General features: G+C 40.1%; 1 protein-coding gene and 2 pseudogenes across 1 annotated transcript; 2 read left to right on the top strand and 1 right to left on the bottom strand.

Annotated features, from left to right (window-relative positions):
* Positions 1–349: 349 nt before the first annotated feature.
* On the bottom strand, positions 350–1,002 carry LOC110542454 (calcineurin subunit B type 1-like; annotated as a pseudogene).
* A 17,484-nt stretch (positions 1,003–18,486) lies between these two features.
* LOC132649946 (cancer/testis antigen 55-like) lies at positions 18,487–27,045 on the top strand. The gene is made up of 5 exons (XM_060374716.1): positions 18,487–18,568; positions 19,358–19,542; positions 25,088–25,232; positions 26,129–26,241; positions 26,854–27,045. The coding sequence occupies exons 1-5, from the start codon at positions 18,487–18,489 to the stop codon at positions 27,043–27,045; spliced, it is 717 nt and encodes a 238-aa protein (XP_060230699.1).
* A 38,137-nt stretch (positions 27,046–65,182) lies between these two features.
* On the top strand, positions 65,183–65,727 carry LOC110543190 (calcineurin subunit B type 1-like; annotated as a pseudogene).
* Positions 65,728–72,089: the final 6,362 nt, after the last annotated feature.

A 72,089-nucleotide genomic window follows, 5' to 3' on the forward strand; every position in this document is an offset into this window, starting at 1 on the left:
TGGCTGGGATTGAAAGCCACTTGCTGATCTAGAGAGAGAAAGAACTTACAGGCAGTGGAGATTTTCATTTTGGGTATTAACATTTCCAAAGTTTGGCAACATTATCTTTTAAATTTATGCAAACTATGTAAACAAGAGGTACATTTAAAATTGATCTACATGCAAAACGCCATGACATGCAAAGACAGTAAACACTTAAATGTTTCTTTCACAGACAAAGCCCATGATATGCAGCACTCAGCTGAAGGAACAACTAAGGAAGAGCAACTGTAGGCAGTTGTGCTAAACTTAATATACTTTTACCTTGATTCAACCTGCCATTTACCATTCACGATTATAAAACCAATTTTTATCGAAAAACTCTAAAGAGAAGACTGTTACATAAACGTAACCAGAATTTTTTACTTCTGGCCAATAGTACTATTGCAGAAAAGAGAAGGAATAATGTTAAGTTGTAGAACACATCTACCACCATCTTTTTGTGGATATCCAAACCACCTACAACAGCACAGCCTTTGTCAAAGTATGTTCTTCCATCTCCGTCCTTATTTGGATTTATAATTTTTTTGTCTACAATATGCTGTAACTGTGTATCTTTCAGATTGTTCCCCACCATCATCTTCAACACCTGGAAGAGTTTCCCATTGGAAATATAGCCATAGCCATCTTTATCCATGTCATAGATAACAGAGAGCATCCCTCAACTTTGGTTCCTTATCGCCTTTGAAACAGAACTGAGAAACTCCTTAAATGAATTTTCTGAAGTCTACTCCTCCATCTGCATACTTCTCTGTCTGTGTCAAATATGTTTATTACCCTCTGTACTAAAGGATTCTAATGTACCTCAAGCAGAGACATGAACTCTTCCAATTTCAAAGAACCAGAACTGTCCAAATTCAGTTTCTTGGATCTCTTTTATAGCCTTTCAATTTCATCAGCATCAAAGTGTGAGCATATTTTCAAAGGGCAACTTGCCTCATTTCCCATCTTGTTCGGCAAGCAGTTCTGGTGTAGCCACAGCATCTTGCTGTCCTGAGCAAGGAGGGCAGGGTCCCTGTGGGAGATGCTACAGCTGGAGGGAGGTTTGCAACCTCCCACTCATGGGCAGCCCTGACTTGCTACAGTGGCTTGTGCTGACTGCAACCTCAAAGGCACCTTGATTTATTTATTTATTTTTTCTTATTGTTGTTTTATTTTTTATTTTTATTTTTTATTATTAGTTACATTTTATTAACTCTGTATCCCAGCTGTATCCTGCTCCCTTATTCCCTCCCAAACCCTCCCTCCCTCCCTCATCTCCTCTCTGCCCCTTTCCAAGTCCACTGATTGAGGAGGACCTCCTCCCCTTTCCTCTGATCCTGTTTTATCAGGTTTCCTCAGGACTGGCTGTAAGTCCTCCTCTGTGGCCTAGTAGGACTGCTCCTCCCTTGGAGGCTGGAGAGGTCAAAGAGCCTGCTATTGAGTTCCTCTCAGAAATAGTCCCTGTTCCCCTTACTATGGGAAACCAATTGGTTACTGAGCTACCATGGGCTTCATCCGAGCAGAAGTTCTAGGTTACATCCATACATGGTCCTTTGTGGATTGTCAGTCTCAGAAAAAAATCCTGTGTCCAGATATACTTGGTCCTTGTGGAGCTCCTAACCTTTCCATGTCATACTAACTCCCCCGTCTTTCATATAATTCCGTGCACTCTGCAGAAGGTTTGGTTATGAATATTAGTATCTGCGTTGATACACTACTAGGTAGAGTCTTTCAGGGGCCCTCTGCAGTAGGCTCCTGTCCTGTTAGTTGTTTTCTTCTACATCCAATGCACCTCCCATTTATTTTTTGGCACAGGAGACAACTTCCTGAACAGAACACCAACAGCACAGGCAACAAACAATAAATGGGACCTTTTGAAACTGAAAAGCTTCTGTAAAACAAAAGACACTGTTGTCAGAACAAAACGACAGCCTACAGACTGGAAAAGGATCTTCACCAACCCTATATCTGACAGAGTGCTGATATCTAGCATATATAAAGAACTAAAGAAGTTAAAAAAAAATAAATCAAGTAATCCAATTAAAAAATGGGGTATGGAGATAAACAGAGAATTCTCTGTAGTAGAATATATAATGGCAGAGAAACACTTAAAGAACTGCTCAACATCCTTAGTCATCAGGGAAATGCAAATCAAAACGACCTTACACCCATCAGAATGGCTAAGATGAATAACTCAAGTGACAACACATGCTGGAGAGGTTGTGGGGAAAGGGGAACCCTCCTCCATTGCTGGTACAACCACTTTGGAAGTCAATCTGATGCTTTCTCAGACAATTAGGAATAGTGTTTCAAGATCCAGCTATACCACTCCTTGGCATATACCCAAAATTTGCTCAAGTACACAATAAGGACATTTGTTCAACCATGTTTGTAGCAGCTTTATTTGTAATAGCCAGAACCTGGAAACAACCCAGATGTCCCTAACAGAGGAATGGATACAGAAATTGTGGTATTTTTACACAATGGAATACTACTCAGCAATCAAAAACGAGGAAATCATGAAATTTGCAGGTAAATGGTGGGATCTAGAAAAGATCATTCTGAGTGAGGTATCCCAGAAGGAGAGAGACACACATGGTATATACTCACTCATATGGTCCTATAAGATATGATAAACATAATGAAATATGTACACCTAAAGAAGATAAACAAGAAAGAGGACCTGGGGTAAGATGATCAATCCTTACTTGTTTTTTTTTTTTTTTTAATTTGTAGTTACTTTCTATTCTGATCTTTGTTATGTCATCTTTCTGTGTTGCATACTAACTTTTAATTTTGCACTGCTGTCTTGTACACTTTTTTCGTATTTTTCCTTTTAGAATGATAAGAGTTTCTCCCTGTGTACCGCTGAGCCAAATCCCTAGGGTTTTAATAGGCAGTGTTTTCACTACCAAATTTTCTTTGGTGAGTTCTGTGATTCATGAGTTCTCTAATGGGCTAACAGCAATTCAAATAAACATTATTTCTAAAAATAAACCAGTTTTTTAATCTTTTCTAACAGTATCTGTCCTCTGATTAAACCTCTGAATTGAAGTGTATCATTTACACAAATCTATGTTCATTTTTTTCAAAAATCCATTCATGCTTGGTTAAAAAATGGCATATTCTAATTTAACACAGAAGAATTCTAGATATGTGCATTAAATTGAACTTATTGATTAGCATTCAGTCTTTTGCTTATTTTGCTGATACATGGCTCTTTGGCTGCAAAGTAATTCAAGAGCGGCCGGATATATGTAAAAAGTCTTATATCCTAATAGTGTATTAAGAAATTCTTCCTTTTTTAACTATCAAATTTACACCCACAAATAGACAATCCTACCCACACACAAGACACAGTCTCACTATGCAGTCTTGACTGTCCTGGAACTCTCTCTGTAGACCAGGCTGGCTTCAAACTCACAGACATCTGCATGCCTCTGCCTGCTGAGTGCTGGGATTAAAGTTGTGCACCATTACCCCTAGCAATGTTTTGAAAGTATAAATTTCAGCATGTATTGTCACTTGAGTTTTTTATCTTAGCCATTCTGATGGGGGTAAGGTGAAATCTTAGGGTCGTTTTGATTTGCATTTCCCTTATGACTAAGGACGTTGAACATTTCTTTAAGTGTTTCTCTGCCATTCAATATTCCTCTATTGAGAATTCTCTGTTTAGCTCTGTACTCCATTTTTTAATTGGGTTACTTGATTTGTTGCTGTTTAACTTCTTGAGTTCTTTATATATACTGGATATTAGTCCTCTGTAAGATATAGGTTTGGTGGTGAAGATCCTTTCCCAATCTGTAGGCTGGTGGGAATGTAAACTTGTACAACAACGCTGGAAAGCAATCTGGCGCTTCCTCAGACAACTAGGAATAGCGCTTCCTCAAGATCCAGCTATACCACTCGTAGGCATATACCCAAAAGAGGCTCAAGTACACAATAAGGACATTTGCTCAATCATGTTAGTAGCAGCCTTATTTGTAAAAGCCAGATGTTGGAAACAGCCCAGATGCCTCTCAGTGGAGGAATGGGTACAGAAATTGTGGTACATCTACACAATTGAATATTAATTAGCAATAAAAAACAAGAAAAACATGAAATTTACAAATAAATGGTGTGATCTGGGAAAGATCATCCTGAGTGAGCTATCTCAGAAGCAGAAAGACGCACATGGTATATACTCACTCATATAGACATATAATACAGGATAAACCTACTAAAATCTATATACCTAAAGAAACTAATCAAGAGGGAGGACTCTTGCTAAAATGTTCAATCCCTATCCAGAAAGGCAAAGACACTGGACATCAGAAGAAGGAGAAAAGAGGGAAAAAGTCAGGAGCCTGACACAGGGGACCTCTGAAAGGCTCTGCCCTGCAGACTATCAATGCAGATGCTGAGATTTATGGGCAACCTTAGGGCAGAATTAAGGAAATCTTACGAAAGAAGTGAGAAACAGTAAGATCTGGAGAGGACAGGAACACCACAAGGAGAGCAACAGAACCAAAATATCTGAGCAGAGGGGTCTTTCCTGAGGCTGATACTCCAACCAAGGACTATGCATAGGGATAATCTAAGATGCCTGCAAAGATTTAGCCCATGGCAGTTCAGTATCCAAGTGGGTTCCATTGTAATAAGAGCAGGGACTGTCTCTGACATGAACTGATTGGCTTGCTCTTTCATTACCTTCCCCTGAGGGGGAAGCAGCATTACCAGGCCACAGAAGACACTGCAGCCACTCCTGATGAGACCTAATTGACTAGGATCAGTAGGAAGGAAAAGAAGACCTCCCCTATCAGTGGACTTGGGGAGGGTCATGCATGAAGAGGGTGGAGGAAGGGAGTGATTGGGACAGAAAGAGGGAGGGAACCACAGGGGGGATAAAAAGTGAATAAAATGTAATTAATAAAGAATTAAAAAAAGAATTTATGAGATAAAAATAAACAATATCTATAACAGATATTTTGCACTTTAAATACATACTGAATATTTTATAATACAGTATAAAGTACATGATGTTTATCATACTAACTCTAATTGTTTGAATTCATAGAGGAGAAAATAGCTTATTACTATACATAATGTCTTTCTGTAATTGGAAGTTGAAGATTATATGAGGTCACATAGTTGTCATCATTCATCATGTTTAAATACTAAAGACAACTGAAACAAATCTTTAGGAACAGAATATAATGTTATTGCAACCACATATCAGAACAAGTCCATTAAACTCACCCTATATTAGTGTTTGTCTTTATCCAGGAGAGAAATCAAAATCCGACTAGGTTAAGAGACTCTAGGTAAACTCATGTTACCTTGATGGTTCTCAGTACATGAGTTGTTTCATCTTTTTCCACAGGAGCGATGGCATTCATTCCTACATTCAATGGAATATTGCAGCATACCACATCAACAATGAAGAGGATGGTTTCTTTAATCCAGCCATAATTGGTGTATAAATGTCTCACAATTTTTTGAATAGACTTATACATTGATTTATCTAGGAAACAGGTAAACAAAGGTCACACTGGTTCATGTAAAATGCAGGCACCCACTACACAGAAGCTCTACTTGGACCATCTATGTATATATGAGCACATGTTATCGCTACTCTGACAATAATTCTTTCTGTACCCTAAGCTTGTCTCTACTGCATGGCACATCCATGGCATCTGTTTCTGATGTAGGTGACCTGTCCTATTCAGAATGAAAGTGCTGTGTTCATCATACCTGTTCAGGAAGCCTCTTTAAACTCCCACTATTGCTAGTATATGCCAGTGTCATCACCATCAGCAACAGCAAATGCATAGCCATAGATCTAGATTCTTCAATAAACCTTGAATATAACATTAGAAGATATTTTGCACATGTAAGCATATACATTCAAATTTCCTTCTATTCTTCACAGAGATGCCAGTTCTTCCAGGCACTTGGTCGCCAGCCCAGAGCCACACACCAGCTTGCTCTGATCACTGTTCCAGACTGAACTGTGGGCACCACAACCTCAGAGACTGGAATTTCCAGTCAAGAGATAACCCCACGGTGCAGGAAACGATTGGGACCAACCTTAGATCACCCAGACATCTCTTGAAAAAGACAAGGGGTACCGTGGTTGCCCAGGAGCCCCCCAGAGCCAGAGCCTGAGACCCAGGCACCTGCACTGAGTCCTGCCTGCACCCGACTCACTGCCCAATAGAACTGTGGGCCCCAGGGCACCAGAACAAAGAAAAAATACTAAAAGCCACAAGGGAAAAAGATCAAGTAACATATAATGGCAAACCCATCAGAATCACACCTGACTTCTCAACAGAAACTATGAAAGCCAGAAGGGCCTGGATGGATATCATGCAGACCCTAAGAGAACACAGATGTCAGCCGAGGCTACTATAACCTGCAAAACTCTCAGTCCTCATAGACGGAGAAAACAAGATATTCAATGACAGGCTCTTCTGGCTTTTGTAGTTTCTGTTGAGAAGTCAGGTGTGATTCTGATGGGTTTGCCATTATATGTTACTTGATCTTTTTCCCTTGTGGCTTTTAGTATTTTTTCTTTGTTCTGGTGCCCTGGGGCCCACAGTTCTATTGGGCAGTGAGTCGGGTGCAGGCAGGACTCAGTGCAGGTGCCTGGGTCTCAGGCTCTGGCTCTGGGGGGCTCCTGGGCAACCACGGTACCCCTTGTCTTTTTCAAGAGATGTCTGGGTGATCTAAGGTTGGTCCCAATCGTTTCCTGCACCGTGGGGTTATCTCTTGACTGGAAATTCCAGTCTCTGAGGTTGTGGTGCCCACAGTTCAGTCTGGAACAGTGATCAGAGCAAGCTGGTGTGTGGCTCTGGGCTGGCGACCAAGTGCCTGGAAGAACTGGCATCTCTGTGAAGAATAGAAGGAAATTTGAATGTATATGCTTACATGTGCAAAATATCTTCTAATGTTATATTCAAGGTTTATTGAAGAATCTAGATCTATGGCTATGCATTTGCTGTTGCTGATGGTGATGACACTGGCATATACTAGTAATAGTGGGAGTTTAAAGAGGCTTCCTGAACAGGTATGATGAACACAGCACTTCATTCTGAATAGGACAGGTCACCTACATCAGAAACAGATGCCATGGATGTGCCATGCAGTAGAGACAAGCTTAGGGTACAGAAAGAATTATTGTCAGAGTAGCGATAACATGTGCTCATATATACATAGATGGTCCAAGTAGAGCTTCTGTGTAGTGGGTGCCTGCATTTTACATGAACCAGTGTGACCTTTGTTTACCTGTTTCCTAGATAAATCAATGTATAAGTCTATTCAAAAAATTGTGAGACATTTATACACCAATTATGGCTGGATTAAAGAAACCATCCTCTTCATTGTTGATGTGGTATGCTGCAATATTCCATTGAATGTAGGAATGAATGCCATCGCTCCTGTGGAAAAAGATGAAACAACTCATGTACTGAGAACCATCAAAAGACATAGAGAAGAACACTTCATAATCATCAAGGGAAAAATACGCCAGGATGGGGATTGAACATTTTTGTTAGGGTCCTCTCTCTTGCTTAGTTTCTTTAGATGCACAGGTTTTAGTGGGTTTGTCCTATGTTGTATGTCTATATGAGTGAGTATATACCATGTGTGTCTTTTTGCTTCTGGGACAACTCACTCAGGATGATCCTTTTCGAGATCCCCCCATTTACCTGCAAATTTCATGATTTCCTTATTTTTCATTGCTGAGTAGTATTCCATTGTGTAGATGTACCACAATTTCTGCATCCATTCTTCAGTTGAGGGGCATCTGGGTTGTTTCCAGCTTCTGGCTATTACAAATAAAGCTGCTACAAACATGGTTGAGCAAATGTCCTTTTTTGTGTATTTGAGCCTCTTTTGGATATATGCCCAGTAGTGGTATCTTGAGGAAAGTTACGAGCCATCTTATGGGTGCTTCCTCTACAAGAACAACAAGTGCACTTAACAGCTTGAGTCAACTTTTCACACGAGATTAGTATGTGCACTAGGGAATTTCTCCCACAGCAGCTGTTTGCTTTCAGTGTTTTCCTACTTGTACATTATTTAAAACAAAAAAACTAAAAGCTACACCTTTGAAAAACAGCAAAGTAGGATCTATGGTACATGTTGGTGGGAGAAAAAGGAAGGGGGAAGTTATGTATTTATAATTGCAATAAACAAAAGAAATAATTTTTTAATTTATGTATTTATGTACATGCATATTTTAATGTTTGAGTGTTCTGTCTGCATGTAGAGCTGCATGCCAGCAGAGGGCATTAGATTCCTTTGTAAATGGTCATAACCCATATGTGGTTGCTGGAAATTGAGCTCAAGACCTCTAGAAGAACATTGCTCTTAACTGCTGATCCAAACTACCAACCCCAGAAATAATTTTTAAATGACCCTTTTTATAATATTATCTTTCTCCAGAAAATAACTGACATTTTTATAGGGATTGTTTCAGTCTTATAAACTGATTAAGGAAAAAGACATCCTGATGATTTTGAAATAGCCTTACAAGGAACAAGGAATGCATTTTCCAACTATTTAAAAAGCAAATAGGAATCCGGGTGGTGGTGGGACATGCTTTATATCCCAGCACTTGGGAGGCAGAGGCAAGCAGATCTCTCTTTGTTTGAGGCCAGCCTGATTTAAAAGTGAGTCCAGGACAAGTAGTGATACACAGGGAAACCCTATCTTAATAAAACCCAAAATAATAATAATAATAATAATAATAATAATTTTGAATGATGTGTATGCATGCCCACATGTTCCTGTGTGTATGTGTGAGTACATACATGTGTATGTGTGCGTGTATATGGTGTGTGTGTGTGTGTGTGTGTGTGTGTGTGTAGGTAGATTTCAGGTATAGCCTCATCACGTCTCACTTAAGTAGTAAGACAGGGTCTCATTGAATCTGAGGGTCACAAATTCCAGTAGCCTGGCTCCAAGGATCTACCTGTCTCCACCTACCAAGCCTGGATTTTTTCCCATCAATTAATTAATTCATTTAACATCTCAATTGCAGGTTTCCCTCTCCTTCCAGGCCACCATCCTTCCCCCAACATTCTCTGCTTTCCTTGTCCTCAGAGAAGGGGGAGATTTGCCCCATGGGTAAAAACCTGCCCTGGCACATCAAGGCAGAGCAGGACTAAGCACATCCTCCCCCAATGAGATCAGAAAGGGCATCCCAGCTCAGGAAAGGGATCTAAAAGTAGCCCTCAGAGTAAGAGAGGGTCCCTGCTCCAGTTGTTGGAGGACCAACATGAAAAACTGCACATCTGCTACACATATGTGCAGGGGTCGGAGGACCCAGCCTGAATTTGTAACTTGAAGTCTTGGTGTTAAGGTCGGGAGACACTGAAGGAATACTCTGAACTTGAGTAGTATGCAAACAACAAAATGCAATTAATCTGCAGAGATCCAGTATGCAGGGATCATCATCCAGGCAGAATGTTGACCCCCAGATGAGAACACAAGCTCTACTTAAGGTTAACTGGGGGAATGTCAGGGACAGTTAGGTCATCTTTACTGTGATTGGTACAGGTCAAAAGCAAGCATCCAAGTGTCAATAGTGATGATTGGCTAGGGATAGCTAGGGCTTGATTACTGACTGGGGGCTCTCTAAACTGGATGAAATTTGTCCAAAGGGATGGGTACCCACAGAGGCTACATGACTTCAATCAGGCCATGGCCCATGGCCATGAAGGTTACTTGACTCTGATCAGGGCTTAGGGGCTTCTCAGACCAGTAGCTAAATAACCTTATCTCACTGGGTCAATTGTCTGGAGCAAGCCAGTTTTAGTGTTTTGTTTTGTTTTTGTTTGTTTGTTTTTTGTTTTGTTTTTTTTTTTCCCCCTGCAACTGAAGTTTCTTTTTCTGAGGAACAGAAAACTCAGGCCTGTTCTATCCCAGCAAAAAAAACATAAAGGCTGTCACAAAGTTGGTTTAGTCAGGTTCATTTACCCAGGTCCTCTCATTGTGCTCCTTCCTTAAGTCCATATGCTTGCAAGAAAATTACTTAACCGAAGGGGTCATCTCTCTAGCTGCACTCTGAGGTGTTTTTTTCTCTCTATATTTAATTTTTTTATTTATTACAATTTTTTTATTCCCTTACCTCATGCCCTCCAACCATACCTTCCTTCTGCTCCTCCCAAGCCCTCTCCAAATCCACTGATGGGAAGGTCCTCTTCCCCTTCCTTATGACACAGCCTATCCAGTATCATCAGGACTAGCTGCATTGTCTTCATCTATGGCCTGGTGAGGCTGCCACCTTCCCCTCAGATAGAGGTGATCACAGAGCCAGCCACTGAGTTCATGGCAGAGACAGTCTCTTTTCCCCTTACTAAGGAACCTACTCGGACACTGAGCTGTCATGTGCTACATCTGTGCAGGGGTTCTAGATTATCTCCATGACTGGTCCTTGGTTGGAATATCAGTCTGAGAAAGAACCCTGGGACCAGATTTTTTTGGTTCCATTGCTTTCCTTGTGGAGCTCCTGTCTCCTCAGGGTCTTTCTGTCTTCCCCTTCTTTCATAAGATTCTCTGCACTCTGCCCAAAGTTTGGCTATGAGTCTCAGCATCTGCTTTGTTACCCTGCTGGATAGAGTCTTTGAGAGGCCCTCTGTGGTAGGCTCCTGTTTTATTCCCTGTTTTCTTCCACTTTGGATGTCCATCCTGTTTGCCTTTCTGAATTAAGATTGAGCATCTTACCCAGGGTCTTCCTTCTTGCTTAGCTTCATTTGGTGTATAGATTTTAGTGTTTCTCCTGTATTATAATATCCACTTACAAGTGAGTATTTACCATGTGTGTCTTTCTGCTTCTGGGATACCTCACTCAGGATGATCTTTTGTAGTTCCCACCATTTTCCTGCAAATTTCATGATTTCCTTGTTGTTAATTGCTGAGTAGAATTATATTGTGCAAATGTACTACAATCTCTGTGTCTATCCCTCAACTAAGGGGCATCTATATTGTTTCCAGATTCTGGCTATTACAAAGGAAGGTGCTACAAAAATGGGTGAACAAATATCCTTGTTGTATTCTTGAGCATTTTTTTTTTTTTGATATATGCCTAGGAGTAGTATAGCTGGATCTTGAGGAAGCAATATTCCTAATTGTCTGAGAAAATGCCAGATTAATTTCCATAGTGGTCGTACAAGTTTACATTCCCATCAGCAATGGAGGAGGGTTTCTCTTTCTCCACATCCTCTCCAGCATGTGTTGTGACTTGAGTTTTTGATCTTAGCCATTCTGATGGGTGTAAGCGGAAATCTCAAGGTCATTTTAATTTGCATTCCCTAATGACTAAAGACTTATCACATTTCTTTAAGTGTTTCTCTGCCATTCAATATTCTTCTGTTGAGAATTCTCTGTTTAGCACTGTACTCCATTTTTTATTATTTATTAAATACACTTTATTCACTTTGTATCCTCCCTGTGGTTCCTTCCCTCCTCCCATCCCAATCTCTCTTCCTCCACCCTCTGTATGCATGCCCCTCCCCAAGTACACTGATAGGGGAGGTCTTCTTTTCCTTCCTCCTGAGCCTAGAGAATTAGGTCTCATCAGGAGTGGCTGCAGTGTCTTCTTCTGTGGCCTGGTAATGCTGCTTCCCCCTCAGGGGGAGGTAATTAAAGAGCAGGCCAATCAGTTCATGCCAGAGGCAGTACCTGTTCCTATTACAAAGGAACCCACTTGGGTACTGAACTGCCATGGGCTATATCTGTGCAGGGGTCTGTACTCCATTTTTTAATTTGATTACTCGATTTGTTGCTTGTTAACTTCTTTAGTTCTTTATATATTCTCGATATTAGCCCTTTGTCAGATGTAGGGTTGTTGAAGACCTTTTCCGAGTCTGTAGGTGGTTCTTTTTATTCCGATGACAGTGTCCTTTGCTTTATAGAAGAATTTCAGTTTCATGATGTCCTATTTATTTATTGTTGTTCTTAGAGCCTCTGCTGTTTGTGTTCTGTTCAGGCGGTTGTTTTGTGTGTCAATGAATTCAAGGCTCTTTCCCACTTTTTCTTCTAACATGTTTAGTGTGTCTGCTTTATGTTGATTTCTTTGGTCCACTTGGACATTAGTTTTGTGTACAGTGATAATTATGGATCTATTTGTATTTTTCTACATGTAGACATCCAGTTAGTCCAGCACCATTTGTTGAAGATGCTGTTATTTTATCCGTGTATGGTTTTGGCATCTTTGTCAAAAATCAGGATTACCTCCCCTTGAGAAGGGAGTAAACTTACCAGAAAACAGAGGAAGACAATGCAGCCAGTTCTCATGATAAGTGATAGTCTAGGATCAGCTGGAAGGGGAGGAGGACTTATCAGTGGACTTGGAGAGGGACATTGGAGGAGATAAAGAATGAAGGGGTGAGACTGGAAGGGAATGAGGAAGAGGTCCATAGATATGATAAAATGTTAATAAACTGTAATTAGTATAATAAAATTACAAAAATCATCCATACGTGTGTGGGTTTATTTCTGGGTCTTCTATTTGATTTCTTTGATTTACCAGTCTGTTTCTATGCTAGGACCATCCAGTTTTCATTACTGTTCCTCTATAGTACATCTTTAGATCAGGTATGGAGATACCACAGAATATCCTTTATTGTAGAGGATGCTTTTAACTATTCTGCATTTCTTGTTATTCTATGTGAAGTTGAGAATTTTCTCTCAATTACTGTAAAGAATTGGGTTGGTAATTTGATGGCAATTGCATTGAATATGTAGATTGCTTTTGGTAAGATGGATATTTTTACTGTTATTCCTCCTGAGCCATGAGCATGAGAGATCTTTCCATCTTCTGAAATCTTCTTTTACTTCTTTTTTCAGAGACTTGAATTGTTTTTTCATACAAGTCTTAGGCTTGTTTGGTTAGAGTTACACCAAGGTACTTTATGTATTTTGTGACAATTGTGAAAGCAGTTTCATTAATTTCTTTTTCAGCCAAATTGTCGTTTGTATACAGGAAGGCTACTTATTATTTAGAGTAACTTTTCTATCTAGCTACTTTGCTGAAGGTGTTTATCAGCTGTAAGAGTTTCTTGGTATAATTTTTGGGGTCACTTATGTATACCATCATATCATCTGTGAATAGTGATACTTTGACTTTTTCCTTTCTCCAATCTCCAGACTTGGAGATTAAACTTCTAACTTTCACACTGAACTCTACCACTGAGCTACATCATCAATCAATTTCTTGTTCTATGTGCTTGGGTGATTACTCCCCTCTTTGTGTTTTAGAAAAAACTACAATTACTGTGAATCAAAAAATTATTCCATTATACTAGAGGGCCCAAAGAGATCTGATGCCCTTTTCTGGCCTCTTCAGAAAAGAGTCACACATGTAGTAGAAATAAAAAAGGGACATGTAAAACATCCATACACATAGAATATAATTAAAACTATAAAGGTTTGCTTTATATCTGTCTTTATTCATCTTGACATAATTTTTGTGTCTTTGAACAGATAAAGATCCAACCATTTTAATCTTCATATAGAAACTTATATCCCAGCATTGTTGATCGAATACTTTATTTTCTCCTCATAACAGCTGTGATACATGCCAAAGCTCTATATGTTTAATTTTTGGTAAGGAATATTTGATACATAATCATTGTATATGCTTTTTATATACACTATAACAGTTAGACACAGGTGTGAAATACATAGGCATCTGTCAAGGTTATTTTCCTTATGTTCTTGAGCTTATGTCACATCCTCTGTTCCAGTGACTACTTTTCCTTTATTTCTATGCCAAATCTGTAACAGGGCTGACAGAATTGAAGATAGCATAAAGATATACTCATGTCTTTCAATCTGGGAATATTGAAATAATGGACCACACAAGAGTGGGAATTTCTCCCAGGTAATAGCATAAAGATATACTCATGTCTTTCAATCTGAGAATATTGAAATAATGGACCACACAAGAGTGGGAATTTCTCCCAGGTATATTATTCTGGGAGAAGGGAAAGGCCTCTGTCAGAAGGGGAATGTTCAGCTCTAACAACTTGTCTGACAGTTCTACATGATGAGACTGAAGCCCATGTCAATGATAGGTCAATGGTAGTAGATACACACTTTAGCTGAGACTGCTTAGATATACATAGCCTTAACACTTCTATTTAACTTTAATTTGACTTCAGAAGACTGACAGAATGAATTACTGTCACTCTCACTGTGAATAGAACTACCACACATCTCCAAGAAATGGAATTTCTGAGACCTGTCCTAATTACAAGGTCAAGGACGGAACACCACCACCACTTTGGCACAGAAGCCTGTTGGTAGAGTCTACTAGTGGCTCTGGAAGCTCTGGCAAAGAGCACCTGTCCAGTAGAACACAGATGTGGCATCTAGGTGGAAGTCCAGTTTTCATCTTCATACCATACTAGGCCAGTGGAGAGTGCTAGTCATTTTCATCACCCAAGGTCTCCACTTGGAGAACTGTTGCAAAGCAATAAAGGCTACTTTTTTATTTATATCTCATTCTTCATCCTTTGGCATTTCCAGTCCATGCATAACCTGTATATTTGAAGGAACTTTCAAATCCAGGCCACCAGAAACCTAGCATTCACAGATATCACTCTTAAGTCCTCTTCTTCAAATCTTCAAGCTTAGGAAAGGAATGGACACATGCCAGGGTGATGAATGAAACAAAGTGGACCCCATCAGAAATGGCACCCCATATTAGTTAAAAGAAAAATCTGTCAAAACAGCATGCAAAGCAGAAATATGAAAGATGAGAACAAAAATCCATATAAAATTTTTTTAAATTGTCCTTAAAAGATCTCATGGATGTGGATAGCCCTTATTGAAAAATAAGAAAAAAAATAAACCAACACAAATATAGATGCAAATCAGAAATCAAAAGGGGGACATAACAACAGACAATGAGTAATTCCAAACAATCATTAGGTCTTACTACAGAAGTCTATATGCCACAAAATTGAAAATCTAAATGAAATGGACAATTTTCTTGATAGATTCCACTTTTTAAAATTAAATCAAGATCAGGTAAAAAAGATTGAATAGTCCTATATCCCCAAAGGAAAGAGAAGCAAAGAAGCAACCCTCAAAAGTCTACCAGCTATACCTCTCCTAGGCATGTATCCAAAATATGTGCAAGTACACAACAAGGACATTTGTTCAATCATGTTCATTGCAGCTTTATTCATAATAGCCAGAACCTGGAAACAACCCAGATGTCCATCAAAAGAGGAATGGAAAAGAAACCACGGTACATTTACACAACTGAATACTACTTAGCAATCAACAACAAGGAAATAATGAAATTTGCAGGCAAATGGTGGGAACTGGAAAAGATCATCCTGAGTGAGGTATCCCAGAAGCAGAAAGACACACATGGTATATACTCACTTATAAGTGGATACTAGACCTATAATGTACGATAAACGTACTAAAATCTGTATACCTAAAGAAGCTAAACAAGGAGGGGAATCCTGGGAAAGATGACCAATCCTTACTTAAAAAGACAAATGGGGTGGACATTGGAAGAAGGAGAAAGCAGGAAACACACAGAGGGCCTCTGAAAGACTCTACTCGGCAGGATATCAAAGCCAATGCTGAGACTCTAAACCAAACTTTGGGCAGAGGACAGGGAATTATACAAAAGCAGGAGGAAGTTAGTAAGACCTGGAGAAGACAGGAGCTCCACAAGGAGTGCAACAGAACCAAAATATCTGGGCACAGGGGTCTTTTCTGAGACTGATACTCCAACCAATGTTCATTCCTGGATATAACGTAGAACTCCTGTTCAGATGTAGCCCATGGCAGCTCAGTCTCCAAGTTTCCCTAGTAAGGAGAACAGGGGCTGTTCCTGATATGAACTCAGTGGCTGGCTCTTTGACCACCACCCCACTTTGAGGGAGTAGCAACTTTGCCAGGCAACAGAGGAGTGCATTGAAGCCAGTCTTGATGAGACCTGATAAGCTAAGATCAGATAGAAGGTGAGGAGAACCACCCCTATCAGTGGACTTGGAGAGAGGCATAGAAGGGGATGAGGGAGGGAGAGTGGAATTGGGAGTGAGTAAGAGAGGTTACAGCTGGGAAACAATGTGAATAAAATGCAATTAATGTAAAAAATAGAAATTTAATTTAAAAAAATTTAAAAAGCAAAATAAAATAAAATAAGACAAAACAAATATGCACTGGAGAGTATACCAGTCTTATCTTTCAGTTAGCCCACGTTGCTAATTCAATATAGTGAATTATAATATTGATTAACTTGTCTGGTAAATAATTGAAGGAAAGTCTGTAGACCACATACCTTCCCTTGCACTTCCATTTGCTATTCCAGAGAACCTGGGTTCAAGATCAACAAGAATGTGGGTTTTGTACAAGCTTGTGGTGCTTATCCCCAGCAGGTGTGTGTGTGTGTGTGTGTGTGTGTTTTGAAGCCACTGTCCCACAGCAGTGCTCAGATACATCATCATGTGCATGTGTGGCCCTTGAACGTGCTGAGGCCATGGGGTGTGCCCGGCTACGTGGACATCTGTAGTCTTTTCATGTTGGCAGATGGCTACCATCTTAAACATGGTGCCTGCCTGGCACAGTGCCTGGCTTCATATCTTCCCATGCTTGGGGCCCAGGGAGGCTCCTGGGGCAGCAGAGGGAAGGCTCCAGACCCTGTTGAATCAACTCAGGATCCCGGGAGAGCTGTAAGAAGGAGCAGTTACTGGAGAACAAGAAGAGGAGGAAGGGGAATCTGTGAATGGTGGTCGAGGAGATGAAGAGTCTGAGGTGCAGTCAGTGCCAATGCCCTGGTCTGCACCCAGCAGAGGTGAGGCACAAACAGAGGCCCTGGGAGACCTGAACTGAGGGTTGGAGAGGAGGGATCCATCACAGCCCTTACCATCCTGTTCCCGTCTTTACCAACAGCCTGACAATCCTGCCTGCTACCCCAAATACCTAGCAACCTTGAGCTGTGATGTGAGTCCCACCTGTCTTGTTCATAGTGTCAATCCCTTAACCTTGACTGACCTTTGATGTCTGTTCATACAGGGTTGGAAAAGAGAGGGCCCAGGCTCATTCTGAGCAATGGAACACCCTATATACATGGGTTTTGCCATTTGGATGATAATTTAAGGAAATCAGGGTCTCCTCCAGGAGAGAGAATATGGTACATTAATTCAGGATGGCTGTCCCATTTGAAGGGGAGGACACTGCAACCCTGTCCCTGGTCTTCCTCTGCTTCCTTCACTGGTGCTTTGACCAGAGGGGCTGGTCTCTTCTGTTGTGACTCTAGGCTACTTCACTGTCCCCATCCTTGCCACAGAGGCACTACCTCCCTCTCTCTGACTTCCTTGCTTGGTGATCTTTGTGGTTTGTTTTAGTTTCCAAACAACAGACTTTGAATAAAAAAAGGAAAACATACATGCACACGCACACAAATACAAACACACACACACACACACACACACACACACACACACACACACAAAAAACCAAAGGAATTCTTCCCTCAAACTTTTATATTGCAAAAGACCAACACAAACATTTTGTTTGTTTGTTTGTTTTTCTACACAATGTTTTTCTTTGTTTCCTTATCTGTCCTGAACTCACTCTGTAGACCAGGCTGGCCTCAAATTCACAGAGAACTGTCTACCTCTGCCTAGTGCTGGGATTACAGGTGTACACCACCAGGGCCTGCAGTGTATCATTTTTGTTGTTTTTCTTTTGGTTTATTGTTTGTTTGTTTTTGTTGTTGTTGTTGTTGTTGTTGTTGTTGTTTTATTTGTTGGTTGCTTGGTTTTGAGACAAATTTTCTCGGTGTAGCCATGGGTGTTGTGGACTTGCTTTGTAGGTCATGCTGGCCTCAAACTCACAGAAACCTGCTTTCCTCTGACTATCTTAGTGCTGGGATTACAGGTGTGTGCCACAGTGCCCAGCCCACCCAAACATATGTTATCACTGATTCAAACTGCCACTATGTAGACAGTGCTTATTTCCATCATCAAGCATGATTTTTAGTGGGCAGATCAAGGACTTGGGGTTCTGCCACTTCTCCTAAGACAAACTCGTGATCCTGTGATGTAAATGTAGGGTTAGGGCCTTCCATACACAGGGAGTACCCAAGGGCACCTACAAGCAGCTTTTCCTGAGACCTTCCTACTGGTGAACTCACAATGGGTGGGCGTGGCCAAATGGCTCAGTCCAGTGCCTTTTATTGGCTATAACTGTGACATAAGCAAGAACACTGACTCTCATTGGCTGGCTAGGGGATAAAGGTGGGCTCTCCCTGGCTGGGGAACATTAAGGGAAGCTGACAGCAGCCAGGGAAGTACCCTGTCCCTGCCTCTCCTAAGGGTCTCCCTTTAGACATTCACTAACATCCCATAGAGACTGGGGATCAGGCCCACGGCCCGAGAGACACACAAAGGAGGCCTAGTGATTCATCTGTAAGCCTCGGGTGTTGCCCAGGCTGGTGGCGATACCATCATGCTGAACCTTCTACGGAAGATATCTACAATCTTTCAGTGGAATAACGAGTCTGAAGAGACACCACACAAACAGCCTCAAGGTAATCCTCTGGGAGTTAGCGCCAATGTCTCCCACTAAAGGAGACTCCCCAGAAAGGTTGTCCTCCAACATGAGATGAGGAACACTGGCAGGAACAGTGGGGAGGATTCTGCCTCCATCCGGAGTGGCTATTGAGCTGAGGATGTTCCTGAGTTCACAAGAATTAGGCCAGTACTAAACTGTAGCCTAAGCTGCTTTGTTGGGCTAACACAGGGCAGTGTTTGGACTCACTCAGAGAACAGGAGACAAGTATGAATTGTGTTGTCAAGATGACTTTACATCTTGCCTTGAAAGATGCTTTTGAATATTCCAGAGGAGGGGAATGGTTATTGTCCTATGGTTAGACAGGTGATGATATGTGTTCATATCTAAAGGGATGGAGTATTAGTGTTACTTTGATATGATTCAACACTGTGACCAAAGCAACTTTCAAGGTAAAGTGCTGTTTCCACAGCACTGTTCATCACTGAAGTGAGGATAGGGACTCAAGCAGGGAAGGAACCTGGAGGCAGGAGCTGATGCTGAGACCATGGCTTGCTCAGGCTGCTTTCTTATAGAACCCAAGACCACCATCCCATAAAGCACTGATTAAGAAATTGCCTTACAAGGTTGCCTACAACCTAATCTTGTGGGGGCATTTTCTCAACTGAGGTTCCTTCCACTCTAATGACTCTAATGTGTGTCAAATTGACATAAAAATAGACAGTACAGATGGTCAGAGTAGAGCTTCTGAATACTGGCTGCTTGCATTTGACATGAACCAGTGTGACCTTTGTTACTTGTTTAATAGGTAACTCAGGGATGATGTCTGTCCAGGGAGTTGTGACCAGCTTGTGTACCAATTATGGATGGATTAACGAATCCATATTCTTCCACACTGAAGTAGTCTGTGATAATGTACCTGTAAGAATTGGCGTAAATGTCATCGCTCTTGTGGAAGAAGATGAAACAACTCATGTCCTGAATGCCCTCAAGGTAACACTGAGTTTTCCCAGAGTCTCTTAACCTAGTGGGATTTTGATTTCTCTCCTGGATAAGACAAACACTAATGTAGGGTGAGTTTAATTGGCTTGTTCTGTTATGTGGTTGAAGTATCATGTTTTTTTTTTCTATTTATTGGTTTGTTTTTCTCTTCCTAAAGTTTTGTTTCAGTTATCTTTAGTCTGTAAACATGCTGAATAATGACAATTATGTGAACTCATATAATCTGCAACTTCCACTGATAGGAAAAGGCTATTTTCTCCTTTATGAATACAAACAATTAGAAGTAGTATGATAAACATAATGTACTTTATGCTGTTTTATACAATATTCAATTTGTATTTACTGTGCAACAATGTTCTGTTATAGATTTTGTAAGAGTTAGTTCTAGAAACATAATCAGCTCAAGTATTTGTGTATCAATGACTATTCTCAAATAAAGTTTGGCTATACTGTTCTAATGTATAGCCTCAGGCATAGGCTACAGAAAAACCTTTTTATTAGTACTGACATACAAGGTACATTTACCATTATCATTATTAGTAGTGAAAGATTACCAGCAAATTGAGAACTGAAAATCATATCTTTTCTTTTTTGTTTTAATTTTTTCAGAACTTCCTAAAAACTTGAAGTGTAAGAAAAGCAGACAGACCTGATGAGACCTGATAGGCTAGTGTCAGATGGAAGGGGAGGATGACCTCCCCTAAGAGTGGACTGGGGGAAAGTCTTGGGAGGAGGAGAAGGAGGGATTTTAGGATTGGGACAGGACTAGGGACTGGGCTACAGCTGCGATAAAAGTGAATAAATTGTAATAAATTTTTAAAAAATTAAAAAAAATAAAATTATTAAAATTTTTAAAAATTTAATTTTTTTAAAAATTATTACATTTAAAAATACATTTTAAAAAATTTAAAAAGAAACATACAAGCAAACATACAAAAGAAAAGCAATTTTGCACTTTTCATTAGTAAGACCCATCATAGGTCTTTGTTAGGAAAAAGTTCTTTATTAAAAAAGCTAAAATGTTACGCTCAGGATGCAAGGCTAAGCACTGCACTCAAGGTCAGCCGCTTTCGACCCAGAGAAGAGCATGTCTGATTGCATGTGGGTTGATGCCCCAGGTCCCGCCTCTGAGAAAAAGGTATCAGACGGGTCTGATGCTCTTTGGGTGGATGACACCTAAATGAACATCGGTACAAAGTCCCAATTTATTTCTAATATTAGAGATCAGACCTCTACTCTTGCCTGATGCGTCTAAAACAAAAAGGGGGAACTGTAGAAAGCTGTGTAATGCAGCACCGTAAAAATGGAGCTGGTTTCCGCCTTCCACCTTCCGGATGGTGAGTGCTCTCTGTCACAAACAACTCCATATTTGGCTAAGGCTGAGGATCTGGCTTGCTTCTGTGTATGTGGACCTATCTGCATTGCCCACGAGGCACACTGGGGTTGGCTACCCAGAGGCTATTTTAAGCTGTGTACAGGCTTTCCCCAGGGTCAGAAGATTGTTCAAGGTTCCTGAATAAACTGCATTGAGAAGAACAAAAAAAAAAAAAAAATCAGAAAGAAGGAGAGGAGGACCTCCCCTATCAGTGGACTTGGGGAGAGGCATGCATGCAGAAAGGGGAGGAGGGGGGACCGGAAGGGGAAGTGGGAGGGGCTTATGGGGGGATACAAAAGGAATAAAGTGTAATTAATAAAAATTAAATAAAAATTAAAAAAAAGAAAACAGTGTATGTAACCTGTTATGTAACCAATATCCTCTTTTTCTTGTTTTTATGTAAAATTTCTTTATCCTGTAAGCTCATTGTTTGCATCTATCTCTTGGTTCTAGCAAGAATTGTTAAGTTGCAGTCCAGTCATAATTGACATCGTGGTATATGCCTTTAATTATACCTTTGGGAGGCAGGGGAATAGAGTGTCTGTGAGTTGAAAGCAAGCTAGTTTACGTAATAAGTTCATGTCATGCAGGGCTAGAGTACAAGGCCTTGTTTTAGATAAACAATCTCAGGTAAATTTTCTGGTTTAGATATTAGTTTTATGTGACAGAGTCTTACTCTATACATCACTTGGCCTCAAATTGGCTATGACACCTTGGCTAGCCTCAAACTTGCAGCCTCAGACTCCTAAGTGCTGGAATTACAGGCCTCAAATACTGTCCCCTATTTATTTCAGAGAGCTATATACATCATGAAAACAGTCAGCTTGAATTTGACATATGGGTGCTAACAGAAGGATGCACCATGAGTTGGACCATCCACTTTACTCCATTTGGTTGCAAGGACAAACCGTATCTTGGAGCCTTTCTTGGTCTTAGACTCTATCTGCACTCTTTGCTTTGATTGTTAGTGGTATTTCTGTGGTGAGAAAAATGACATCTTGGAGAATAGAAATTGGCCAGGAAAACTCAAAATGAATTAGGGTCCAGTGTGCCTGTGGGTTATTGTAGACTCAGGATGCAGAAGGGTCAGAGTTTGAAATGCTCATTCCCCTGCATGCTGACATGGTGAACAGTCAGACAGGAACTGAGCTTCTGTCTCCTCAGAGCAAGCAATCCTGGGAGAAGGATCATCCCATCTGTACTGATAACTATACAGTAGTATAATAAGTGAGAGGTTGAAATGGCAAGTATTTAAGTTTTGAAAAGACATGCAAGAACTTTCAGTGTCAGTGACACCAGCATCCATCAGGTATCTTAGAACAATAACTATCATCACTTTTCTCCCTCTACACATAATGAGTGCATCCAAAATAAGTACCATGTGTTCAGGAATACAGCTCACAAATTGTTCCACATATCCCAATGGTGAGTACACATGGCCCTTTCTGCTGCCCTTCCATGTGTCTTCCTGTGGTGTCTCATGGTGTGCACAGTTTTAACTTTTGCTTTTTTTATTTTTATTTATTTTTTATTTATTTTTTAATTAATTACAATTTATTCACTTTGTATCCCCCCATAAGCCCCTCCCTCCTCCCCTCCCAATCCCACCCTCCATCCCCCTTCTTCACACATGCCCCTCCCCAAGTCCACTGATAGGAGAGGTCCTCCTCTCCTTCCTTCTGATCTTAATCTATCAGCTCACATCCGGAGTGGCTGCATTGTCATCTTCTGTGGCCTGGTAAGGCTGCTCCCCCCTCAGGGGGGAGGTGATCAAAGAGCAGGCCAATCAGATTATGTCAGAGGCAGTAGCTCTTCCCATTACTATATAACTCATTTGGACACTAAACTGCCATGGGCTACATCTGTGCAGGGGTTCTAGGTTATCTCCATGCATGGGAAGGGAAGGGAAGGGGGAAAAGGGGGAAAAAGAAAGAAGGGGAAAGAAGGAGGAGGAAGGAAGGGGGAAGAAGGGGCAAAGAAGGGAGAAGAGGGAGGAAGCAGAAAGAAGAGGAAGAGGAAGGAAGGGGGAAGAAGAGGAATAGAGAGAGGAAGGGAAGAAGAAGAGGGAGGAGGGGGAAAGAAGAAGGAGAGGGAAGGGGAAAGAAGGAGAGGGAAGGGGGAAGAAGAAGGAGAGGGAAGGGGGAAGAAGAATGAGAGGGGAGGGGGAAGAAGAAGGAGAAGGAAGGGGGAAGAAGGAGAAGGAAGGGGGTAGACAAAGAGGGGAGAAAAAAAGAAGAGGGGTGGGAAAGGAGAAGGGAAAGAAGGGGGAAAGGGGAAGGGAAAGGGGGAAAGGGGAAGGAAAAGAAGGGGGAAAAGGGAAGGGAAAGAAAGAGAAAGGGGAATGGAAAGAAGGGGGAAAGGGGAAGGGGAAGAAGGGGAAGAAGAAGGGGAAGAGAAGGGAAGGGGAAGAAGGGGACGGGAAAAGGGAAGGGAAGGGAAGGGAAGGAAGAAGGGAAGGGAAGGGAAGGGGAGTATGAGTTTCAGGAAAGACACCTGTGTTCAAATTTCTGGTTCTGTTGCTCTTCTTGTGGAATTCCTGTTCTTTCCAGATCTTACTATTTCCCACTTCTTACATAAGATTCCATGCACACGACCCAACAGTAGGCCATAAGTCTCAGCATCTACTTTGATAGTCTGCAGGGCAGAGCCTTTCAGAGGCCCTCCATGGTGGGTTTCTAGCTTATTTCCTGTTTTCTTCTTCCGATGTCCTTCCTCTTTGCCTTTCAGGATGGGGATTGAGCATCTTAGTCAGGGTCCTCTTTCTTGATTAGTTTCTTTAGATGTACAGATTTTAGTAGGTTTATCTTATATTACATGTCTATATGAGTGAGTATATACCGTGTGTGTCTTTCTGCTTCTGGGACAGCTCACTCAGGATGATCCTGTCCAGGTCCCACCATTTACCTACAAAAATCATGCTTTCCTCATTTTTCATTGCAGAGTAATAATCCTTTGTGTAGATGTACCACAATTTCTGCATCATTATTCAGTTGAGGGGCATGTGGGCTGTTTTCAGCTTCTGGCTATTACAAATAAAGCTGCTATAAACATGGTTGTGCAAATGTCTTTATTGTGTACTTGAGCCTCTTTTGGATATATGTCTAGGAGTGGTATGGCTGGATCTTGAAGAAACGGTATTAATAGTTGTCCGAAAAAGCGCCAGATTGATTTCCAGAGTTGTTGTACAAGTTTACATTAAACAGGCAGCCAGTCACTGTTTCTGGATAATGGAATTACACAGTATGGTTTGTAGGAGATGGTTTTCTGCTTTGTGCTCATGTGGCTATTCTATTTCCATATAAAGAACATACATTGATAATTTCAAAGGAGAACTACTTCCAATAAGGGTCATTATCTTTGATAAGCCAGGAACATAGTATCCTTCCAGACTGTAGGTAAATGGAGCCAGCCTTGCATGATTTGTCTTTGCAATCTCTTCTGGGTTACTTCTTCCAAGGCATTGAGAGCTCCTGTACCCAGTCCACATAGGGCTTAGCATGCTTTCCTCCCTTCTCCAAAATTGGGTTGCTCATTCTTGTCTCGGTTGACTTAGTTCTGCTCCACTCCTGTCTGCCAGGAAACCCACTTCTCTTCCTTTCCATGTACCTCAAAGCCCATTTCCTCCAATTACCCCACGACATGTCACTCTAGCAATTTCTTTCTGCATACATGTGCAAAATGGTTCTCTAATTTGAGTTACAGCCATAATTACAACTAGTGCACAAGTAGATATTTAAATGTATTTTACACTGTTGAATTTTGAGTTCTCAGAAAGCAAGAGTACTGTATTCCTAAAGTCAGAAGGTAAGTTTGTGAGTGTGTTAAACAAAGATGTGAAGCTCACATTTGCAAGGCAATTAGTTGTCTTTGGAACAAGCACAGAGAATTTATTCCATCATCTTAGCTCCATAGAATATGTTTAATAGAAAGTGCTTGTTGGAGGTTTGTGAAGAGTTGTTTAAAAGCTTTCTGCAGCAGGAGGGATGTTTGATATGAATAATAAAGTTCATTGTCTCTGACACAGGACTATGCCCTGCAAGTAGGTCAATTGCAATCGGTTAACCCACTAAAATATGTTGTTTTGATGGCCACTCCTTTGTAAGTGTACAAAATCCTGCATGTAACTGTTTTACCTGTAGCTAATGTCTCCTTCTCTTATAGGTGAAAATTATGAATGATCCAGTTGACTCTAATGATCCATCAGAACTTGGCAAGAAATTTTGTATTAAATGTGTCACTCGTGTAATGCATGGCAACATCTACTTTAGCAAGGATTATTCTATTCCTATACACCTGTTTTCTGGAGGTAGGAATTATAGTTTTAACAACATTGGGTAAGGCATATAGGTATTGCGCTTGGTTTAGAAGCTCTTGAGAGTGTTGGGAATGTCCTTGAAGTTGACAGTAAGGCACAATTAATGGGAAGAGGACAATACATTAATTAATTAATTAATTATTGCCTACAGATTCTGTCCCCTGTGAATGTCATCATCATGTGTCCATGTAGTTTTCCCTACTCTATTTATTTAGCTTTTTTCTTTTTTTCTTTTTTTTTTTTTTTGGTTTGTGATATAAACTTCCTCAAAGTTACCTGAAACAATGTATGTGAGAATTGCTCATGAGAATAGGAAACCTTTCCCTTGCTTTTCTGAGTGCTGAGATCATAGCCTTTTTACCAGTACATGAGAATGCATTCAAAATCAAATCAGTGAAAGCATCACATACATATAAGAGATTTACCTTGAAAATACTTCCATAACGTCAAAGCAAAGGTTCAGACAGGTCTCTTTCCCTTTGTGTCCTCTTTCCAGAATACTAGGTATTCTGATAGAATACTAGATAGGTTCTAATATTTTGTTCCTAGACCAGGTACCAAAGTTCAAGCATGTGATTGTAATATGTGCCTAGCTACCATCCTCAAAAGAGAGATCAGTGCGACCACTTGAGTAAATCAAGTGCTCCTAGGCCATAACTTCCATTCTCAGGCAAACTCATGTCATTATCAATGCCTGACAAATCATTGTAGATACCCATCATTAAAAGGGCCTAAGCTTTTGAGCTATGTGAGGAGTCTAAGCCTTTGGAAAAGTTACCCTACATGCAAGAAATGTTGGTCAGCATATTGCTGTGACAAAGGGCCTTTGGAAATGGGATGTGAACCTAGTGCAATTCTTACACTTCTAACTTTGTTGACTGTTTCAGCATTCAGACCTTTCAAGGGAGATTTGGTGCTAGTGGCCTATTCCATGATCCCAGGAACTTCAGATGTCAACATTCACTCCGTGAGCCCACTTAGTTTTCAGAATATGCAAGAGGTAAGTTACTTCATAGGTAGGTGGCTGCCTATCCTTCCTTCCTGATTCCTTTCTCACCCAGGGTTTTGTTTGGTATGTGCAACAGTATATCCCCTGCCAAAGCACGTGTAATGATATACACATTTGTCCAATGACTGAAAAGGAAATAAGCAGAAAGTTATGTAGAACCTATATATACTCAATTCCTAAACTGTGAGCTTTACTTGATGTTAGGCTGTTTTGTGGACAACAGTTACAAGAGTGTCTTGCTATGAGGCAATAGTGGGAAAACCCTGAGTACAGTGGGTTTTAGGTGTTCAGCATGCGAATGAAGGCAGACAAGACCTTGGTCAGTACAGCCTGATGTGAGTTGTAAAACCAGGGAGGAAAAATGTGAGCACACATTGGGCAGCATGAAGGGCAGACACCCAGGACTCCTCCTGTTTCCCTGTTTTAATTAGAGAGTGGGGGATGGTGACTCAGATGTCTTGACTCAGTAACCAAGCATTTCCTGTGTGTCAAGGATCAGAGCCATGATAGGGTGAGAGCCCTGCTGTTTGGATCTGAGGGGCTGTGGAGGGCCATCTGTAGAGGGTTATCCTTCATACTCATTGCCATCATTTTTCATTATAGGTCTGTATTACCAGACTCAACGGAAGAACTGGAGTTGTGGAACCCTGTATGTTTTTTACTCTGGATTCTCTCCATACTATCCCCGGTTATTCACCTGGGTTATATGACGTTGTTAACGTGGTTGCAGTAGACAGCATTCTACCACAGTATTCTCAGAGGGTGGTGTCTATGATTCCAGCATACATGTATTAAACCATCCTTGTGAATCATTTCCAGTGTTACTACTGGGTGATAATGCCTGGACAATGAACTAGTATGTCTGAGCAAAGTAAAGGTAAATGAATTCAAGACATTTTCTTGAGCATTCTTGGGTTATTTTCTTTTTGTTTGTTCTTTTTTGGATTTTTTCATAACATAGTTTTTTTTTTTTTTTTTTTTTTGGAAGATATTCTGTCATTTAAGAATGTGCCCCATTGGGTCTTTAATGAAGAAGAAAACAATTGTGCTCAGGTCAAATTCACTATTGTCCATATGCAAGAGTATATTTTCTATTATACTCTATTTCTATACTTCTATTATGCCATGGAACCTCTTTGCTATCCTAGCATTTCACTTACATATAGACAAATGTGTTGAGTCTTTTTTAAATCACTCAGCTGTTAGAATAGTTTTGCTAAACATTATGGGCAGATCTCTAAAGACTCTTGTACACAGAGTCCTAGCATAGTAGTATTGTTTGCTCTAGTTTCAATAGTAGGAATTAAGTTTCTCAACATTCTATTAGAAATTCATTTCTTCACTGAAATGAGAATGCTAGCATGTGCTAACATATGCTCTGTGACTGAATTCATGGGATAGGAGTAGCATTTTTTAGACAAGAATCCGGTGGAAACATCAAAGCTTGAAGTCCATATTGGTTTTCCAATGGTAAAGGGCATCAAAATGTCTCATAGCTGCACTCCATGAAATTTCGCCTCTCTCTTTCAAAATGTAAGTGCATCCTTGGATCAGTGGTATTTGAGAGCTTGACTATCACTGGCAAGTGGTTTTTGTCTTCACCCCTCCTGTTCTGTCTACAAGCCAGGACTCCAGTAAACAGTTCGATGTTTGTACAAGGTTAAACATAAAGGTGAAATAACTTAGGGGAAATGTAAATTTAAAATAATTGCCATGTAGTGTCTGGAAGACACTGCTGAGTTTTCCAAGAAAACGAATGTTACCAGGCCACCTCAAATCCATTACTGACCCTCCCAAAGAACACCTGGTTTTGCTTTGGCTTGAGTGAAAGCCTGGCCATGTGTGTGGTAGTGATTGAATGCAAGCACGGCAAGTGTGGCCTAAGGAGTTAGTTAGGTTTCTTGATTACTCTGCTAATGTTTCTGTATTGTCTCCTGGACACAGACCCTTTTCTGTTGTTAGTACCTAGGAAAGGGAAGCTGAGCTGCTCTTTGCAAGCCCATAAGTGAAATGGTGCCAGTTTCTCCAGATTCGGACACTAGGTGGAACTCTCTACGAACCATTGTTTGCCGTTCTGTTTTTAAATATTATTTTCTTTTTCATAATTTTTTCTGCAAAACCAAAACCAAAACAACAAAAATTTCGGATAGGAAATTTCCAGTCACTGAAGTGGATGTACACCTTGGATTTTCACTTGTTCCAATACTGGGGAAGCTGTGACAAGTCTTACATGGCTGGAGAAGTCTGGTATGGCTGCTGTTTTCTTCAATGCAGTAATCTTCTCTTCATTGTTAGTGCTCTTGGGTTGTTCATATTAAATTTTTACTCATGCAAGTCACATAAGTTTTCACCTAACATGAGGACCACCACCTCTAAACTCTTACCCCTTCAATGTATGCTATGGTTTTGGGAAGAGTATAGAAATTTGCACTGTCCAAAAAAGGTTCTGCATTCACAGGGAGATTGACTGGTCCTCCTATGAAGTGGGATGGCCATTAGCAGGTTCCTATGCCTTGTCTGTTTGCAAGGATACAAACGTGTTGTTTGGATCACGTTCATGGAACCTACCCATTCACCCTGACTAGTTCCTTTATATTGATCAATGGTTGACACCTGTTCAAAACCCACCCACTTAAGATTTGTGCTTCTAAAGACTATCCTGCTGTTTTGGTTTCAAAATTCTCCATCTCTAGCTTTCCTCTAACTGTCATGCAGCCTTCAGGGGTCAGGGACTCTCTGCTGATCCCCCAACATCATTCCTATAGCCCACATTCAATTCTCTCATCACTGACTTCCCCATCTCTTCCAGATTCATCTTCCATCCCCCAAACTCATTGCATCCCACTCTCTCCACAGCTGCCCCTTTCCCCCATATCTTAAATTCCTTCACTTTCCCTTCTGGATCTGTATTGTTTCCAATCCCCTTTGCCTTCTGTGATAGTCACTATCCCTCCTGATGGAGATATGAAAATTTCCCCAACTTCCTCCACTTCCTTCACTGCCCTTGGTTTCCCAATTTAAGAGCCCATCAGACTCTGGACCTGACAATTCTGGGCATATGTTTTTCGATTGTCCCAAGACCCACTACCTCTGAGGCAGGGAGCAATCACTGATCTATGTTCTTTTCTCTACTAACCACCCCCCTGTAATCTGTCCTTTGTACTCATTGATCTACCTGTATAATTGACAGCTGTTCCTTCTGACTATCTACTTCAGAGGAAAGGGAATGTATAATTAGCAGAGTCAGGGAATGCTTTTTGGCCTCAGCCACTGTATGAATACTGAAAAGCTACTCACTTTTGAGGCAACTTTCCCATCCAAACACCCTGATTGGGATCCCAATATGTATGCTGGTTCTCAGGCCCTGGACACTTTTCATTGCTCTGCTATGTCTGTAATTCAGGATGCAGCTTGAAAAATCATAAATTTGTCTATGACCACGAAGGTTCTTCACAGCCCAGAAGAGTTTTCTGGGGCACGTCTCAAGGAATTACTGAAATATTTCCAAATTTACTCCCTCTTGACACAACGAATCCAAAAAATGTCAGGGCATTAAATTTGGCTTTTGGTTTTTAATCAGCCCAAGATATGCACAGAAATGCTCCAACAGCTAGAGGGTTTTGCAAGGATGAAATATCTCCCAGCTCATCAAAACACCCCGAAAGATTTTCAATAACCAAGATACTGAAAAGCAAAACAAGCTGCCTTCCTGTGAGGACTGGCTTCCTGCTTTGCCCTCTGAACTCACACCTGTATTACAACTGCTGTCACCTGACCTTCATCTTTTGCTGCTTGATGTTGTGTCATGGAGCCTAAGGAGGATCACTCACACATTGACAGCGTCTAAGTTTCCATTGCCCATCCAAACCTTCTGCTCAGGACAGAACAGGACTGGGACATGTGTTAAGTCACCAGAGCACATTTTGGCCTGGATTGTCCCTGAGTTTTTATTTGGAAACTGAGACTGAGCACTAGGGTCAGGAGACTTAAACCCTGTCATCTAAATGAAGCTGTGTGCTGGAGTGGAGTCATGTTCAGAGTTGTTTATGCTCTACATGTACCTGTGTATTTCTCTAATCCTATACACAACAAAGCAGCAGGTTGTGTGGCCACCCTCGGGCCACATTTGTCAGTAATGTCTTACCTATGTTCTATAAATAAGTCTTGATTAGCTCATCTTCCCCAGTGGAAACTTGACCATATGAGGTGGGGTTAGATGTTGCCTAGTGTCCCACTGCCTCATCATTTGTACCTTGTGACTGATATGAAATGGACTTATTCTGTAACCCAACCTACATTTTATTGTTCTCTTTCCAATCAAGGTTTCACTATGTAGCCCTGAATGTCCTTGACCTTACTGCTATGAATTGTAATGTAAATAGCTGTGTTTACTGTTGATCTTAGGCAACTGCTCCTCTGTAGACCAGGCTGGCCTTGAACTCAGACATCCACTGGTCTCTGTCTCCCAAATGCTGGGATTAAAGGCATGTGTCCCCATACAATGCCTCTCCTACAAAATCTTTATTCATAAAAGTTAATTAACATTATAAAAATTAGTTCCCAAAGGTTAAAAGCTGCTGAGATGTTAATTGGAAGTCAAGATGAATAGAGGAACTGCACTTTTTAAAGCTAATGATCAATGATGATATACAATACAGTCAAATTTCAAAGAAATATGTCTTATATGATACAAATTACATTGCTCAGGTTCTGATTTTTCTCAACTTAACAGAAAAATATTTTTGAAGTGTTGTATTTAAGGAAAACAAAATATTTTGGGGCTTCTACTTTTCCATGTTGCTACAGTTTAATATTTAACCATCTGTAATTTTTCTTTGCAGAGGAGTCTTCTGCTTTTAAACTCATTGTGTATTCTATTAAGTACATTGCTATAATTCTTCTCTAAATCCTCCAAAACCTAAAGCACAAAAGAATACTTTAGTTCCAAAACATCTTTTCATCACAGGTTCTCAAGATAGTTTTAAAGCGTAAGAATCTTTTCATATTCAAATAATATATAATATCAATTCCATCTTCATAAAAACATTAGAATACACCCAAATTCACCCCATAATATATATATGCGTGTGTCTGTGAACAAGTGAATCAAAGATATTTATAACATTATGAAAGTAGTGTACTTTGTGTGAGTGCACACTGTGTGAATTAATAGTCCAGTGAGATGTTAAGGTTAGAGAGAGAAAAAAGAAAGTGTGACTCCCAGTCTCCCTAATGCTCACTTGAGAGCATAAAGAAATTGGCACTAGTTTGGACAACATAGTAAGACCCAGTCTCAAAAAGCAGGGTGGAGCTGAGCAGTTATGTTGGTTGGTAGAGTGCTTGCCCAGCATGAATGAACTTGATCCCTGGCACAATGTAAACAAAGCAGTGGGACACACTTGTAATCTTAGCAGAAGAGAGATGAAGGCAGAGGGATTTGGAGTTCTCAGGTATTTATGAAGACCAAGGCCAGTGTGAGCCACATAAGACCAAATACTTAAAAAGGGAGAAGAAAAAAAATTGTGTAGAATCAGATACACTAGAAAATCCAAAAGTGCAATTAATACGCATGACTTTTTAAAAGGTTCTGAAATATCAGCTTATAATTTATTTATTATGATTAACAGTCAGTGTGGATGATAATTAAATGATCTGTATTACAATATTTTTCCCAAGGTATATAAAACAAAAACTACATTTTGGTACACTTTTTTTCTTTTTATTATTATTATTTTTATTTATTTTATTTTTATTAATTACACTTTTTTATTTTTTTATTATATTTTATTAATTACACTTTATTCATTTTGTATCCCCCCATAAGCCCCTCCCTCCTCCCCTCCCAATCCCACCCTCCCTCCCCTTTCTGCATGCATGCCACTCCCCAAGTCCACTGATAGGGGAGGTTCTCCTCTCCTTTCTGATCTTAGTCTATCAGTTCATATCAAAAGTGGCTGCATTGTCCTCTACTGTGGCCTGGTAAGGCTGCTCCCCCCACAGGGGGAGGTGATCAAAGAGCAGGCCAATCAGATTATGTCAGAGGCAGTCCCTCTTCCCATTACTATGTAACGCACTTGGACACTGAACTGCCATGGGCTACATCTGTGCAGGGGTTCTAGGTTATCTCCATGAATAGTCCTTGGTTGGAGTATGAGTCTCTGGGAAGTTCCCTGTGTTCAAATTTCCTTTGTTCTATTGCTCTCCTTGTGGAGACCCTGTCCTCTCCAGCTCTTACTATTTCCCACTTCTTACATAAAATTCCATTCACTCTGCCCAAAAGTTGACCATCAGGCTCAGCATCTGCTTTGATAGTCTGTAGGGCAGAGGCTTTCAGAGGCCCTCTGTGGTAGGTTCCTAGTTTGTTTCCCGTTTTCTTCTTCTCGCTTTCAGAAGCCCTCTGTAGAAGGTTCCTAGGTTGTTTCCTGTTTTCTTCTTCTTCTGATGTCTATCTAGGATCGTAGTGTTTAGCTCAAGCTACACTCCATCTTCACATGCTTCACTCTAAGGCTTCCCAGAACTGGCATCATTTGCCTGTGCTCCCATATCCATTGAAAAAATTAAGTTATTTAACTAACATGTTACTTTTGCCTAGTACTTAAGGTGTACTGTTATGTAAATGTGTGGTGAGACGTTAAAAAAAATGACAAAGTAGCTCACTCCTTTCAATGCAAAAAGAAAACCCATGGAAACAAAATTATTCAAACACTTCATAACTGGAAAGGAAATAAATCTATTTTTAGCTACAGTGTAGAAAATGTGGCAATTCCAAGTAGGTTGGCAAAAGAATAAGGTTTCAAAAATATGGGAATTAACAACATTCTAAGGAAAGAATATATCCATCGCCTGTGGGTTTAGATAAAGCAATTATGTATAGAGATGAGGTTAATGAGCAGATGTAGTAAATGGAAGGGATCTTATAGAACAAGAAGTTACAGATTATATTTGCAGAAAGAAATGTTTTAGATAGCTTACATGGCAGACATATGGAACCAATTCTCTGCTAAATATACAAATCAATTTTTTAAAAACTCAACTAGTCTTTTGCGCACTTTGGGCCCAGACCCAGAGTACCCAAGCTGTATCTGACCTGAAAGCCTCCTCCTTGGGAACTAGATTTCATGGTACCAGAAGGTGGCAAAAAAAGTTTCAAAAGGAGGGAGGCAACCAATAGTCCTACTTAGCCAGAGGGAACACGAACCACAACTGCTAGCATGGCGTGGATAACTCTAAAGGTGGAGTAGGGGCATGAAAACCTTTGCAATAACAGCTCTCTAATTGGACTTAAGACTCACCTTTGATGTTCATAGAAATGAGTATAAATTTCTTTAAAAGTGTCTTAAAACTACTGTTTGGACCTTGATATTCTTATCTACTTATAGATAATCCTATAACTCTATAACTTTTATAAAAATTTTATCATTTATTTATGTGGGTGTGTCTATGTATGTACACACATGTATGTGGGTGTTCATGGAGGCTATCGAAAGTGTCCTATGTCTTGCTGCTGGACTTGTGAGCCTCTTGTTGTGGGTTCTGGGAAGCAAACTCCAATCCTCTGACAGAGCAGCAAGCACTCTTAACAGCAGAGCCATTTCTTCATTCCCTGAATTTTAACCCCCACCTTCTTTGATCTGGACTCTCTTTTATGACTATATGAAATTACTTTGGTACCTGTAATTATTTTAAAATCTATTATATCACGAAATACTTCTATAATACATTTAGAAACAAAAATATTGGGCAATATCAACTAAGCATTTCCTTATTTAACAAATACTGAATACACAAAGACAGATAGTTATGATGTTATTATATTATGCATTTGATGCATAGGCACATTTCTAATAAAAAGTCTAAACATTTCCTGTTTTGTTTCATATTTTCTACTGAATAATGCTATAATATCAACACTATATGAGTTCCAAGTAGAAATATTTCACTTCAGTTTTTTAAATCTAGTTTGGTATACCCAAGATCACAAGGGAATGCTTAACTCTCCTAAAATTCATAAATAATTTCCAATATGAAACTGAATTTTTCTATCTTGTAAACATCTATAAAAAATGAATAGATTCTATGATACCTACCTTTTACTGTACTTCCAGAATGAACAGAAATAATTTTTTTAAAAAAGTTAACCTCCCCCTTGTGGGGTAGCCTTACTAGACCACAAAGAAAGAGGATCTAGGAAGTCTGATTTGACATGATAGGCAAGGATCAAATAGTAGGGGAGGAGAACCAACCCTATCAGTGGAATGCTGGAGGGACACAGTAGGATGGTTGGGACTGAGAGGGGATGTGGGAGGGGGCTACAACTGAGAAAGTGAATAAATTATAATAATTATAAAAAGTTTGAAAAAAGGATTGAAAATAATTCTATTAAGAAGCAAAAAAGAAAGAAATGATTAGCAATGTCATGTTGTCAAAAATCAAGCCACACATGACATTTGCCACTGGCTACACCTCTCAGAATAGCCAGAAACTGGAAACAACACAGATGTCCCTCAACTAAAGAATGGATAAAGAAAATGTGGTACATTTACACAATGTAATACTACTCAGCAATTTAAAAACAAGGGAATCATGAAATTTGAAGGCAAATGGGGGCTAGAACAGAACAAGAAAATTTGAACACAGGGAACTTCCCAGAGCCTCATACTCCAACCAAGGACTATTCATGGAGATAACCCAGAACCCCTGCACAGATGTAGCCCAGGGCAGTTCAGAGTCCAATTGAGTTACATAGTAATGTGAAGAGGGACTGCCTCTGACATAATCTGATTGGCCTGCTCTTTGATCACCTCCCCCTGGGGGGGAGCAGCCTTACCAGGCCATAGCAGAGGACAATGCAGCCACTTTTGATGTGAACTGATAGACTAAGATCAGAAAGGAGAGGAGAACCTCCCCTATTAGTGGACTTGGGGAGTGGCATGCAAGCAGAGGGAGGAGGGAGGGTGGGATTGGGAGGGGAGGAGGGAGGGGCTTATGGGGGTATGCAGAATGAATAAAGTGTAATTGATGAAATTGATGAAAAAAAAAGATTATCCTCAGTGATGTAACCCAGAAGCAGAAAAACACACATGGGATATACTCAATTATAAATGGATATTAGCCATATAATATAGGATAAACATACTAAAATTTATAGTTCTAAAGAAACTAAACAACAAGGAGGGCTCTAGGGAAGATGCTTAATCCTCATTCAGAAGGGCAAACAGGATAGACATTGTAAGTATGAGAAGACAGGGAACAACAGGAGCCTTCCACAGGTGGCCTCTGTAAGACTCTACCCATCAGGGTATTGAAGCAGATGCTGAGACACATAGCCAACTTTGAACAGCGTCTTAGGAATCTTATGAAAGAAAAGGGAGACAGATAAACCTGGAGGAAACAGGAACTCCACAAGGAGACCAAGAGTGTCAAAAAATCTGGGCCCAGGAGTCCTGCAGAGACTGATGAATCAACAAACTAAGGACCATATAGGAAGAGGACCTAGACGCCCTGCTCAGATGTAGCCTATAAACAGCTCAGTCTCTATGTGGGTGTCCTAGTAAAGGGAGCAGGGACTGTCTCTGCTATGAACTTGGTTGCCTGCTCTTTGATCACCTCCCACAGGTGGGTTGGCCTTACTAGGCCACAGAGAAAGAGGATCCATTCTGAACTGATAGATAATGGACAGATAATAAGGAAGGAGGACTTGCCCTATCAGGTGACTAGGAGAGGTAGAGGGGGGAGAAGAGGAAGGAAAGTGATACCACGAGGAGATGAGGGAGGGGGCTACAAGCAGAACACAATGTGAATAAATTGTAAAATAATAAGAATAAGAAGAAAAAAATTATAATTTTATAACTCTCAGGGTGAGTAGTGGTGGTGCACTCCTTTAATCCCAGCTGTCAGTAGGTCTGTGTCAGGTGGATCTCTGTCAGTTCACAGCCAGCCTTGTCTATAGAGTGAGTCCAGGACATCCAGAGCTGCACAGAGAAGAGGTCTTGAAAAGCAAAACAAAGCAGAACAACAAGATAACCCTCATAATTTGTTATTTAAAAGGAAAAAAAGAATGATATCCCCAGGCTTCTCAGAAATAGATAACAGTCCAGGAAATTATTACAAGCATTAGCTTGGAGGAACATAAAGCCAAGAATTTTCTATAGACTCTGTTTAATGGAGTAATTGGTACCAATGTATACTATAAATCATACAAAAGTGGCTCTAAAGAAATGAAGCCTTCCATCTAATGTGGCTGCCTTGCCAGGCCTCAGTGAATTGAAGTTGAACTAAGTCCTAATTCAATTTGATGTTCTGGGGTGGGTTAGTCTTGGTAGCATTTGTTTTCTGAGGAGAACAGGAAGGGGGATTGAGGGAAGAGAGTGGGAGGATGGAACCAGAAGGAGAGGAGGAAGGGGGCTATGATCCATATGTAAAGTGAATATATAAATTAAAAAGAAAAAGAAAAGAAATGAAGCCTTACATTTCCTCTTGATGAACTTTCCAGTGTTCTCTGATATTCCTGTTGCAGTCTTTGACTACACTTTTAATATAGGACTTCATTCTTGTTTTGTTTTCCACAACGTCACTGCTAAGGTGAGCTATGTTGAAAAAATATTCATGAAAACGTAATGTTAAAGAAATCGTTATTGCTCCCACATATACAAGTAAATGAAGACACAGGTAAAATCCATTCTACAGTACCAAAAAATTACAAAATAGTATCAACCAAATTCCTCAAGCTTGTCATATTTTCCTGCACTCAAGGTTTTTGCTTTTCAGACTAGATACACTCAATCAGTAATGTTCATACAAATATTCCAAAGTCAAATAAAATCCAGAAATCTGAAAAATCTGTGTTCCTAGCATTGTGAATGAGAAATACTAACATTACTAGATTTCTGATTTGCCTACTGGAGATAGTCTTGTATGTTTTGGGGATCATAAAAAAGTTCTAATAAACAAAATAATAAAAAAAGAAAAACCTTTCATTTCTTTCCCAAGGAAAAATTCGAAGAAAAGACAAACTTTATTATTATTATTATTTTTAGCTTATAGAATACTCTGTACTTGGGAGGATGCTTGGCTGTATTACTTTTGTAACTAATCTTATGTAACAAATAAAACCCACCCTGTTAAACAGCCAGAATCCAGGCTGGGTGTGGCTGTCACACACCACTATTGCTGGCAGTTGGGAGGCAGATGCAGGCAGATCCCTGAGTTCAAGGATAGCTAAGTAGTGAATCACAGACAAATTAAGGTTACATGGTGAGAGCTTGTCTGAAAATATTTTTAAATTGAGTTAAATTAAAAAAAAATTGAAGGCCACCTGAGCCTTACATTCCTTAACCTTTTATGCAAAAACCCACATTCTAGTTGGCACATTTCTGTTCACAAACATGGAAGTAGAGAAGTAAAAATAGCAGGGTTAGTACATGTATGGAATTTCACTCAGGACTTTCCCACCACATTCTGGAATCACCAATTTTTCCTTTGTGGCTGTTTTGACAGGTGGGCTGGCTAGATTTATGTCAACTTGACCTAATCTAAATTCATCTGAGAATAGGTAACCTCAGTTAATGAAATTCTTCTATGAGATAGGATTGTAGGCAAGCCTGTAGGCCCTTTTTAAAATATTTACTATTTATTACAATTTATTCAATTCGTATGGAGGCTGCAGCCCCCTCCCTTATTTCTCACAGTCCTACCCACCCTCCTTCTCCTCCTATTCCTCTTCTCAAATCAATTGATAAGGGAGGTCCTACTCCTCTGATATCTGACCCTAGCATATCAGTTCTCATCAGGCCTGTGTAGATTCTCATTCTCTGTGGCCTGGCAAGGCTTTCCCAGCCAGGGGGAGATGATAAATGAGCCAGCCATTGAGTTCATGTCATAGACAGGCCTGTTGCCCTTACTATGTGCCACGGACGGGCCCAGTCGGGCTCCCGTCGTCCGAGGGAGAACAAGGCTTTAGACAGGAAGACACGGTTTTGGCAAAGAATTGACAGACAGAGACACCTTGATGGTTTTGACTCTGCTGCAACTTTACTGAAATTAAATTAATATTTTTATAATGATTTCACAAAAGGCACCTTAAAATTGGCATACTTCCCAGAACATTGAGACTTTTTACCAAGAATACAAAGTTTACATTTTAACTCAAAATGTAGTCAAACATAAAGCAGTACCCACAAGTAATCTTGGCCTAAAAACTTTTTGATCAGAGCAAACAAAGGAAATGAAATCTCAAATATAGTTTCATTATTGCTAACCAATGAAGAGGAAAGTTAGGAGCTAAGTCAGATCCCTGCCAAAGTCCCTCTCTATATCAAAATCTAACTACACCTTTGTTAACCATCCTCCCATATGTCCAGCCCAAGATTTATGATCTTCTCTGGGAACAAGGTACTGAAGGGAGGGGGAAACTCCCATCAGCTGCACCTCTCATGTTATTATTTCTTAAGAAGGAGCCTATTATTTTTTTCACTATTTTAATGCCTATTAATACTAAATTTAATTCATTACCTTTTTAAAACTTATTATTTTTATTAAAGCCTTTAACAATCTACCAATAATAAATTTCTTTATAAAGCTGGTTGTGCTGTTTCAGGTGTCACAGAGAAAGATCAAAGAATTCATTATTCCAGCCCCAGAGCCACAACTGAAGAAGCGTAGAAATCTCAGAAGTCTCTTTTCCAAGTGGGATGAGTTTGCCAGGGACCTTCCAGGGGGCGTATTTCCGGGGAAATCATATCCCCCGCCCTGTAGCTTATGCTACTATGGCGACACTGGCGTGGGTGTGGCACTATGGAACACACATTGAGACTGAGCTGCCTACATCTGAGCAGGAGGTCTAGGGCTTCTTCATGCATGGTTGTCATCAGTCTCTGTGGGCACCCCTGGGCACAGATTTTTTTGGCTTTGTTGGTCTCCTTGTGGAGTTCCTGTCAATCCAGGTCCTTCTATCTCTCCCTTCTACCATAACATTCCCTGCAGTCTGTCCAAGGTTTGGCTATGAGACTCAGCATCTGCTACCATAGGACATTTGCTCAACTATATTCGTAGTAGTTTTATTCGTAATTGCTAGAAGCTGGAAACAAACCAGATGTCCCTCAACTGAAGAATGGATAAAGAAAATGTGGTACATTTACACAATGTAACACTACTCAGAAATTAAAAACAAAGAAAATATAAAAATAAAATAAAATTTCCAGGCAACTGGATGAAACTAGAAAAGACCATCCCGAGTGAGGTAACTCAAAAGCAGAAAGTCACACGTTATATGGCTCTTAGCCATATAACATAGGATAAACATACTAAAATCTATAGTCCTAAAGAAGCTAAACAACAAGCAGGGCCCCAGGGAAGATGCTTAATCCTCATTTAGAAAGGCGAACAGTATAGACATCAGAAGCAGAGGAAACAGGGAGCTGGGCAGAAGCCTACCACAGAGGGTAGGCTCCTCTGAATGAATCTACCTATTAGGTTATTGAAGGAGACACTGAGTCTCATATCCAAATCTTAGGCATTCTCTTAACCAGTGACTGAGGGCAGTGGGCTCAGATCAGAGAGAGAGAGAGAGAGGTCCAGGAAGAGAGAGAAGCAGAGAGGCTGGGAGCGGAATGGGAGTTTCCTTTCTTTGTTAATTCAGTTATGTTATGTAAATATGTTTTTTTCTTTTATATATCTCAAACGTGATACTTTAGTGGGCTACGGTTTGTCCACTCCTGTTACTTGTGGCTTTTGCCAGCTGGTAATGGCTTAGCTAGTGCCTTCCATGTGAGGCACAGAGAAAAGTGTGATCTAGGACCCTGAGGATATAAATTGAGGGAGTGAAGTTTTGGTATGTGACAAGTAGAAGTTTGGAGAGAGACTTGAGAGATGGACAGTGGGTGTGGTGGTTTGAAGCAGAAAGAAGGAGAGAAATGCTTTGTGGCACAGTGTCATGGTGAACACTGACAGCTGTGTCTCTGGTTGATGGAGATTACTATAGACCTAAAGGGCCCATTGGCCCTCAACAGATGGGAGAAGTAAAGGGGACATCTCAACCTACTAACATTCTGTCTCCTACATAAATTTGGGAGGTTGGAAGGTGAAGGCCTAAATACCCCAAATAAAGTAGTTTAAAATGGAGAATTATGAGAGAGAGAGACAGACAGACAGACAGACACAGATACAAAGACAGAGACAGACAGACACAAGGATACAGTGACACACGCCTTGGCACATTTTCTATAAAAAAAAAAAACAAGCTGAGCCATCCAGGCACTTGTGGTGTATGCCGTATGCCTCTAATACTAGCAACCAGGTAGTAGGAGGCAGGCTGATATCTGTGAGTTAGAGGTCACCATGGTCTACAATGCAAGTCCAGGACAGCAAGGATTAGCCAAAGAAACCCTAACTCAAAAAAAAAAAATACTTAATAAAATGAAGAAAGAAAGAAATGGAAGGGGAAGGAAAATAAAGAAAAGGAAAGGAAAGAAAAAAAAGAAAAGAAAAGAAAAACAAAGAAAAGAAAAACAAAGAAAAGAAAAAGTTCAAGCTAAGCAAGCCATGAGGAGCAAGCCAGTAAGCAACACTTTACAATCTCTGCATCAGCTTCTGCCTCCACGTTACTGCCCTGTTTGACTTTCTGTCCTGACTTTTTTGATCATGAACTCTGATGTGGAAGAGGAATCCAAATAACTCCTTTACTTCCATGTTGCTTTGGTCATGGTTTTCCATCACATCAACAGTAATAGTGACTAACACAAGAGGATTTCTTTCTGGTTACTTGCCGAGTTTGGAAAACTGAATGGTGTTTCTATCCTGGCCTCACTTGTGCTAAATTATGGGGGCTTATGAAAGTTTGGAGGCCTGTTAAAGTAGTAGAGATGCTGTTTTTAAAGAAAAAGAAGTAGGGAGGCTGAAAGGAACCCAGGAGGATTACTAGAAAATAGAGTAAATGATACACTGATATGTGATGTGTATAATGATGTTTGTATATAAATCTGTTAACACAAAGAATTATATTAAAAAAAAAACACTTTTCTCATCCATGTTTCTTTCTGTAATTTCATTTAAATCACACATACCCAAAAGTATAAGTTTTAACTTTTCTTATGAAGGAAAAAAGTTTACTAAGAAAATGGATGCGAGGCTAAGCACTGCACTCAGGGTCAGCCGCTTTGGACCCAGAGAAGAGCATGTCTGGTTGCATGCGGGTTGATGCCCCAGGTCCCGCCTCTGAGAAAAAGGTATCTGACGGGTCTGATGCTCTTTGGGTGGATGACACCTAAACGAACATCGGTACAAAGTCCCAATTTATTTCTAATATCAGAGATCAGACCTCTACTCTTGCCTGATGCATCTAAAACAAAAAGGGGGAACTGTAGAGAGCTGCGGAATGCTATGCCTTAAAGATGGAGCTGGTTTCCGCCTTCCACCTTCCCGATGGTGAGTGCTCTCTGTCACAAACAATTCCACATTTGGCTAAGGCTGAGGATCTGGCTTGCTTCCATGTATGTGGACCTATCTGCATTGCCCACGTGGCATGCCTGGGTTGGCTACCCAGAGGCTATTTAAGCTGTGGGCTGGCTTTCTCCAGGGTCCGAGGATTGTTCAAGGTTTCTGAATAAACTGCATTGAAAAAAAAAAAAAAAAGAAAATCTCTGGTGCTAATTCAAAAATATTTGTATAGAATCCTATCACTGAGAATAAAGCATTAATTAAAAATCCTATATTACATTAACACTGAATAATTTTAAACAATTTTCTCTAGATACAAATACATCAAAAACTGTATCTCCAATTTTTTCAAGCTCATACTTTACTTCATGTATGTAAAGAAATGAAATCTCTGAGTTCAGTTCAGTGATCAAGCATTTATTTACCCCATATACAATGCATTAGGTTTGATCACATGTACTACAAAGACTAGCCTTTTATTTAAGTGTTTATAATACAAAATGCTTGGTTTCAAGAAAATGTCACATCCACATAACATATCCAATACTTGAAAGATAAACAAAATAATTTTGATAGTTTTTTGCTTTTTTTTTTTTTTTAAAAAGGAACCCATTTAGCTCAAGATAGCCATGAACTTAATATGTAGGTCATAATGTCACTGACCCATCTTACCCTGCTGCCTCCACCTCCCTAGTGCTGAGATTACAGGTATAAAAATAATTCACTGAGCAAGAAAGGAAATATGTATTTCATTATATATCCATCACTTCTTGGAGGAACCAAGATTTTCTTAGTAAGCTTTTTTCTTACAGCTAATAAACACCTTCAGCCAAGTGGTGGTATACAAAATTAATTCAAAAAAATCAGTAGCCCTCCTGTATACAAAAGACAAAAGAGCTGAGAAAGAAAATAGGGAAACAACACCCTTCACAATAGCCACAAAGGAAATAAAGTACCTTGGTGTAACCCTATCCAAGCAAGTCAAAGACTTGTATGAAGAAAAATTCAAGTGTCAGAGGAAAGAATTAGAAAAAGATATCAGAAGATGGAAAGATCTCCCATGCTCATGACTTGGCAGGATTAACATAGTAAAAATGGCCATCTTAACAAAAGCAATCCACAGATTCAATGCAATTCCCATCAAATTACCAACAACTATTTACAGAACTTGAAAGAGAAATTCTCAACTTTATATGGAATAACAAGAAGCCCAGAATTGCTAAAACAATCCTCTACAATCAAAGATATTCAGGAGCTATCTCCATCCCAGATCATAAGCTGTAATATACAGCAACAGTAATAAAAACTGCATGGTACTAGCCTAGAAACAGAATGGTGGATCAATGGAACCAAACAGAAGACCCTGCCATAAATCCACACACTTGTGGACAACTATCTTTGACAAAGACGCCAAAACCATACAATGAAAAAAAAGATAGCATCTTCAACAAATGGTGCTGGTCTAACTGGATGTCTACATGTAGAAAATGCAAATAGATCCATACTTATCACCCTGCACAAAACTGAAGCCCAAGTGGGTCAAAGACCTCAACATAAAACCAGACACATTAAATCAGTTAGAAGAAAAAGTGGGGAAGACCCTAGAACTCATTGGTACAGGAGAAAACTTTCTGAACAGAACACCAACAGCACAGGCTCTAAGAGCAACAATCAATAAATGGGACCTCATGAAACTGAAAAATTTCTGTAAGGCAAAGGACACTATCATCAGAACAAAAAAACAGCCTACAGATTGGGAAAGAATCTTCACCAACCCTTTGTCTGACAGAGGGCTAATATCCAGTATATATATATATATAAAACTAAAGAAGCTGAAAAGCAACAAACCAAGTAATCCAATTAAAAAATGGGGTACAGAGCTAAACAGAGAATTCTCGAAAGAGGAATATCAAATGGCAGAGAAACACTTAAAGAAATGCTCACCCTCATTAGCCATCAGGGAAATAAAAGTCAAAAGGACCCTGAGATTTCACCTTACACCCATCAGAATGGCCAAGATGAAAACCTCAAGTGACAACACATGCTGGAGAGTTTGTGGAGAAAGGGGAACCCTACTCCACTGCTGGTGGCAAGGTAAACTTGTACAACCACTCTGGAAGTCAATCTGGCACTTTCTCAGACAATTAGGAATAGTGCTTCCTCAAGATCCAGCTATATCACTCCTAGGCATATATCCAAAAGAGGCTCAAGTACACAATAAGGACATTTGTTCAACCACATTTGTAGCAGGTTTATTTGTAATATCCAGAAGCTGGAAACAACCCAGATGCCCCTCAACTGAAGAATGGATGCAGAAATTGTGTTACATCTACACAATGGAATATTACTCAGCAATGAAAAATAAGGAAATCATGAAATTTGCAGGTAAATGATGGGAACCGAAAAGGATCATCCTGATTGAGCTCTGCCAGAAGCAGAAAGACATACAAGGTATATACTCACTCATATAGACATATAACATAGGATGAACCTACTAAAAACTGTACATCTAGAGAGACTAATCAAGAGAGAGGACCCTGTCTAAGACTCTCAATCCCCATCATGAAAGGAAAGAGTTTGGACATCAGAAGAAGAAAAGAGGAAACAATCTAGGAACCTGCCACAGAGGGCCTTTGAAAGCCTCTGCCCTACAGACTATCAAAGCAGATGCTGAGACTTATGGCCAATTGTTGGGCAGAGTGCACGGAATCTTATGTAAGAAGTGGGAAATAGTAAGATCTGGAGAGGACACGAACCCCACAAGGAGAGCAACAGAACCAGAAAATTTGAACACAGGTGTTTTTCCAGAGTCTCATACTCCAACCAAGTACCATGCATGGAGATAACCTAGAACCCCTGCACAGATGTAGTCCATGGCAGTTCAGTGTCCAAGTGGGTTCCATAGTAATGGGAAGAGGGACTGCCTCTTACAGATGGCCTGTTCTTTGATCACCTCCCCCTGAAGGGGGCAGCCTTCCCAGACCACAGAAGATGACAATGCACCCACTCCTGATGAGATATGATAGACTAAGATTAGAAGAAAGGAGAGCAGGACCTCCCCTATCAGTGGACTTGGGGAAGTGTATGAGTGAAGAAGGGGGGGGAGGGTGGGATTGGGAGGGGAGGAGGGAGGGGTTTATGCAGCGATATAAAGTGAATAAAGTGTAATTAATAAAAGTTAAAAAAATATTGGGATTTAATGTGCCATTAATTGGTCAATTTGAACCATTATCTAAAGAATATGTAGGCCAAGTTTTATTACAGCTTAAAGCTGTATGAGCTTAAAGGCCTTTAATCAAGCTCTATTCGTAATGTTTTAAAATGCTCCAGAAGACATCCCAGTTGGGACGCTGGAGGAACGGATGACTGGGCAGTTCCCATTTTGAAGGTAGAAGTTAGGGACCTTCCAGAACCATCCCAAAGGCAAGGTATGACCCAGTAGATATGCTCCTACCTGACTTAATAGCTCATCAGCTTTGGCTAGAAACCAAGGGCACAGCTGCCTGAGGAGGCACAGTTTACCTAGTGCTAGGATTTTCGTAGGTGAGCTTGAGGTGGGGTGGGGGAGGAACTGTGGATGTAGAGGAAAAAATATCTCCCAAAGGAAAGGGAAGCCTTAATAGAAGTCAGGAAGAAGGGTCAACCATAGCCAGTAAAGACCGTGGTTGGGGCTTCCTATGCCTCAAAGAATAGTGAGAAATTGCCGGACCCTTGACAGTCAATTTCCCCTTATCCAGAGAAACGTTTATGCTGATATATGGTATGCAGGACAATAGGAACTTATTTTATGGAGGAGTTAAAGTGATGGTGTTGCCTAATTTTCAAAGAAAATATCTTCCTAGACAGGGGAAAGGACAATCTAGGGCCAACATAAATGAGTGAGTCACCTGCTTGTGGCTCACACAAACTGTTCTTTAAGGTGTGAGGTAATAGTCCAGAATCATCCCTGTGGTTCACTTGACATCTGGATCATAGGATACTTTCTCCTCCAAGTCCCACACTTCTACCTTCTGCCACTTACCCCCCCCCTTCCTCTCAGAAAAGAGAAGTCCCTGACTAACCCACCCCAGCATATCAAGTCTTAATAGGACTGAGCTCATCCTTCTCCACTGAGGCCAGGCAAAGCAGCCGTATAAGGAGGAAGTGATCAAAAAGAAAGAAAAAGTTCATGTCACAGACAGAACCTACTTAAGGTACTAGGATACGTGCATGAATATTAAACTGATCATCAGTTACATATGTGTAGGGGACCTTGTTCCAGTCCATGCAAGCTCTTTGGTTGGTGCTTCCATCTCTTTAAACCCTCATGCTTATAGGTTATTTGACTCTGTTCATCTTCTTGTGTCATTCTGGTCCCCTCTTGGTTCTTCTATCCTTTCCCCCACTTTTCCACAGGACTCCCTGAGCTCCACTTAATGCTTGACTATGAATCTCAGCATCTGATTCGGTCAGTTGCTGGGTAGGGCTTCTCAGAGGACAGTTATGCTAGGCTCCTGTCTATACACATAACAGAGTGTTGTTAATGGTGTCTTTTCCCATATGTCTCAGGTTAAGAGAGGCATTGGTTGGATATTCCCTCAGTCTCTATTCTATATTTAACTCTGCACATCTTGTTGGCAGGGTGATTTTTGGGTCAAAGATTTTTAAGGTGGTTTGGTGTTTACCTCCCACCACTCTAAGTCCTGCCTGAATAGAAGATGGCCTGCCTCTTTGGTTTCCATGTGCTCCATGGCTAGGAGACTCAGCTACAGTCATCCCCATATCCTCCCTGGAGCATACCTGAAGGCCGCCAGCTTGTCTCAGAGATGACCTACCCCCAGTTTCCCTTTCTCTCCAACCCTTCTTCCATGCCCTCTCCACACATCAAATCCTCCCTACTCATTTACCTCAAACAATCCTCTTCTATCCAGTTCCCTTTTCTTCATCTGTCTAATCTATTCCCTCATTTGAGAGAGATTCAAGGTGTTAGTGTCCAGAGGAAGTCTCCAAAACCATTCAGACACTGATCTCAGTGAGGTATGGACAATTTATTGAACATAACACCCTAAAACTGACCATAGTCAGGGACACAGAGTTGACTCAGGAGCCAAAGTGTGACACTGCATGTTTTTTAGAGTTAGCTTATAAAGGCAAACAACACAATTAGCTCACATATGGGGTGGAGGGGCAGTGAAACAGTATAGTCTCCTTTGACTTAATTTATTTTTGCCAAAAAGTCAAAGCAGTTCTAGCTGAGAGTTGGTATAATGTTCTTGTGGAATGTATACAATTTACCCATGTTCATTGAAATGCTGATTTCTCTAACCTACTAGCTTGTTTAAATCCAGACATTGCATTGTGATGCTTATTCTAAGCATCACCTGTCTTAAGGTTCTGTAAACATGCTACAGTTTACTCTCTGTATTGACAAAAATTAAAAAAAAAAAACAACAACCAGCCAATGTTGAGCAATGGAGAGAATGGGGGGTGGCATCCTGGTCCAGAGGGGAGGAGAAAGAGGAAGTATTAGGAGAGGTTTGAGAGGAGAGGACCTGAAAATATCAGGAGAGAACCAGGACTAAGACATTACTAAAAATCAAGTATAATGTAGGAAATCTGAATGCCAGGAAGCTATGCAGGCTTAGAGGTTTATGATAGAGTAATTATTGCCCAGCATTGAAAAGGCCCAGATTGAGAATACAAGCAAGTTCCATGGGATTATGGATGAATTGTAGTCCATGTGAAGAGGATTCAGATGGATGGCATTGGATGAGGACCAGGAGAATGATGATGAAGATATGTGAAGTATCTGCCCTGCCCAACGTAAATAAGCCGAAAACATTTTTTTAAATTACTACAACAGGTTTGGGAAACAATTTAATATCTGATTAATGTTAAATTTTTAAACATTCTTAATACAATAGTCCCTTAAATAATTTATCACCACTGAAGTTTTTATATATTTTAAAATTTACAATTTGTATTTATAAATATTAAAATATTTTAGACCATCAAATATTTTAGAAGCTTTTCAAATACCAACCTTAAAACATTTTTTCTAGATATCAACTTTAAAACATGTTTATAGACCCTCAAACATTTTATTTTCTTTAGCTTGCATTTAAAGCATCTTCTTAGTCCCTCAAATATTTTTAATAAATTCTCATAATTCCACTAACTTTTATGATTTGCATTTGCTAACCTTAAAACACCTTTCTCTAACCTTTGTAACTTGCATTTACCAACCTCAAACACCTCTCTATAACCTTTATACCTTGCATTTACCAATTTGAATACAACTTTCTCTAACCTTTATAATTAGCATTTTTGAGAAGGCAGCTGAAGTCTTGTGTTTTGCTGTTAAACTGATTCTCAAACCCATCAGAAACCTGAGAAAGAAAAATTATAATTTAATGGCCTATATATTAATTTAAATGACAGCAGCTTACCCAGTATCTAGAAAGCCATCCCATCAGGCTCCTGATAGCTTTGATGAGGGAACAAGTCCCAGGGCAGCATTAGTCTGCAGCTACCAGGCCAGGCAAATCTGAGAGGCCTTCCTGTGGAGGAGGAACTTGGGAAAGACTGACTGACCTTATTTTGTCTAGGCAAAACGTAGCAATCAATTTTCTGGGTGTCTTGTTTGTCCACAGTTCATTCTGGGCCCTTGTAGTGGGTGGAGCGATGGACAGTGTACCATAATCCAGGTGGAGTTGTTGGTGCCTCATCCATCTTCTTTGGAGATTTTGGGGTCGTTATTAGGAGCTGGAGGTCTCTATTATCCTCATCTTTTACATTAAACATTTAAATGTCATATTTAGTAGACCTCTGAAGAGCCTGAGGACCATCATCCATTAAGTATATCTGAGCAAAACAAACTTTGTATTTAGTTCGCCATCTTAGTCTTTTTTATTTTTTTTATTAATTACACATTATTCATTTTGTATCCCCCCATAAACCGCTCCCTCCTCTGCTCCCGATCCTACCTTCCCTCCCCTTTCTTCATGCATGCCCCTCCCCAAGTCCACTGATAGGGGAGGTCCTCTTCTCCTTCTTTCTGATCATTAGTCTATCAGTTCTCATCAAAAGTGGCTGCATTGTCCTCTTCTGTGGCCTGGTAAGGCTGCTCCCCCCTCAGGGGGAGGAGATCAAAGAACAGGCCAATCAGATTATGTCAGAGGCAGTCCTTCTTCCCATTACTATGTAACCCACTTGGACATTGAACTGCCATGGGCTACATCTGTGCAGGGGTTCTAGATTATCTCCATGAATAGTCCTTGGTTGGAGTATGAGTTTCTGGGAAGTTCCCTGTGTTCAAATTTTCTTGTTCTCTTGCACACTTTGTGGAGTTCCTGTCCTCTCCAGCTCTTACTGTTTCCCACTTCTTACATAAAATTCCATTCACTCTGCAGTTGACAATCAGGCTCAGCATCTGCTTTGACAGTCTGCAGGGCAGAGGCTTTCAGAGGCCCTCTGTGGCAGGTTCCTAGTTTGTTTCCTGTTTTCTTCTTCTGGCTTTCAGAGGCCCTCTGAAGCAGGCTCCTAGGTTGTTTCCTTTTTTCTTCTTCTTCTGGTGTCCATCCTCTTTGCCTTTCAGGATGGGGATTGAGCGTTTTAGTTAGGGACTTCTCTCTTGCTTAGTTTCTTTACATGCACAGATTTTAGTGGGTTTGTTCTATGTTGTATGTCTATATGAGTGAGTATATACCATGTGTGTCTTTTTGCTCTCTGGGACAACTCACTCAGGATGATCCTTTGAGGTCCCAACATTTACCTGCAAATTTCATGATTTCCTTATTTTTCATTGCTGAGTAATACTCCATTGTATAGATGTACCACAATTTCTGCACCCATTCTTCAGTTGAAGGGCATCTGGGCTGTTTCCAGCATCTGGATATTACAAATAAAGCTGTTATAAACATGGTTGAGCAAATGTCATTTTTGTGTACTTGAGCCTCTTTTGGATATATGCCTAGGAGTGGTATGGCTGGATCTTGAGGAAGCGCCAGATTGATTTCCAGAGTGGTTGTACAAGTTTACATTCCCACCAGCAGTGGAAAAGGGTTCCCCTTTCTCCACAACCTCTCCAGCATGTGTTGTCACTTGAGTTTTTGATCTTGGCCATTCTAATGGGTGTAAGGTGAAATCTCAGGGTTGTTTTGATTTGCATTTCCCTAATGGCTAATGAGGTTGAGCATTTCTTTAAGTGCTTCTCTATCATTCGATATTCCTCTATTGAGAATTCTCTGTTTAGCTCTGTTCCCCATTTTTTCAGTGGATTATTTGGTTTGCTGCTTTTCAGCTTCTTTAGTTCTTTATATATACTGGATATGAGTCCTCTGTCAGATAAAGGGTTGGTGAAGATTCTTTCCCAATCTGTAGGCAGTCGCTTTGTTTTGATGACGGTGCCCTTTGCTTTGCAGAAGCTTTTCAGTTTCATGAGGTCCCATTTATTGATTGTTGCTCTTAGAGCCTGTGCTGTTGGTGTTCTGTTCAGAAAGTTTTCTCCTGTACCAATGAGTTCTAGGGTATTCCCCACTTTTTTTTCTGGCCGATTTAATGTGTCTGGCTTTATGTTGAGGTCTTTGATCCACTTGGACTTCAGTTTTGTGCAGGGTGATAAGTATGGATCTATTTTCATTTTTCTACATGTAGACATCCAGTTGGACCAGCACCATTTGTTGAAGATGCTATCTTTTTTCCATTGTATGGTTTTGGCGTCTTTATCAAAGATCAGGTGTCCATAAGTGTGTGGGTTTATTTCTGGGTCCTCTGTTCAGTTCCATTGATCCACCATTCTGTTTCTATGCCAGTACCATGCAGTTTTTAAAACTGTTGCTCTATAGTACAACTTAAGATCAGGGATGGAGATACCTCCAGAAGATCTTTTATTGTAGAGGATTGTTTTAGCAATACTGGGTTTCCTGTTATTCCATATGAAGTTGAAACTTTTTCTTTCCAGGTCTGTAAAGAATTGTGTTGGTAATTTGATGAGAATTGCATTGAATCTGTAGATTGCTTTTGGTAAGATGGCCATTTTTTCTATGTTAATCCTGCCAAGCCATGAGCATGGGAGATCTTTCCATCTTCTCATATCTTCTTCTAGTTCTTTCTTCAGAGATTTGAAATTTTTTTCATACAAGTCTTTGACTTCCTTGGCTAGGGTTACTCCGAGGTACCTTATGTCATTTGTGGCTATTGTAAAGCGTGTTGTTTCCCTAATTTCTTTCTCAGCCCTTTTGTCTTTTGTATACAGGAGGGCAACTGATTTTTTTTTGAGTTAATTTTGTATCTGGCCACTTTGCTGAAGGTGTTTATCAGCTGTAGGAGTTCCCTGGTAGAGTTTTTGGGATCACTCATTTATACTATCATATCATCTGCAAATAGTGATAATTTGACTTCTTCCTTTCCAAATTGTATACCCTTGATCTCCTTCAACTGTCTTATTGCTCTAGCAAGGACTTCCAGAACTATGTTGAAGAGATATGGAGAGAGTGGGCAGCTTTGTCTTGTCCCTGATTTCAGTGGGATTGCTTTAAGTTTCTCTCCGTTCAGTTTTATGTTGGCTATAGGTTTGCTGTATATTGCCTTTACTATGTTTAGATATGTGTCTTATATCCCTGATCTCTCCTATACTTTAAACATGAATGGATGTTGGATTTTGTCAAAGGCTTTTTCAGCATCTAGGGAGATTACCATGTGATTTTTTTCTTTCAGTTTTTAATATGGTGGATCACATTGATGGATTTCTGTATATTGAACCACCCCTGCATACCTGGGATGAAGCCTACTTAGTCATGGTGGATGATATCTTTGATGTATTCTTGTATTAGGTTTGCAAGTATTTTGTTGAGTATTTTTGCATCAATGTTCATAAGGGAGATTGGCCGGAAGTTCTCTTTCTTTGTTGAGTCTTTGTGAGGTTTAGGTACCAAGGTGACTGTGGCTTCATAGAATGAGTTTGGTAATGTTCCTTCTGTTTTGATTTTGTGGAATAGTTTGAAGAGAACTGGAGTTAGCTCTTTTTTGAATGTCTGGTAGAATTCTGCGCTGAAACCATCAGGTCCTGGGATTTTTTTTGGATGGGAGACTTTTGATGACTGCTTCTATTTCCTTGGGGGATATAGAGAGTATTTAATTGATTTACCTGGTCCTGATTTAGCTTTGGTAAGTGGAATCGATCAAGAAAATTGTCCATTTCATTTAAATTTTCAAATTTTGTTGCGTATAGACTTTTGAAGTAAGTCCTAATGATTGCTTGGATTTCCTCAGTGTCTGTACTTATGTCCCCCTTTTCATTTCTGATTTTGTTTATTTGGATGGTGTCTCGCTGCCTTTTAGTTAGCTTGGCTAAGGTTTGTCTATCTTGTTGATTTTATCATAGAATCAGCTCTTGGTTTCATTGATTCTTTGAATTGTTTTATTTATTTTTATTTGATTGATTTCAGCCCTGAGTTTGATTATTTCTAGCCGTCTGCTCCTTCTTAGTGTGTTTGCTTCTTCTTTTTCTAGGGTTTTTAAGTGAGCCATTAAGTTGCTTGAATGCGCTGTCTCAAATTTCTTCTTGAAGGCACTTAGTGCTATGAACTTTCCTCTTAGCACTGCCTTCATTGTGTCCCACAGTTTGGGTATGTTATGTCTTCATTTTTATTGAATTCTAGGAAGATTTTAATTTCTTTATTTCTTCCCTGACCCAGCTGTCTTTTAGTAGCAAGTTGTTCAGTTTCCATGTATGTGTAGGATTTTTGCTATTTCTGTTGTTACTGAGGTCCAGCTTTATTCCATGGTGATCAGACAGGATACAAGGGATTAGTTCAATCTTCTTGTATCTGTTGAGGCTTGCTTTGTGACCAACTATGTGGTCTATTTTGGAGAAGGTTCCATGAGGTGCTGAGATGAAGGTAAATTCTTTTATGTTTGGGTGTAAGGTTCTGTAAATGTCTGTTAGGCCCATTTGATTCATGACCTCTGTTAGAGATATTGTTTCTTTGTTTAATTTCTGTTTTGTTGACCTGTCCTTTGTTGAGAGTGGGGTGTTGAAGTCTCCCACTATTAGTGTGTGCGGATCTATGTGTGTGTGGTTTAAGTTTTATCAATGTTTCTTTCACAAATGTGGGTGCCCTTGTATTTGGGGCATAAATGTTCAGGATTGTGATGTCTTCTTGGTGGAATTTTCCCTTGATGAGTATGAAGTGTCCTTCCTCATCTCTTTTGATTAATTTTGGTTGAAAGACTATTTTATCAGATATTAGAATGACTACTCCTGCTTGCTTCTTGCATCCATTTGCTTGAAAAGCTGTCTTCCATCCCTTTACCCTCAGGTAATGTCTATCTTTGTGTCTTAGTTGTGTTTCTTGTATACAACAGATTGCTGGGTTTTGTTTATGCATCCATTCTGTTAGTCTGTGTCTTTTTATTGGAGAATTAAGTCCATTGACATTGAGAGAGATTAATGACCAGTGGCTTTTAGATCCTTTGAATTTGATGTTGGCTGTGGTCATATGGTTGTGTGCTTGGTTGCTTTTTGTTTTACTCTAGTGGGGTTATTTATTTCCTGTGTTTTCTTGAATGTAGCTAGCTTTCTTGGGTTGTATTTTCCCTTCCAGTGTCTTCTGTAATGCTGGATTTGTTTGTAGGTATTGCTGAAATTTGTTTTTGTCATTGAATATCTTGTTTTCTCCGTCTATGAGGACTGAGAGTTTTGCAGGTTATAGTAGCCTCGGCTGACATCTGTGTTCTCTTAGGGTCTGCATGATATCTGTCCAGGCCCTTCTGGCTTTCATAGTTTCTGTTGAAAATTCAGGTGTGATTCTAATGGTTTTGCCATTATATGTTACTTGGCCTTTTTCCCTTGCAGCTTTTAGTATTTTTTCTTTGTTCTGTATAATTACTGTTTTGTTTATTATGTGGAAGGAGGATATTCTTTTCTGGTCTAATTTATTGGGTGTTCTTTTAGCCTCTTGTATTCTTATTGGCCTGTCCTTTAAGTTGAGGAAATTTTCTTCGATGATTTTGTTGAAAATATTTTCTGGGGTTTAGAGGAGAGAATCTTCTTTTTCCTCTATTCCTATTATTCTTAGGTTTTGTCTTTTTATGTTGTGTTGGATTACTTGGATGGTGTGTGACAGGAAATTTTTAGATATTATTTTCATTGACAGATACATCGATTTCTTCCATAGTATTTTCCACACCTGAGAGTCTTTCTTCCATCACTTGAAGTCTATTGGTTATGCTTACCTCTTTAGTTACTGTTTTCTTCCCTAAGTTCTTTCTTTCCATTACTCCTCCATTTTGTTTTTCAATTTTTCCAATTCTTTCTTCAGGTCTTGAGCCATTTTGTTGACTTCCTTTACCTATCTGACTGTATTTTCCTCCAATTCTTTTAGCTGTTTTTTTTTTTTTTTGAACAATCCTCTGTTTCTTTTATATCTTTCAGTGATTTAAGTATTTCCTCTCTAAAGGCCACAAACTGTTTGGCTGCAACTTCCTGTATCTTTTCACAAATGGCCATAATCTGTTTTTCTTTATCTTCTTCTATTTCTTTTCAGATAGGCATAAGCTGTTTGTTTTTATCTTCTTCTATTTCTATAAGAATGGCCATAATCTGTTTGAGTTTATCTTCCTCTAGGTCTTTACACATTTTATTTGTTACCTCTGTTACCCTCTTCATGAGCATAGATGTTAGGTCATCTTATTGAATTTCAACTATGCTGGGGTTTCCAGGGCTACTTGCCCCTGGATAACTGAGTTCTGGAGATGCCATATTGCTCTGTCTTTTGTTGGTTGAGCTTTTATGCTGGCCTCTACCCATTGGGCTATCTTAGGTGTTTGGAGTTAGTTTCTGATGGTTCCTGTGATTCTGTTGTGGAGAGAATTCCCTTGGCAGGAAGAGGGTTTTTCCTGAAGGAAGTCTCCTCAGCTTTTTGGGTATAGTCTCTGGATGGCTGGTATTTTTCAGGAGTTGCCACAGCCCACCTCAGGCATAGAGATCTGAGTGGTAACTGTGGTCCTTGTTAGTTTAGTGGGCTCTCCTCTCACCTGGAGAAGTCCTGGAGAGAGCGGCCTTGCTTCTAGGTTTCTTGCTGTAAATTTAGTGACCTGCTGCTGTAACCTGTGTGTCTCTTAGTTTGGTCAGTTTTGTTAGGGATACTGGTTGCCCCTTGGAGCAGTATCTGAGGGTTGATCTTGGGGATCCCGTGCTTTTGTAGGTCTGAGTTTGGGGCTCTGTGTCCCAGTACCCAAGTGGTAATCTGTGGCAAATGAATACCGCTCACCTGGTAACAGCAGGCAATCTGGTGCACAGCAGGTCCCTGGTTTGGGCCAGTCTGCAGGACCTTTTCTAAGGGTATACTGGGTGGCCTAAGACCGTCCCCTTTGCTTCTTTCCCTGTGAGAATTTCTCCTGACAGTGACTCTAAGTCTCTGGAGTCCTGGAGTGCACAGTTCTTTCTTTGAGGAATAGTTGGTACAGTGCAGGTTTCTGGGCTGGCGGTTTGTCCCTCCACTAGTCTGCAGGACCTTTTCCAGGGGTATACTGGATGACCTACTTCGGGTCCCCATTTCCTTCCTTGCCTGTGGGGTTGACTCCTGACAGGGCCTCCCAGTCTCTGTTGCACTGGGGCACACAGCTCCGTCTGTGCCAGAGAGCTGGGCATGCAACAACTCTCCGTGCTCTCAGCTTGAGCCCAGTTCAGTGATGTTGGCTTGTACCAGCCAGTCTGCGAGACCTTTTCCAGGTAAAGATTGGGTGACCCATGGCCAGTCCCACTGCTTTCCTTCCTCATGGATTTTTCTTGTGACTGGGACTCCCAGTCTCTGGTATTTTTGTGCCCACCATTCAGCCTGGGAAGGTGATTGTGACATGCAGGCGTGTGGCTCTGGTCCAGCAACTTAGTGCCTGCATGATCCGGGATCTCTTCTGGGTTCTGGCGGGTGACCTGGGAGTGGACTCGACTGATAACCATGCCATGGGGATTTCCTCTCACCTGGGAAAAACAATAGCTGTTGTTTTAGGGCCCAGAGTTCAATCTCTTGGTCGCTGTATGGAAAATGTTGTCCTGCTCCACAGATGCAGTGTTCTCCTGGCGCAACCATCTTGTCCTTCCCTTGGATCCGCTTCTTATGCTTACATTTCATCTCAATAAAATTAGGGTGGTAAGTGAGTGGTTTTCTATCTCCCAGCAATTAGAATAGTACTTAGTAGATCCTATGGGACAGATTGAAAGTTATAGTCTACCAAACACATTCACTGGCCTAGAGAAGTGTTTTGCTATAGTTTTGGTTACTAGGATTTAAATTGTTCCACATCCCATGCTGAGACTCATAGCCACACATTGGGCATAGCACAGGAGCCTTGTGAAAGAGTGGATGGAAGAATTGAAGGACTCAGAGGGAACAGGAGCTGCAAAAGAAGACCAACAGATCCAACTAACCGGAATCCAGGTAGCTTACAGAGCTCCAACAAAGGAAGGTCCGTGTACTCGACATAGGCCCCCTACACATAAGTGGGTCCCCAAGAAAGGGAAGAGGGAGCAGTCCCTGACAAGGACTTTGTTGCCTGGTTTTCGATTACTTCCCCCTGGTGAGGCTGCCTCAACAGAGCTCTGGGGAAGAAGAAGATTTGGTCTGAGTTGGTAGGGGAGAGGCTCTCCTTATATGAGGAATAAGAGGGGGATAGTGAGAAGTGGGAGGGAGGATGGGAACACGAGGAGAGGAGAAAGGGTCTAAGTTCAAGATGTAATGTGAATAAATTAACGAACTGGTTAATTTAAAAAAGAACTCATTTAAATCCAGGTGGTGGTGGTGCACACCTTTAGTCTCAGCACTCAGGAGGCAGAGACAGGCAGATCTCTGTCAGTTCAAGGACAGCCTGATCTAGAGTACATTTCAGGACAGACAGGACTACAAAGAGAAACCCAGTCTCAAAACAAAACAGACACAAAAAGAGAATTCATTTACACAAAACCCTACCATGTGTTTGGAATATCAATTCTGAACCATTTTATGGGATAGTTCATTTGCAGACATGGATCAAGAAAACCCACAGCGTTCTTTGCTGCTAACATTGCTGACCCAAGGGGAAAGTGTCTGAACAATCTCCATATTAATGCCCTTAGGGACAGTGACAACTCAGAGAGTTAGAATCATTGAAAAGAATATACCACAGGCATATCAGCCATGAATTGATCAGAAAATTGTGTCCTCAAGTGAACAGTTTTCCATATATAACCATGGTTTTAATCGACCATCACAGCTACAGGGAAAAATATAAAACTTTAATTTCTTAAAATGATGCCTTCTGCACTAGCAGGTAGAATTATTTCTCTGCCCTTTAAAGCTGGCCATGGGCTCTTATAATCGTTTGAGCATGTGTGGAAATAGAGGCTTGAAGAGTGATCAGGCTTTGCCTCCTTTTAGCTTCTTTTGAGACAAAGATAATGAGGATTAGAATGATTCGGAGACAGCGTCCTATCTATGGAGAGCCAGAATACACCCCAAATGTGTAAATGAACTTGTAACACATCATAAATGTTTTTGAGCCTTCCAGGGTCTGAGAACTGTATGAATCACCCTAAAATGTTGAACAAGGGAATTCTGAACAAATGAGATAAAATTTTCTTCAAGCCAGTAACTTTCTCTGTGGTTTATTATGAAACAATACACAACCCATCAAAGATAAGCACAGACAAGTCTAACTCAATGTATTTGCAGTATTAAATAGGATAAAGAAATGATTGCTGGCAATTTTTAGTTTGAAATTAGTTTCCATGAAACAATAGAAATGTACCTATGTAGGAAGAAGCAACATGGATAATTAAACATGAATAAATAAACAGCACCAAAACAAACTGCAAAGAGTCTATCCAACATAAAAATAAGTCAGCCACAGAAAATATGATGAACACAGAAAAAGGAACTATATAATTTTAGGTTATCTATATGGCATCTAAGTTCCTTTTCTCAGGAATAAGACTACTGAAGTACTAACTTTTGGCAATATTATTGTTACTCATGTTTATGTTTTTGTAATGAGACCTGTACACCTGGAATTAGGTTATTGGTTGTATTTCTTGGTATGGTTTGTCTCTCTTCTGTTCAGTGGATATTTTTAAAAGATTTATTTTTATGTGCTTTGGTGTTCTGCCTGCATGTCTGTGCAAAGTTTTCAGATCCTCTGGAACTGTAATCACAGACAGTTGTGAGCTGTCATATAGATGCTGTGAATTGAACCTGGGTTCTCTGGAGTCCCGAGGACCTTAGCCTTTGAGCCATTTTTCCAGTCCTGTTGAGTGGATATTTCTAATTTATTTCTTGTTACCCCACCTTGTCAGGTTGAAGAACAGCTTGGTAGGGATCAGTCTAGGAGAAATTTAGTTTTGATATTCAACTGGAGTAGCAGAAGTAATACTGGTTCAGCTTAATCTAAGTTAATTTTCAAAGTCCAGAGTCAGAAGATTATCAGAGCCAATATTCCCAAGTCTGGAGCAGGTGCTCAGTGCAAAGCTTCTCCTCAGGGAGGGATACTGGCGTCAGTGCAAATCTAGCATTCCTACCTGAAAAGGGGTTGCAGAGGGAGGATCAGAAGGCAAAATCTAGAACTTGTGGTCCTCAGTCAGGTCATAGGAACTTGAGTCTAGAGCTCCTGTGTGAAGTGGGGCTGTCCCTGTGTTGAATATAGTTCACCTAAGAAGAAACAGAGATCTTAACAGTGACTGAAGAGGTATATTTGAACTGCTAAATGAAATACTTTTCAATTCAAAACTAAATGCAAATAGATCCATACTTATCACCCTGCACAAAACTATAGTCCAACTGCTTCAAAGACCTCAATATAAAACCAGACACACTAAAACTGTTAGAAGAAAAAGTGGGAAAGAGCCAGGAACTCATTGGCACAGGAGACAACTTAGGTGAATAGATCACCAACAGCACAGGCTCTAAGAGCAACAATCAATAAATGGGACCTCGTGAAATTGAAAAGCTTCTGTAAAGCAAAGGACACTGTCATCTGAAGAAAACGGATTCCTCCCCAAGTCCACTAATAGGGGAGGTTCTCCTCTCCTTTTTGATCTTAGTCTGTCAGTTCACATCAAAAGTGGCTGTATTGTCCTCTACTGTGGCCTGGTAAGACTGCTCCCCCCCCAGAGGGAGGTGATCAAAGAGCAGGCCAATCAGATTATGTCAGAGGCAGTCCCTCTTCACATTACTATGTAACCCAATTGGACTCTGAACTGCCCTGGGCTACATCTGTGCAGGGGTTCTAGGTTATCTCCATGAATAGTCCTTGGTTGGAGTATGAGTCTCTGGGAAGTTCCCTATGTTCAAATTTTCTTGTTCTGTTGCTCTCCTTGTGGAGACCCTGTCCTCTCCAGCTCTTACTATTTCCCAGTTCCTACCTAAAATTCCGTTCTCCTGCCCAACAGTTGCCCATCCGGCTCAGCATCTGCTTTGATAGTCTGAAGGGCAGAGGCTTTCAGAGGCCCTCTGTGGTAGGTTCCTAGGTTGTTTCCTGTTTTCTTCTTCTTCTGATGTCCATCCTCTTTGCCTTTCTGGATGGGGATTGGACGTTTTAGTTAGGGTCCTCTCTCTTGCTTAGTTTCTTTAGATGCACAGGTTTTAGTGGGTTTGTCCTATGTTGTATGTCTATATGAGTGAGTATATACCATGTGTGTCTTTTTGCTTCTGGGACAACTCACTCAGGATGATCCTTTCCAGATCCCACCATTTACCTGCAAATTTCATGATTTCCTTATTTTTCATTGCTGAGTAATATTCCATTGTGTAGATGTACCACAATTTCTGCATCCATTCTTCAGTTGAGGGGCATCTGGGTTGTTTCCAGCTTCTGGCTATTACAAATAAAGCTGCTACAAACATGGTTGAGCAAATGTCCTTTTTGTGTACTTGAACCTCTTTTGGATATATGCCCAGTAGTGGTATGGCTGGATCTTGAGGAAGCGCTATTCCTAGTTGTCTGAGAAAGCGCCAGATTGATTTCCAGAGTGGTTGTACAAGTTTACATTCCCACCAGCAGTGGAGAAGGGTTCCCCTTTCTCCACAACCTCTCCAGCATGTGTTGTCACTTGAGTTTTTGATCTTGGCCATTCTCATGGGTGTAAGGTGAAATCTCAGGGTTGTTTTGATTTGCATTTCCCTAATGGCTAGTGAGGTTGAGCATTTCTTTAAGTGCTTCTCTGCCATTCGGTATTCCTCTACAGAGAATTCTCTGTTTAGCTCTGTTCCCCATTTTTTAAGTGGATTACTTGGTTTGCTGCTTTTCAGCTTCTTTAGTTCTTTATATATACTGGATATGAGTCCTCTGTCAGATAAAGGGTTGGTGAAGATTCTTACAGCCATTGAAGCAGGACATTCTCCCCAAGCATGGTTGGATACCATAAAAAGCTAAAATGATACGCTCAGGATGCGAGGCTAAGCACTGCACTCAGGGTCAGCCGCTTTGGACCCAGAGAAGAGCATGTCTGATTGCATGCGGGTTGATGCCCCAGGTCCCGCCTCTGAGAAAAAGGTATCGGACGGGTCTGATGCTCTTTGGGTGGATGACACCTAAATGAACATCTGTACAAAGTCCCAATTTATTTCTAATATCAGAGATCAGACCTCTACTCTTGCCTGATGCGTCTAAAACAAAAAGGGGGAACTGTAGAGAGCTGCGGAATGCTATGCCTTAAAGATGGAGCGGGTTTCCGCCTTCGACCTTCCCGATGGTGAGTGCTCTCTGTCACGAACAACTCCACATTTGGCTAAGGCTGAGGATCTGGCTTGCTTCCATGTATGTGGACCTATCTGCATTGCCCCCGTGGCACGCCTGGGTTGGCTACCCAGAGGCTATTTAAGCTGTGGGCTGGCTTTCCCCGGGGTCCGAGGATTGTTCAATGTTCCTGAATAAACTGCATTGAAAAAAAAAAAAAGAGTTTACTGGCTTTCTCAGAAGAGAAAAATTATGCAAATATGTGCTATTTATTCAGGTATTCAATGTATAATAAACTTTCTTTAGCATTAAAAAAAAAAGAAAAAGTGAAACTTACACACTTTTTGAGTGAAACATCGATCTAGTACAAGAAATTGCACTCTGTGTATGTTTTATTTCTGCCGTTGATGAGTGAAGATTCCTGACTATAAGCAATTATTTTCCTTTCTGATGTTTAGAGACAATGATAATAAACTAAATGGCTGAGTCTAGAAATGGTGAGTTATTTCCAGTTGTCATATCTTTTCTATTCTATGAAATGGAATTGTAACAACAAATAATGACTCCAATCATAAAAATCTGCAGCAAAATAAATATAATTATTAGCAAAAAAAAAAAAAAAAGAAAAAAGAAAACGGATTCCTTACAGATTGGAAAATTATCTTCACTAACCCTATATCTGACAGAGGGCTAATATCTAGTATATATAAAGATCTAAAGAAGTTTAAAAGCAACAAATTAAGTAATCCAATTAAAAAATGGGAAACAGAATCAAACAGAATTCTTGATAGAACAATACGGAATGGCAGAAGAACACTTAAAGAAATGCACAACGTCATTATTCATCAGGGAAATGCAGATAAAAACAACGCTGAGATTTCATGTTACACCCATAAAAATGGCTAAGATCAAAAACTCAGGTGACAGCACATGCTGGATAGTTTGTGGAGAAAGGGGAACCCTCTTCCACTGCTGGTCGGAATGTAAACTTGTACAACCACTCTGGAAAGCAATCTGGCACTTCCTCAGACAACTAGGAATAGTGCTTCCTCAAGATTCAGCTATACCACTCCTAAGCATATACCCAAAAGAGGCTCAAGTACACATTTGATCAACCATGTTTGTAGCAGCTTTATTTGTAATAGCCAGAAGCTGGAAACAAGCAAGATTCCCCTCACCTGAGGAATGGATACAGAAAGTATGGTACATCTACACAATGGAATAGTACTCAGCAATAAAAAACAAGGAAATCATGAAATTTGCAGGCAAATGGTGAGAACTAGAAATGATCATCCTGAATGAGCTATCCCAGAAGCAGAAAGATGCACATGGTATATACTTATATAGACATACAATATAGGATAAACCAACTAAAATATATACAGCATAGAAACTAATCAAGAGGGAGTAGTCTGGCTAAAATGTTCAATCCCCATCCAGAAAGGAAAAGAGGATGGACATCAGAAGAAGGAGAAAACAGGGAACAGGTTAGGAGCCTGCCACAGAGGGCCTCTGAAAGACTCTGCCCTGCAGAGTATCAAAGCAGATGCTGAGACTTATGGCCAACCTCTAGGCAGAATGCAGATAATTTTATGAAAGAAGTTAGAAATAGTAAGATATGGAGAGATCAGAAGTCCCACAAGGAGAGTAACAGAATCAAAAATTCTGAACACAGGGATCTTCCCTGAGACTGATACTCCAACCAAGTACCATGAATGGAGATAACCCAGAACCCCTGCACAGACTTAGCTCATGACAATTCAGTATCCAAGTGGGTTACATAGTAATTGGAACAGGGACTGTCTCTGACATGAACTAATTGGCCTGCTCTTTGATCACCTCCCCCTGAGGGGGGAGCAGCCTTACCAGGCCACAGAGGAAGACAATGCAGCCACTCCTGATGAGACCTAACAGACTAGGATCAGAAGGAAGAAATAGAAGATCTCCCCTACCAGTGGACTTGGGAAGGGTCATGTGTGCAAATGCTGGAGGAATGGAGGGATTGGGAATGGAGGAGGGAGGAAACTACAGGGGGATACAAAGTGAATAAAGTGTAATTAATAAAAAACATTTTAAAAAGTGTTTTCTATTTATATGCAAGTGTATTGTAACTGCATGCATGTATGGATGGATGTGTATGAAGTGTGTGTGTACTGCCAACCGTGGACATAAGAGGGTATTGAATCCTCTGAAACTGGAGTTACTGATGGTTGATAACCAACATGTGGGAACTGTGAACTGATCCCTGGTCCTGGTCAGGAGCAGGAAGTTCTTTTTACCCAAGTCCTTTGATCTAGAACTTTGTACCTTCTAAAAAGGAACACACAATAAAGACAATTTCTAAAAGCACAAAAGATTATTTTACTAATCATGAATTTTCATAAAAGTTCATTCTAAGGTAGAAGGACAAGGCTAGATTTGGCCCAAGAAGCAAGAGGGAATATTGAACTGTGAACATAGAGACATAAGTAAATTTATGAAATAGACATGTCAATAACAATAACTCATCCAATTAGATTAATTAACATAGAAATAATAGACACTAATGACACATGGGTATAATGGAGGTAACTGCAATTTAAACGTTTCAAAATATTCAGAAATTTGAGAAGGGGGTCTGAAATACTAATTTTGGACTTTTAAACAGGCATTATTAAATACAACAACAACTACTGAAGAAATGGAGTATATTCAGTCTCAACTAACAGAAAGCTGTTAAAATGGAACTAAATGAGAAAAGGAAATCAATTTTGCACAGGAAATAAAAGGAAAAAATGGCAAAGTGAAACTCATGATATATATTGGTGACAATAATTCCATACATTTGAGATATTTACCATAAATGTAAATGGACTATATTTATTAGGAAGTAGGAGATTATAGCATTAGAAAACATAATTAGGTATATCTCATACGAGACAAGGATACAGTAGAAAGAGAACATTATATGGAAGGCATTAAAATGAACAGATTGGAAGGTATTAATGAATGTTAAAATAGGGATGTGTTATTATATTTATTTCCCTGTCTTTTATTGAACAAAGATTATTTTCTCATACAATGTATCCTAATTTACAGTTCCCCCTTTCTCCTTCCAGTTTCTCACTACCTCCCCTCCCATCCAGATACACTCCTTTTCTGAATATCATTAAAAAATAATGGGCTTCTAAGAAATCACAAAACATAACAAAATAAAATACAATAAATTAAAGCAAAAACCATCACAATGGAGTTGCACAAGGCAAACCAACAGAAGGAAAAGAGCCCTAAGAGCAGGCACAAGAATGAGAAACTCACCCATTCATAAACTCAGTAACTCAATAAAAACACTAAACTGGAAGCCATAACACATGTACAAAGGACCTGGTGCAGACCTGTGCAGCCCTTGTGCTTGCTGCTTCAGTCTCTGTGAGTTCATGTGAGCTTTGGTCTTATTGACTTACAGAATCTTGTTGTCTTGATGCCCTCCAACCTCTTGGGCTTTTACACACTTTGTACAGCTTATTCTGATTTTAGGGATATCAAACTGCGGAGTTTAAGGCAAAAAAAGAAAAAAAAAACATTAGTATGGTTAATATATAACTTTTAAGTTTGCAAGTCACAGAAAGATTTATACATTTTAAATTTATACTTTCAAAATACAAATGTCTCATTAGGGGTGATGATGCAATCCCAGCACTCCTCAGGCAGAGGCATGCAGATGTCTGTGAGTTTGAAGCCAGCCTGGTCTACACAGAGAGTTCCAGGACAGTCAAGGCTACAAAGTGACACTCTGTCTTGTGGGGGGGGGAGGTGTCTCTTTGAGTGGTTAATTTGATAATTATAAGAGGAAGAATTACTCAATACACTATAAGGATATAAGACTTTTTACAAATATCCAGCCACTCTTGAATTACTTTGCAGCCAAGGAGACATATGTATCAGCAAAATAAGTGAAAGACTGAATACTGATCAGTAAGTTCAATTTAATGCACATATCGAGAATTCTTTGTGTTAGTTTAGACTATACCATTTTTTGCCAGGATTAAATTTTATTTCATGTTGATAGAAACTGTGAAAAACGTGACATTTACTTGCATTACAGCACAGGATTTCAACAGAATATTTCTTACCCCAAATAAAATTTTATTGATGGTATAACTGAAGTAAGTTTATGTTTTTCAAATTAAAACAAAATAGTAAGTGATTGTCTGAAATTGTTTTACATCCAGACATAAACATATTGCCAGGCATGGATCGATTTAAGAAAAAATGAACATAGATTTATGTAAATGATAAACTTCAATTCAGAGGTTTTATTCAGAGGACAAACACTGTTAGAAAATCCTAAGAAACTGATTTATTTTCAGAAATAATGTATATTTGAATTGCTGTCAGCACATTACAGAACTCATGAATCGAAGAACTCACAAAAGAAAGTTTTAAATACATAAACAGGAAAGGTAGTGAAATCACTGCCTATTAGAACCTCAGGGATTTGGCTCAGTGGTTCACAGGGAGAAATTCTTATCATTCTAAAAGGGAAAATGCTAAAAATGCATACAAGACAGCAGTCCAAAATTAAAAGTTAGTAAGCAACAGAGAAAGAAAATGACATAACAACGTTCAGAATAGAAACTAACTAAATATTAAAAAACAAAACAGGGTGCCTTTGAGGTTGCAGTCAGCACAAGCCACTGTAGCAAGTCAGGGCTGCCCATGAGTGTGAGATTGAAAACCTCCCTCCAGCTGAAGCATCTCCTACAGGGACCCTGCCCTCCTTGCTCAAGACGGCAAGATGCTGTGGCTGCACCAGCACTGCCTGCCAAGAAAGATGAGAAATGAGGCAAGTTGCCCTTTGGAAATGTGCTCACACTTTGATGCTGATGAAATTAAAAGGCTAGAAAAGAGATCCAAAAAACTGGATTTGGACAATTCTGGTTCTTTGAGATTGGAAGAGTTCATGTCATTGCCTGAGGTACATCAGAATCCTTTCATACAGTGGGTAATAAACATATTTGACACAGACAGAGAAGTATGCAGATGAAGGAGTAGACTTCAGAGAATTCATTTAAGGAGTCTCCCAGAGGTTATATTCAGAGGTTATATTCCATGTCAAAGGTGATAAGGAACCCAAGTTGAGGGTTGCTTTCCATTATTTGTGACATGGATAAAGATGGCTATATTTCCAATGGAGAACTCTTCCAGGTGTTGAAGATGACGGATGGGAACAACCTGAAAGACACACAGTTACTGCAGATTGTAGACAAAACAATTTTAAATGCAGATAAGGATGGAGAAGGAAGAATATCCTTTGCCAAAGGCTGTGCTGTTGTAAGTAGTTTAGATATTCACAAAAAGATGGTGGTAGATGTGTGACTCTCTGAAGAATACAACCTAATACTTTTGCTATTTTCTCTATCTCTGAAGATCTGCTAAAGACATGGAGCAATTTTTGGTGTGTATTTAAATTAAAGTGTTTCACCTGTGAAGCCACATTTTCCTACGTGAGCCTCAGGAAAACAACTACTTGTTCTCAAACTCCTGTTCTCTCAATAACTGAGTGTAGCACCTTAAATTTGAAGGTGTATGGAGTACACATAGGAGTATGGTGGAGAAAAGGAAGGAGATGGGTTTTAATTTCATTATTTAACTTCATCTTTTATAATAAGAATACCTATATACATAAATATATGTAAATTACTATGTATTTAGTAGACTGGCTTTTAATTTAATATACTTGATTCAGCAACAAAATTTTAGAGTATAAAAGTGTCAAGCAGAACTTCGAACATAAAACATCCTTACATTTATTTCACACAGTTTTGTATGTAGGTAGAAGGTTTACCATTTTTGCCTGGTCAGCTATTTTCTTTTGCCTGTGCTTTCTCCTTTGAGAGATTGATAAAACATTTGTTATTGCCCTACTATTTACTTTAATTACATTTTTAATGAGTCTGTAAATTTATTTATATCTCTGATTATGTTTCCAGGGACTGTGTCTTATTGCTGAGCAGCGATTAATCCATCTCCGTTGGAGGTCTAGTTCTGTGCTATTGCCAAGAGTTGGGCTCCTGTGTCCATAGAAGACCTGCATATGTTATGGATGTTTCAGGCTGCTATGTGTAATGAAAGCTTTGGTTTCTTTGTAAACCCGGTTACGTTATGTAAATGTGCTTTTTTTTTTTTACACTTTATTCATTCTGCATCCCCCCATAAGCCCCTCCCTCCTCCCATCCCAATCCCACCCTCCCTCCTCCCTCTGCTTGCATGCCACTCCCCAAGTCCATTAATAGGGGAGGTTCTCCTCTCCTTTCTGATCTTAGTCTGTCAGTTCACATCAAAAGTGGCTGTATTGTCCTCTACTGTGGCCTGGTAAGGCTGCTCCCCCCCCCCAGAGGGAGGTGATTAAAGAACAGGCCAATCAGATTATGTCAGAGGTAGTCCCTCTTCACATTACTATGTAACCCAATTGGACTCTGAACTGCCCTGGGCTACATCTGTGCAGGGGTTCTAGGTTATCTCCATGAATAGTCCTTGGTTGGAGTATGAGTCTCTGGGAAGTTCCCTATGTTCAAATTTTCTTGTTCTGTTGCTCTCCTTGTGGAGACCCTGTCCTCTCCAGCTCTTACTATTTCCCAGTTCTTACCTAAAATTCCGTTCACTCTGCCCAACAGTTGCCCATCAGGCTCAGCATCTGCTTTGATAGTCTGAAGGGCAGAGGCTTTCAGAGGCCCTCTGTGGTAGGTTCCTAGGTTGTTTCCTGTTTTCTTCTTCTTCTGATGTCCATCCTCTTTGCCTTTCTGGATGGGGATTGGACGTTTTAGTTAGGGTCCTCTCTCTTGCTTAGTTTCTTTAGATGCACAGGTTTTAGTGGGTTTGTCCTATGTTGTATGTCTATATGAGTGAGTATATACCATGTGTGTCTTTTTGCTTCTGAGACAACTCACTCAGGATGATCCTTTCCAGATCCCACCATTTACCTGCAAATTTCATGATTTCCTTATTTTTCATTGCTGAGTAATATTCCATTGTGTAGATGTACCACAATTTCTGCATCCATTCTTCAGTTGAGGGGCATGTGGGTTGTTTCCAGCTTCTGGCTATTACAAATAAAGCTGCTACAAACATGGTTGAGCAAATGTCCTTTTTGTGTACTTGAGCCTCTTTTGGATATATGCCCAGTAGTGGTATGGCTGGATCTTGAGGAAGTGCTATTCCTAGTTGTCTGAGAAAGCGCCAGATTGATTTCCAGAGTGGTTGTACAAGTTTACATTCCCACCAGCAGTGGAGAAGGGTTCCCCTTTCTCCACAACCTCTCCAGCATGTGTTGTCACTTGAGTTTTTGATCTTGGCCATTCTCATGGGTGTAAGGTGAAATCTCAGGGTTGTTTTGATTTGCATTTCCCTAATGGCTAATGAGGTTGGATATGAGTCCTCTGTCAGATAAAGGGTTGGTGAAGATTCTTTCCCAATCTGTAGGTGGTCGCTTTGTTTTGATGACGGTGTCCTTTGCTTTACAGAAGCTTTTCAGTTTCATGAGGTCCCATTTATTGGTTGTTGTTCTTAGAGCCTGTGCTGTTGGTGTTCTGTTCAGGAAGTTTCCCCCTGTACCAATGAGTTCTAGAAAGCTAGCTACATTCAAGAAAACACAGGAAATAAATAACCTCACTTCAGTAAAACAAAAAGCAACCAAGCACACAACCTGATGACCACAGCCAACATCAAAATCAAGAGATCTAACAGCCACTGGTCATTAATCTCTCTCAACATCAATGGACTCAACTCTCCAATAAAAAGACACAGATTAACAGAATGGATACGTAAACAAAACCCAGCAATCTGTTGCATACAAGAAACACACCTAAGACACAAAGATAGACATTACCTGAGGGTAAAGGGTTGGAAGACGACTTTCCAAGCAAACGGACCCAAGAAGCAAGCAGGAGTAGCCATTCTAATATCTGATAAAATAGACTTTCAACCAAAATTAATCAAAAGAGATGGGGAAGGACACTTCATACTCATCAAGGGAAAATTCCACCAGGAAGACATCACAATCCTGAACATATATGCCCCAAATACAAGGGCTCCCACATTTGTGAAAGATACATTGATAAAATTTAAAGCACATATAGATCCACACACATTAATAGTGGGAGACTTCAACACCCCACTCTCAACAAAGGACAGGTCAACCAAACAGAAATTAAACAAAGAAACAATGTCTCTGACAGAGGTCATGAATCAAATGGACCTAACAGACATTTACAGAACTTTACACCCAAACACAAAAGAATTTACCTTCTTCTCAGCACCTCATGGAACCTTCTCCAAAATAGACCACATAGTGGGTCACAAAGCAAGCCTCAACAAATACAAGAAGATTGAAATAATCCCATGTATCTTGTCTGATCACCATGGAATAAAGCTGGACTTCAACAATAACAGAAATAACAAAAAGCCTACACACACATGGAAACTGAACAACTTGTTACTAAATGACAGCTGGGTCAGGGAAGAAATAAAGAAAGAAATTAAAGTCTTTCTAGAAATCAATGAAAATGAAGACACAACATACCCGAACTTGTGGGACACAATGAAAGAAGTGCTAAGAGGAAAGTTCATAGCACTAAGTGCCTTCAAAAAGAAATTCGAGACAGCTCATTCAAGCACCCTAATGGCTCACTTAAAAACCCTAGAAAAAGAAGAAGCAGACACACCAAGAAGGAGTAGACGGCTGGAAATAATCAAACTCAGGGCTGAAATCAATCAATTGGAAACAAATAAAACAATTCAAAGAATCAATGAAACCAAGAGCTGGTTCTTTGAGAAAATCAACAAGATCGACAAACCCTTAGCCAGGCTAACTAAAAGGCAGAGAGACACCACCCAAATCAACAAAATCAGAAATGAAAAGGGGGATATAACTACAGACACTGAGGAAATCCAAACAATCATTAGGACTTACTTCAAAAGTCTATATGCCACAAAATTTGAAAATCTAAATGAAATGGACAATTTTCTTGATCGATTTGACTTACCAAAGCTGAACCAGGACCAGGTAAATCAACTAAATAGACCTATATCCCCCAAAGAAATAGAAGCGGTCATCAAAAGTCTCCCATCCAAAAAAAGCCCAGGACCAGATGGCTTCAACGCAGAATTCTACCAGACCTTCAAAGAAGAGCTAACACCAATTCTCTTCAAACTATTCCACAAAATAGAAACAGAAGGAATATTACCAAATTCATTCTATGAAGCCACAGTCACGTTGGTACCTAAACCTCACAAAGACTCAACAAAGAAAGAGAACTTCCGGCCAATCTCCCTTATGAACATTGATGCAAAAATACTTAATAAAATACTTGCAAACCGAATCCAAGAACACACCAAAGATATTATCCACTATGACCAAGTAGGCTTCATCCCAGGTATGCAGGGGTGGTTCAATATACGGAAATCCATCAATGTGATCCACCATATTAACAAACTGAAAGAAAAAAACCACATGATAATCTCCCTAGATGCTGAAAAAGCCTTTGACAAAATCCAACATCCATTCATGTTCAAAGTATTGGAGAGATCAGGGATACAAGGCACATATCTAAACATAGTAAAGGCGATATACAGCAAGCCTATAGCCAACATCAAACTGAATGGAGAGAAACTTAAAGCAATCCCACTGAAATCAGGGACAAGACAAGGCTGCCCACTCTCTCCATATCTCTTCAACATAGTGTTGGAAGTCCTTGCTAGAGCAATAAGACAGTTGAAGGAGATCAAGGGGATACAAATTGGAAAGGAAGAAGTCAAATTATCACTATTTGCAGATGATATGATAGTATACATGAGTGACCCCAAAAACTCTACCAGGGAACTCCTACAGCTGATAAACACCTTCAGCAAAGTGGCAGGATACAAAATTAACTCAAAAAAATCAGTAGCCCTCCTGTATACAAAAGACAAAAGGGCTGAGAAAGAAATTAAGGAAACAACACCCTTCACAATAGCCACAAATGACATAAGGTACCTCGGAGTAACCCTAACCAAGGAAGTCAAAGACTTGTATGAAAAAAATTTCAAATCTCTGAAGAAAGAATTAGAAGAAGATATGAGAAGATGGAAAGATCTCCCATGCTCATGGCTTGGTAGGATTAACATAGTAAAAATGGCCATCTTACCAAAAGCAATCTACAGATTCAATGCAATGCCCATCAAATTACCAACACAATTCTTTACAGACCTGGAAAGGAAAATTCTCAACTTCATATGGAATAACAAGAAACCCAGAATTGCTAAAACAATCCTCTACAATAAAAGATCTTCTGGAGGTATCTCCATCCCTGATCTTAAGTTGTACTATAGAGCAACAGTTTTAAAAACTGCATGGTACTGGCATAGAAACAGAATGGTGGATCAATGGAACCGAACAGAGGACCCAGAAATAAATCCACACACTTATGGACACCTAATCTTTGACAAAGACGCCAAAACCATACAATGGAAAAAAGATAGCATCTTCAACAAATGGTGCTGGTCTAACTGGATGTCTACATGTAGAAAAATGAAAATAGATCCATACTTGTCACCCTGCACAAAACTGAAGTCCAAGTGGATCAAAGACCTCAACATAAAACCAGACACATTAAATCGGCTTGAAAAAAAAGTAAATGTGCTTTTATTTTAATCCCAAGTATAGGATTTGTTATGGCTGCTTCAGGCTGATGGTCAGAAGTAATGAAAGCTTTGGTTTCTTTGTGAACTCAGTTATGTTATGTAAATATGTTTTTGTTTTAATCCCAAGTGTGTGATTTTAGATGGGCTACAGTTTGTCCACAGCTGATAATGGTCTTGTGCAGCGAATGGCTTTTGCCAGCTGGTAATGGCTTTCCATATGTGCTACACGGAGATGAGCGTGTTCTAGAACTCAAAGATTATAAATTGAGAGCTCAGAAAGAGAAGTGGTAGCATTCTATGTTGGCACATAGCAGTTTGGAGAGTTGCATGAGAGACAACTGGAGGGAAACGGTTTGAGGCACAGCAGCTTTAAGAAGACTGCTAGTACAAAGCCTGCAAAGCTGCAAAGTCTGGTGATGTAAGTTTGATCCCCAGGACACATATTTTGGGAGAAGAGAACACATCCACGAATGTTATTTAATTTTTGTTTGTGTGTTTTAAGACAGGGTGTTATGTAGCTCTGGCTGTCCTGGAAGTCATTATGTAGACCAGGCTGGCCTCTAACTCACAGAGATTTGCATGCTTCAGCCTGGAAGTTCTGTGATTAAAGACATCACCATCTTCCAGGCTTTATTTGATTTCTAATTATTGGTGGGTGGGCCAGTTGCCATGGTGCACCTGTGGAGTTCAGAGGAAACTTTTCAGATGTCTGTGTTCTGCCTGGGTTCCAGAAATCAAACTGGAGTTGTCAGGCTTGGAACAAGTGCCTTTACCTGTTGAGCCTTCTGAGAATCTGTGATTAAGGGAATGCTAAAAGGCCATTTCATGCACTGAGTTTTCACTGCTTTCTTCAAGAAAGCACCTCTGATTTCTGTTTGTGATTTGATGCTGGTGTTTGACAGGTTCTCACTGTGTGGATCAGGCTGGCCTGAAACTCACAGAGGTCCTCCTGCCTCTGCTTTTGGAGTGTGAAATTGAAGGAGTATACAACATGCTAGGATGGCACAGATTTTTAATAAAGCTCTCCCCACCCCAGGCAAGGTGTCACTGCACTCTGGATG

Source organism: Meriones unguiculatus, chromosome X, assembly GCF_030254825.1.
Source record: "Meriones unguiculatus strain TT.TT164.6M chromosome X, Bangor_MerUng_6.1, whole genome shotgun sequence".
Classification (NCBI taxonomy): Eukaryota; Metazoa; Chordata; class Mammalia; order Rodentia; family Muridae; genus Meriones; species Meriones unguiculatus.

Excerpts from the sequence above, each read along its gene's own strand:
- LOC132649946 (XM_060374716.1), top strand. The coding sequence starts at position 18,487 with ATGCTGAACCTTCTACGGAAGATATCTACAATCTTTCAGTGGAATAAC. Across the intron at positions 19,543-25,087 it reads ATGTCCTGAATGCCCTCAAG|GTGAAAATTATGAATGATCC; the intron begins GTAACACTGAGT and ends CTTCTCTTATAG. Across the intron at positions 25,233-26,128 it reads TATACACCTGTTTTCTGGAG|CATTCAGACCTTTCAAGGGA; the intron begins GTAGGAATTATA and ends TGACTGTTTCAG.